This window comes from Pan troglodytes, chromosome 19 (genome assembly GCF_028858775.2).
Source record: "Pan troglodytes isolate AG18354 chromosome 19, NHGRI_mPanTro3-v2.0_pri, whole genome shotgun sequence".
Classification (NCBI taxonomy): Eukaryota; Metazoa; Chordata; class Mammalia; order Primates; family Hominidae; genus Pan; species Pan troglodytes.
In genome coordinates, this window is record NC_072417.2 from 19,273,041 (window position 1) to 19,330,186 (window position 57,146).

The following is a 57,146-nucleotide window of genomic DNA, read 5'->3' on the forward strand; positions in this document are numbered from 1 at the left end:
GTTCACCCTATGTTTGCTCCTGACATCAGCCCTGAAAGGACAGTAGTGCCAGGCTCTGGCCTATAAGCTCCCGTTGCAACATTTCATAAATAACCAGTTGTCAGGGATTTTAATGGAAACTCTCTGAAAGCCGTAAATCTTTGCTGCTCTCTCCTGTATCCTCTCCCTCATTTCCATCACAATATCACTCCTGAGGGACCTGAGACCAAACAGGAGCTAGGCAGAGCAGATTGGTAGGACGCTGGGGAAAGACAACAGTGGGATGGGGGAGGGGACCAGGCTGGGACAGTTGGTCTTAGGGAATCATCTGCTGGGTGACCAGTTAATGATGGTCACTTGGCCCCTTAGGGCCTGTGGGGGAGGGGCACCACAGCACGGGGCCACCTGCGGGGGGGAAAAGGGAAGAGTGCTGACTGGATGGCAGAGAGGTTTCTGAAAGAGCAGCAGATGGGCCACTGGTTCCACCTTGGGCCTTCTGTTCACTCCGGGGTGACTGTAAGCACCACGTAGTAGGCTTCCAGGGTCGGCTTGAGGCTAAGCTACACCCTTGCCTCTGGTGTTCTGCCTGTGCACATCAGCAGGTGAAGGGGATCTGGGTTGGGAGGAACTTAGGTTACCAACTCAGGCCCAAATGAACAATGTTTATTTATTTATTTGAGACAGAGTTTCCCTCTGTTGCCCAGGCTGGAGTGCAGTGGCGCGATCTCAGCTTAATGCAACCTCTGCCTCCTGTGTTCAAGCGATCCTCCCGCCTCAGCCTCCCGATAGCTGGGACCACAGGTACGCGCACCGCGCTCGGTTAATTTTTGTATTTTTAGTAGAGAGGAGGTTTCGCCATGTTGTCCAGCTGGTGTTGAACTTCTGAGCTCAAGCGATCCACCCACCTAGGCCTCCCAAAGTGCTGGGATTACAGGCGTGAGCCACCGCGCCCGGCCATCTTCAATGATTTGAATCCAGTCACTACTACAGATTCTCCACCTGAGACCAAATGGTTGCTCTGAGAAGCCCAGACCCCTAACCCCTTAAGTCTCACTGACTCTTCAGTCGGTCTAGGCGGCCCTCTCTTACTGATCAGTTCACTGGAGGCCATGACCCCCACACTCTGGAGGTGAGGTCAGGGTTCAATACGCCTGAGCGGTCATCACAGGTTTGCAACACCCATTTTCCTGTTGAAGAAGCTAAGCCTCACAGAGGTAACGTGGCCTGCCCAAGGTGACACAGGCACTAATATGCCTGAGATGCTGATTTAAGTCTCCAACCAGTGTTTTCCCACAGTGCCTCCTGCTTCAGGTTTGCCCTCTCCCGAAGGCCTAAATTCAAGGTGCCCCCCTCCCTCACCGCAGCCCCGCGCAGCTGGACCTCTGGAGCCAGACGTTCCGGCCGCGCCCGCGCACGGCGCCCGACGGCACCGGCGCGGATGGGCTGGGACTGCGGCTTGGCTCGCTGGGCACGGGTAGGGCTGCGGGAGCGAGCGGCGGTCCAGCCCCTGGCGCCCGGGTGCGCGGTGCGCGCGTCCTCCGCGTCTCCCGGGACAACCGTGGGCGCGCCCCTCCCCTAGCGCCTGGGCGGTTAATTGGATTCGGGAGGGAGGGGGCATGGCAGCTACTGCAGGGGCCAATCGAAGGCCTAGAAGGCCCCGTATGCAAATATGAGGGCCGGGCGGACCCAAAGTTAGGGCGAGCGCGGGTTGGGGTTGGGGCTGTCTGGCAGCCAATGGGAGCGTTACTCCTTCATCCTTCGAGGAGGGGGCCGGCAGGTGTGGTTGCAAGCTGGACTAGCAGCCCAGCGGGGCGAGACGGGGGAGTAGGAATTGCGGGTAAGAGCGCCCCAAAGCCCGGTGCTGGCTCCAGACCGCAGCCTCCTGGTGCCTGTCCCCTGAAAACCTGGCTAGACACGTCTCCTTAAACCCACACGGGACCCAGGTCCCCAGGGTAGCCCGCTGCCCTCCCTGCTGGCGTTCCACGGCGCCAGGCACTCACCCTCACGGTCCCTCGGCTCCGGGGCTCCCCGCTTCTCAGTCCCTCTTATTAACGTTCATTTCCCGCCCTCCCCCGATTTCCTAAACCACAGTCCACCAAGGAGCTGTCGCTTAGACACCAGCGATCCCTGGGACTCACACAACTCTCTTCATCCCCTTCATCCCCATCATTGGGTCATTTTCTTCATCACTGTTCTTCCTTTGTCTGGAGAAACCTTCCAGCAAGACACTTCCCATTTTTCATGGCCGGCATAGTCCTCTGCTGATGCCCCTACCGCCTTCCAGCCTGGTGTTCTTTCATTTCCGGTTGTTATTTCTCACCCCTCCTGAAAAAATACTCTTCTGGCTTTGCAGAAAGTTCTCCTTTGGGATTTGAACTCTAGGAAAAATATCACATTGGGGGATGAAGTGGGAAGGGAGCTAACGTTTTGAAAGCACCAGTATGTGCGAGGCACTCCAAAAAAATTTAATATTTATGCCAATCTTATTATTATATTTTCTTTTTTGTTTGTTTTAAGAGATGGAGGTGGGGGTGGGGGGGCTCACTTTTTTGCCCAGGCTGGTGTCGAACTCCTGAGCTCAAGTGATCCTCCCACTTTGGCTTCCCAAAGTGCTGGAATTACAGGCATGAGTCACCACACCTGGTTTATATTTTCATTTTACAATATAGCCTTTATTTTGAACCAAGCACTGCTTTAAGGGTATTAGAAATATTAACTCATTTAATCTTTAAAACAGCTCCATAAAATGAATATTATTATCATCCCCATTTTACTTATACAGAAGCTGAGGTACAGAGAGGCTAAGTTACTCACGCATGGTCACACATTCTAGAAACTAGTAGAGCTGGGATTTGGATCCAGATCCATCTGTCTTTGTTAGCAATGCCCTGAATATTGTGGAGAAAATGACTAGGCATGAGCCTGATCTGAATATTGCATCTTCCAATCTTGCAGAATTTCTCAGTTTCTAGCAGAATAAAAGATGGCATCTAAGTCAGCAAGATTCTTATTGTTCCCACTACAGGTGACTTGTCATTCTCAACACTTCTTATTGGCAAAGCCCTTGAGCAATTGGGTGCCCCATCCCTCCCTTGTTAATCCACATTTTGCTTAGGACCCTTTCAGGCCCCGGGCTGAAATTCAAAGGGTGACTAAAACGAAAAGTCAAAAGACCACAAAAAACATCTTATTTTATCCTGTCTGAATCAAAGCTCAAAGCACTTTTCTAGATGTGAAGCTTTTATCCTCCTAGTGGTCCTGTAATTATAGAGAAGATAGGGAGTGGGAGAGGAAATAATTGCTTGGATTTTTATGACATACTGAGTTGGAGGGGCAAAGCTGAAAGCAAGATCCAGAGGTCTTACCTCCACATCTTTTCTTCCCCCATCCAATTTGACATTTTCCAAGAACCACTGGAGGCCTTCAGAGGGATGCTTCCAGTAGGGAAATGAGGACCAAAAGATGAAAAGGAGGTACGTGAAGGAAAACCTGTTATCTGGTGAAAGAGAGGGACTTCACAGACAGACACAATAGGCGAAACTTTCAGTGCTCTATATATTCCTATAGACTAGAAAAAAAGTCCAGGTGATGAAGGTCAGAGATGAAAAAACTTGGCTACAACTTGAAATATGTTCTCCCAGGGTTCTCTTAGTCAACCACCAAATTAATGTTTTCTATCATTTATAGGATGCCCGTGTTCATTCAGTTTTGCAAAAGAAATCACTAAACTGCCGGGCGCGGTGGCTCATGCTTGTAATCCCAGCACTTTGGGAGGCTGAGGTGGGCTGATAACCTGAGGTTGGGAGTTTGAGACCAGCCTGACCAACATGGAGAAACCCCGTCTCTACTAAAAATACAAAATTAGCCAGGCGTGGTGGTGCATGCCTGTAGTCCCAGCTCTCGGGAAGCTAAGGTGGGAGAATCACTTGAATCCAGGAGGCAGAGGTTGCGGTGAGCTGAGATCGTGCCATTGCACTCCAGCCTGGGCAACAGGCTGGAGTTTTTTTGAAACTCCGTCTAAAAAAAAAAAAAAAAAAAGGAAAGAAAGATAAAAGAAAGCACTAAACATTTTCCACCCTCTGCAACACCTCCAGGGGAGAGGAGAGTAGTCAACAGGTATAGTCCTTCAGAAGTGGAAATAAGACAGGGACCCTCCTCTGAGTTTTTTCCAAATAACCAGCAATGGACCCGTCCCAGTGGACCCGTCCCAGTGCTCATTCCCTCCCCCTGGTGGCCAATGTAGGACATTTTCATGCTGTCTAACCAGGATCTTGTTGACAGCCTCTGGCTTGGAAGATCTTAAGATCAAACCCTATACTAAAATGGAAGGAAACATGAGAATTTTTTCAGTGTCTTAACTATATCCTACTTGGAAAGGTGAACTAATACCCTTCCTTAATGACACAATGCTCTTTCTTGTGTCATTAAGAAAAACTGAAGATGCTATTTTGCTATTTACTGTGTTTGTTACATTGGTAGTACAGCTCTTAGTCTTTTTTTTTTTTTTTTTTTTTTTTTTTGAGACACTGTCTCCCTCTGTCACCCAGACTGGAGGGCAGTGGTGCGACCTGGGCTCACTGCAACGTCCGCCTCCCAGGTTCAAGCGATTCTCCTGCCCCAGCCTACCGAGTAGCTGGGATTACAGGCGCCTGCCACCATGCCCAGCTAATTTTTATATTTTTAGTAGAGACGGGGTTTCACCATGTTTGCCAACTTGGTCTGCAACTCCTGACCTCAGGTAACCCACCTGCCTTGGCCTCCCAAAGTGCTGGAATTACAGGCATGAGCCACCGCACCCGGCCTTAGTCTTTTAAAAACTCTCTGAAGCACTTAGTCCACTTTGTCTGTCCACTAACCCAGCATAATGGGAAGATAACTTGGGGACCAGGAAGCTGGGGTTTTGATGGTGCTTCTGATTTCTTGCTCTCTGGCTGGGTACAAGTCCCCTCCCCTAGCACAGACTGGCAGAGGGCAGGGAGTTCAAAACCTCCTCTAAAAAGATTCCTCCCAGCTCTAACATTCAGGAATTCCATAGAAGCTTAGAAAATATTCTAATTACACCCTTAATAGGAGCCCTGGTACAATGTGGACATTGGAGAAAAGAAGGGAAAGAGAGTGAAAATAAACACAAGTAGAAACAATACAGCTGTTACCAGGTTATGGCAAATCTGGAGAGATCCAAGCCCTTGTTGGAGATGGGAATTTAAAGCAGTTGACTTTAAGGAAAATGATGTGGGACCAACTGATTTTTTTTCTTTTTTTCTTTTTCTTTTTGTTTTTGAGGCAAGGTCTAGTTCTGTCTCCCAGGCTGGAGTGCAGTTGTGTGATCTCTACTCGCTGCAACCTCAGCCTCCCGGGCTAAAGTGATCCTCTCACCTCAGCCTCCTGAGTAGCTGGGACTACAGGCACACGCCACCACACCTGGCTTATTTATTTATTTATTTATTGGTAGAGTGGGGTTTCACCATGTTGTCCAGGCTGGTGTCAAACCCCTGGGCTCAAGTGCTCTGCCCACCTTGGCCTCCGAAAGTGCTGAGATTACAGGCATGAGCCATCGTGCCTGTCCCCAACTGATTCTTAAGGGACTAAAGTCACTAAGATTGCTTTTGGGAGTTAGGAGATCAGTTACTTTAGTTTATGGTCACACTATTTATGGATGGCCTGCCGAGAGGAAAAGGCAGTGAGGGGAGCATGGAGAGACAGGCTGTGGGGTCAGATGGACATGTCTTCCAACCCCAGCTGTGCCTCTTACCTTAGTCTCTCTGTCTCAGTCTTCTCATCTGTAATAGAGGAAAGAGTATCTATGATAGGTTATTATGAGGATGAGACATTATGTTTATAAATGCTTTAGTGTAATGCCTGCTACTTGGTAAGTGGGTTTTCAATAGTCTATTGTAAGTGAATGAAACAAGCATTTTAAGTGCCAGCTATATGAGAAGGACCCAAGGTTGATGTTTTAACAACGTAAATAACAAATGTTACTTACCTAATGCTCACAACAACACTTCTGTTATATAGCTAAGGAAAATGAACCTTGGAGAAGCTTAATTAGTTCATGCATTTATTCATTCTTCCAGCCCATTAATTCAAGGAGCATATGAACATCTCATTTTTAGTATCTTTTCTAGACACTGCTGGGAGCTGAGAATGCAGAGACACAGCCTCTTCCATCAGGAAGTTCACAGTCCAGGGTTACACAGCTGGTAATGGTAGAGAGCACTTTGTGGGTACCTTCTATGTGCCAGCCACTGTTCTAAGAACTTTGTGTTGCATTAAGTCAAATGAGTAAACTCATTTAATCTCCATAACTGGGAGAAGCCACTTTACAGATGAGGAAACTAAGGCAGGAGGTTAAATAAACTGCCTGAGTTCAGACAACTAGGAAGTGGCAGAGCTGGGATTTAAATCCAGACAGACAGACTTCGAAATCTGAGTTCTTAGCTACTACACTGCAGCTGCCTCTTAATAAGTGGCTTAGTCACCTGTAGCTGACGGCAGAGGCCCTTACACCATGATGTATGTATATTTCAGGATGCCACCAGCAGCTCCCCTCACTCCTTTGTATTCTCCTTAGGCCATGTCTTTTGCCTTTCCTCCTTTTATTCCTCAAGGCTACAAGACTGCTTTTGGTGTTGGCACCAACAAAATTGTTACGCAAGACAGTAGGTGGGAACTACCAGGTGAGCAGGGAGTGGTTGCTAAGACTGTTAAGAGAAGTCTTGTAGAACCAAATAAAGTCCACATCTGAAGAGTCTGAGTGGGGGGGGGTGGGGGTGGGGTCCCAGCATCACCTGGGTCAGATTTAATTCTTATTCTGAAAACCAGGGAATTAAAATGCTTTCTGGCTGGGCATGGTGGCTCACGCCTGTAATCCCAACACTTTGGGAGGCCGAGGTGGGCGGATCACCTGAGTTCAGGAATTTGAAACCAGCCTGGCCAACATGGCAAAACCCCGTCTCTACTAAAAATGCAAAAATAATTAGGCCGGCATGGTGACAGGTGCCTGTAATCCCAGCTATTTGGGAGGCTGAGGCAGAAGAATAGCTGGAACCTGGGAGGTGGAGGTTGCAGTGAGCTGGGATCGTGCCATTGCACTCCAGCCTGGGTGACAGAGCAAGACTCTGTCTCAAAAAAAAAAAAAAAAAAAAAAAAGCTTTCTGCTCAGCCCTGGTGGAAGTAGCTTTTGTTTTCACTTGAAGCTGCTTGGAGGCCAGAGATACTAGAACAGAACTGGTATAAATTCAGATGTCTATAGGGTCAGGCATATAGCTTAAATGAAAGAAGTGGGCTGCGTTTAAGAAAATGTCACCTCTCTTGAGCTGGGCACAGTGGCTCATGGTTGTAATCCCAGCTACTTCCAAGGTTGAGGCAGGAGGATCTCCTGAGGCCAGGCATTTGAGACCAGCCTGGGCAACATAGCAAGACCATGTCTCTAAAAAAGAGATGTCTCAATGCTACTATAAGAAAAATAGGCTGGGCATGGTGGCTCACACTCGCTTTGAGTAATCCCAGCACTTTGAGTGGCCAAGGTGGGTGGATCACCTGAGGTCAGGAGTTTGAGACCAGCCTGACCAATATGATAAAATTCCGTTCTCTACTAAAAATACAAAACTTAGCCAGGCATGGTGACAGGCACCTGTAATCCCAGCTACTCGGGAGGCTGAGGCAACAGAATCGCTTGAACCCAGGAAGCAGAGGTTGCAGTGAGCCGAAATCACACTACTGCACTCTAGCCTGTGTGACGAGTGAGACTCTGTCTCAAAAAAAAAAAAAAAAAAAGAAAAATAATAATATAAGGATAACTGTTACTTGGCTCCTGTGTCAGGGAGACAAAAAGGAGTGTTGGGCACTGGGGCAGACTGGGAAATGTCTACAGGAGGCATTATTGAGCTCTGGTTGATTGCTGGCGTGAAGGAATAGAGACCTCTCCAAAAGAAATGGAAATCTGCATTTTCTAGTTGTTGGCAACTACATATATATACACACACATACTATATATATATATATATACACACACACTATATATGTGTATATATGTACTATATATATATATATACACACATACTATATATACACATAGGTTTTTTTGTTTGATTGTTTTTTGAGACAGGGTCTCACTGTTGCCCAGCTGGAGTGCAGTGGCATGATCACAGCTCACTGCAGCCTCAATCTCCTGGGCTCAGGTGATTCCCTTACCTCGGCCTCCCGAAGTGTTAGGATTATAGGTATGTGCTACTATGCCCCAGAAGTAGACATTTCTGCAAGCTAGATTCAGCATGCCTGTCCCCAGTAGGCAAACTTTGAAGGAGATGCTCTTTCAGGATCTTTGGAGAGACAGGATTCAGCCTTGGAGATTAAACAGGGAGAGAAGCTTGGGGGAAATGAAAGCAAGGAGGCCAAAGACAAAGCAAAAGTAGTCACATGGCAAGTACCATTTGCCATCTTGCACCTGTCTCGGGTACCATCCAAGATGGCTCTTATGTCATAGGCAGCCTAGAATACGAGGAAATGCAGGCAATAATTCCATGGTGAAACAGTTTATCTAAAAGTGCATGGGCTCAATTTTTTACTTTACATGCATGAGGCCCTCTCATGCAAGAGCAAACATAATTTGACCTTTTTTTTCTTTTCTTTTCCTTTTTTTTTTTTTGAGACAGAGTTTCGCTCTTGTTGTCCAGGCTGGAGTACAATGGCATGATCTCGGCTCACCGCAATCTCTGCCTCCCAGGTTCAAGCAATTCCCTGTCTCAGCCTCCTGAGGAGGTGGGATTACAGGCATGCACCACCATGCCTGGCTAATTTTCTGTATTTTTAGTAGAGACGGGGTTTCTCCGTGTTGGTCAGGCTGGTCTCGAACTCCCGACCTCAGTTGAGGCCTCCCAAAGTGCTGGGATTACAGGCATGAGCCACCGCGCCCGGCCTTTCTTTTCTTTTTTTGAGACAGGGTCTCTGTCATCCAGGCTGGAGTGCAGCGGTGCAGCCGTGGCTCACTGCTGCCTCAAACTCTTAGGCTCAAGCAATCCTCCTACCTCAGCCTCCTGAGTAGCTGGGACTACAGGCATGCGGCACTGCACTCAGCTAATTTTTTTTTTTAATAGAGATGGGGTCTCACTTTGTTGCCCAGGCGGGTTTTGAACTCCTGGGCTCAAGCAATCCTCTCACCTTGGCCTCCCAAAATGTTGGGATTACAGGCGTGAGCCACTGCACCTGGCTTACTCTTTGAGGCAGACACATAGAAGGAGCCATGACTTGTTCTTACCAATCAGGCAAGGACTCAAAAATGAGCAAAGAGAACCTGCACTTCCAGAGGTCAAACTCAGGGTCAGTTTTCTCTCCCCAAGTTAACATTAACCTTTAGGTAAACAGAGCCACTCCTCCTTGAGGGCTTGGTACGTAGGAGCCGTTGCGGAGGGCTAGGGGAGTGGAGCTAGCCGTTTACCTTCAAGGAAGGAAGCAGTCCAAGGTCAAGATTTCAAGTACCTTAGTTCCCCTGAACTTTGCCAAGAATGTGCCTGTTCACTGGGAACAATTGACTCACAAGACCCAGGTTTTATCTGTCCTGAGCACATCTCTTCCTCCCCCTGCTCTGGTGTCACCATAAAGGGTCTTGCCTATAAGTGGCAGCCCTCTTCAGAAAGAGAAAGAAACAAGTGGCAATCCTTGGCTGACGTAACAATTCTGCCATCCCTCTCATTGTAAGCATTCAATGGGAGCATGTATATGAAAATTCTTTGAAAAGCCCAGAGAACTATCCCCACATAAAAGCTTATAATTATATTATTTATAGGTAGCTTCCATAGTTAAAGGGCTCCACACCACCAAATTTGGATTTAGAAAGGAATAGAGAAATGTGGAAGGGTGCAGTCATATCAAAGACATTGGCCGTAGGGTATAAAAGTTGTCTAGAATTAGCAAGTTTGGGCCAGGCGTGGTGGCTTACGCCTGTAATCCCAGCACTTTGGGAGGCCGAGGCGGGCAGATCGTTTGAGGTCAGGAGTTTGAGACCAGGCTGGCCAACATGGTGAAACCCTGTCTCTACTAAAAATACAAAAAAATTAGCCTGACGTGGTGGCAGGGGCCTGTAATCCCAGCTACTCAGGAGGGTGAGGCAGGAGAATCGCTTGAACCCAGGAGATGGAGGTTGCAGTGAGCCGAGATTGCACCACTGCACTCCAGCCTGGGCGACAGAATGAGACACCATCTCAAAAAACAAAACAAAACAAATAGCAAATATGTATAGAGAGGGGAGATGATTCCCAAGAGATTGTGGGGCTCTGGTGAGCCTGCTCTTGTTGCATATTGCTGGTAGTATTCCAAATTATTGCAATCCCTCTGGGAAGCAACATGGGAATATGCAATCCCTCTGGGAAGCAACATATATATATACACGCGCACACACACACATATGAGAAGCGATGTAATTTGCATATTCATTAGCCCTGTAATATCAGGATATTAAGAAAATAACCCCAAGTAAGTAAAAGGCCTTCTGCACCTGCGATAATGCATTTTAGAGCTACTTGTATAATATTAAAATTGGCAGCAGCTTACATTTCCAACAATAGGACAATGATTGGTTACATACACTCAGGTGCATTCTTTCAATGGAATACATACAGCCATTAAAAACTAGAAATGGCCGGGCGCGGTGGCTCACGCCTGTAATCCCAGCACTTTGGGAGGCCGAGGCAGGCGGATCACGAGGTCAGGAGATTGAGACCATCCTGGCTAACACAGTGAAACCCCGACTCTACTCAAAGTACAAAAAATTAGCCAGGTGTGGTGGCAGGCGCCTGTAATCCCAGCTACTTGGGAGGCTGAGGCAGGAGAATGGCGTGAACCCAGGAGGCGGAGCTTGCAGTGAGCCGAGATCGCGCCACTGCACTCCAGCCTGGGCGACAGAGCGAGACTCCGTCTCAAACAAAAACAAAAACAAAAACAAAACAAAACAAACAAAAAAACTAGAAATGGCCATGCACGGTGGCTCATGCTTGTAATCTCAACTCTTTGAGAGGCAGAGGCGGGCAGATTGCTTGAGGTCAGGAGTTGAAGACCAGCTTGGCCAACATGGCGCAATCCTGTCTCTACTAAAAATATAAAAGTTAGCCGGGTGTGGTGGTGCATGCCTGTAATCCCAGCTTCTTGGGAGACCGAAGTACAAGAATTGCTTGAACCCAGGAGGCAGAGGTTGCAGTGAGCCAAGATTGCACCACTACACTTCAGCCTGGGCGACAAAGCAAGACTCTGTCTCAAAACAAACAAACCAAAAAACCCAGAAACATGTAAACTTTGCCACAGTGAAAAGGCTGTTTATAATCTACTAAGTGGACAAAAAGCAAATACAAAATTGGTTACAATTATATTAGAATAATTATGCTTAGAAATTATTATTTTGGCAGGGCACGGTGGCTCACACTTGTAATCCCAGCACTTTGGGAGGCCGAGGCAGGTGGATCACCTGAGGTTGGGAGTTTGAGACCAGCCTGACCAACATGGAGAAACCCCCATCTCTACTAAAAATACAAAACTAGCCGGGTGTGGTGGCGTATGCCTGTAGTAATCCCAGCTACTCAGGAGGCTGAGGCAGGAGAATCACTTGAACCCGGGAGGTGGAGGTTGTAGTGAGCCGAGATGGCGCCATTGCACTCCATCCTGGACAACAAGAGTGAAACTCCCTCTCGAAAAACAAAAAACAACAACAAAAAAATTATTTTTATTTTTAAATTAATTAATTAATTAATTTTTTTTTTTGAGACGGAGTCTCGCTGTTGTTGCCCAGGCTGCAGTGCAACGGTGCAATCTTGGCTCACTACAACCTCTGCCTCCCGGATTCAAGTGGTTCTCCTGCCTCAGCCTGCCAAGTAGCTGGGATTATGGATGTGCACCACCATGCCTGGCTAATTTTGTATTTTTAGTAGAGATGGGGTTTTGCCATGTTGGTCAGGCTGGTCTCGAACTTCTGACCTCAAGTGATCTGCCTGCCTCAGCCTCCCAAAGTGCTTGGATTGCAGACGTGAGCCAGCGTGCTTGGCCTTATGCTTAGAAATTAAGAATAAAAGTGAATTCACAGACAGTTTAAAGTGACTGTGATAGAGTAGGAAAGCTACAGGTGATTTCTCATCCTACCTCATTTTCTAAGCCTCCTTTAATGTTATATTATTTCAATGATAATACATTGTAATGTATTATTATCTTTTTTTAAATCCAAAGAATTTGTGAGGGAGGAACAGGTAATAAGTAGCAAGGGGACTGTGGACATCGGAGGAGAGGGGTTGAAATGTGAGGAGGTTTGCAGGATTTTCGGAGGTGAAGAGAGGAAGGGAAAGCACCAGAAAATTGGCTCTGTGGTCATAGGTGCCTTGGATGTGAGGGAATATGAATCCGTTAATTGGGCCTGGCAGTTCTGGGTTACCCAAAGGCAAACTAAGCATGTTCTTAAGGAGGAGTGAAGCAGGGGCATTCACATCCATTAAAAATAGTTGATATTTGACATTTCTTTTTTTTTTTGAGATGGAGTCTCGCTCTATGGCCCAGGCTGGAGTGCAGTGGCATGATCTCGGCTCACTGCAACCTCTGCCTTCTGGTTCAAGCGATTCTCCTGCCTCAGTCTTCCTAGTAACTGGGATTACAGGTACCCACCACCACATATGGCTAATTTTTTTTTTTTTTTTTTTTGAGATGGAGTTTCTCTCTTGTTGACCAGGCTAGAGTGCAATGGCACGATCTTGGCTCACCACAACCTCCGCCTCCTGGGTTCAAGCGATTCTCCTGCCTCAGCCTCCTGAGTAGCTGGGATTACAGGCATGTACCACCATGCCTGGCTGATTTTGTATTTTTAGTAGAGACAGGGTTTCTCTGTGTGGGTAGGGCTGGTCTCAATCTCCCGACCTCAGGTGATCCGCCTGCCTTGGACTTCCAAAGTGCTGGGATTACAGGTGTAAGCCACTGCGCCCAGCCTTTTTTTTTGTATTTTTAATAGAGACGGGGTTTCACCATGTTGGCCAGGCTGGTCTCAAACGTCTGACCTCAAATGATCTGCCCGCCTTGGCCTCCCAGAGTGTTGGGATTACAGGCGTGAGCCGCTGCGCCCGGCGATATTTGACATTTTGAGTAAACATGAACGAAATCTCATGGGGCCAGGGAGGATGAGATCTTTGCTGGACTTCCTTACATGTATTTTATAATTTGATCTTGTTTTTATTTTGGAATGGATGGTGGGAGAGACACAGCCTTCTCTGTGGTTGGTGTCTCTGAAGGTCTGCATCTGGCCCTGGGCTTGAATCTTATTGTTCAATCAGCTACACATTAGTCTTGTACTCCACGAGCGGCAGTTGCATTCATTTTCAGGCCAGCATATTGCTGTGTGGAGGTTCAGTGCAGTGCTGAAACAGTTAACAGACCTCCTCAAAGCACCTCCACCTGCACCCTCTAGGACTAACTCTCTCAGCTAGGAAGGCTTGGGGCTTCGCTGTCTCCAGACACTCACTCACTTTAATAAGATTGTTTACCAGGTGGTGCCATGCACAGCATCTCAGGCTTCTCCTGAAAATCCCAGGAGGGAAAAACCAAGGCTAGCGTTGGCTGAGTGAGTCTCCAAGGTCACAGCCAATGGCAAAAGGTGGAATCAGCTCCCTCCCTGAGCTTGCATCAAACCGCGGAGGCCGGGTGGCATTTTATAAACTGCAACCTGTTGCGTTGAATTAGAACCCTGGGTCTCTACCCACATGAGCGAGGGAGGGGGTCCCCCTGCAGGTGGATCTCTGTAACTGCGGCTCCCTCTGCCCTCTCTCCAGGGGCCTGGTATTTCCCCAGAGCCTCCTCCCAGGCCAGGGAGATGCCACAGTGCCCGACTTTGGAAAGCCGGGAAGGGGCAAACTCCGAAGAGAAGGGGGACAGTTCCAAAGACGATCCAAAAGAAACCGTCGCGCTGGCTTTTGTGAGAGAGAACCCAGGGGCACAAAACGGACTTCAGAATGCCCAGCAGCAAGGCAAGAAGAAGAGGAAGAAAAAGAGGTTAGGATTGAAAGCTGGGGAATGGGGAGCCATGTTGGTGAGAACAGGAAGGACTTGGAGGGAAGGGGGTCTTGGCTGATGATGAGAGAGTAAAGGAGAAACTGTGTGCTGAGACTGTCAACATCTCACCACTTTTGGTTCATATAAAAAGAATCTACTTTCGATGATCTGTTTTATAGAATCAAATGATTGTGTGTGTAATCTAAAAAACCATGCCTTGTCCTAATTTTCATTCTATTTGTGTTTAGGATGCCTTTAAAAAATAGCAGGAAAAGAAGATTTCCTTGTTTTAAGAAGGCGCTGATTTGTCCTGGAAATTTAGTACGCCTTCAGTATGATAGCACCATACTGACTTATCAGGATCCAACTGCAGCTTGTGCATTCCGGTTCTTGTTTAATATTTCACCATGCCTTGCTCCATTCAGACTGATTGATGAAGGAAAGCTTGTCCACTTTCTTATTCATAGCTTCCCTTAATGGGGGGAAGAGGAAGGAGACAAGTATTTTGGCCAAAAATATTTTCAATTCCTGTCCCTGATGAGCCAGTGGAGTAAAAGGCTTGAGGCAATGATGTTAGTGAGAAGCTGCAAGCAAGATCAGCTGTAATTGCAATACAGAATTTCTACCTTCTGGGTAGAGTAATAGTACCCTGATGCCATGTTTTCCACCATGCTGTACCCCCTTGGACTCGTGTCCTCAGCAACAGGGACGGTCAAACCAGGCTTAGCATGGCAGGCTAGATTTCAGACAGCTCCACCTGGGACAGGATGTTTCTGGGTACAGTCACTTGTTCTGGCAAGTGTGTCTCTGTCTTGCTGCTTTCCTTTTTCTCTTTTCCAGATGATTGGTGATCAATCTATCCAGCTGCCGGTATGAGAGTGGTGAGCATCTACATTCAGGAGATCTATAATGGGGACCCACTGGATTCTCCCAAAGGGTTGGGAAGAGTCACTCTTGTATATTTGTGAGGGATGAAAGGGCGTATCTTCAAATCCTGTCCTTCAGTTCTCCTAGCTCAATGAACTATTTAATTAAAGAGGTTGGGAATCCTATTCCAAGAGTCATGGGTTTTCACCACAATGGTGTGTACTTCAACTATCTGTAATTCTTATATATAGTGATTTGGGGATCTACTTGTAAAAGAGACAGCTGTTGCTGCAGCCAGTGGCTCTGTTTCAGAGTACAAGTTACAAACTTGCAGTTCGTGAACTGAATCTGATCTACAGACCTATTTTGTATTTTAGAACACAGTGTTGCTGTTGCTGTTTTTTTTTTTTTTTTTTTTTTTTTTACACGGAGTCTTGCTCTGGAGTGCAGTGGCATGATCTCAGCTCATTGCAACCTCTACCTCCTAGGTTTAAGCGATTCTCCTGCCTCAGCCTCCCTAGTAGCTGGGATTACAGGCAAGTGCCACCATGCCCGGCTAAATTTTTGTATTTCTAGTAGAGATGGGGTTTCGCAGCGTTGGCCATGCTGGTCTAAAACTCCTGACCTCAAGTGATCCACCCGCCTCAGCCTCCCAAAGTGCTGGGATTATAGGTGTGAGCCACTGTGCCCAGCTCTTGCTGTATTGTATTGTATTGCATTTATTTATTTTATTTTTGAGACTGAGTTTCACTCTTGTTGCCCAGGCTGGAGTGCAATGGCACAGTCTCGGCTCACCGCAACCTCTGCCTCCTGGGCTCAAGCAATTCTCTTGCCTCAGCCCCCTGAGTAGCTGGAATTACAGGCATGCACCACCTCGCCCGGCTAATTTTGTAGTTTTAGTAGAGATGGGTGTTTCTCCATGTTGGTCAGGCCGTTCTTGGGCTCCCAACCTGAGGTGATCTGCCCGCCTCAGCATCCCAGAGTGTTGGGATTACAGGCATGAGCCACTGCGCCTGGCCATTTATTTATTTTTTTTGAGATGGAGCCTCGCTCTGTCGCCCAGGCTGGAGTGCAATGGCATGATCTTGGCTCACTGCAACCTTCGCCTCCCGGGTTCAAGTGATTCTCCTGCCTCAGCCTCCTGAGTAGCTGGGAGTACAGGTGCACACCACCATGCCCAGATAATTTTTGTATTTTTATTAGAGACAAAGTTTTGCCATGTTGGCCAGGCTGGTCTCGAACTCCTGACCTCAGGCGATCCACCCACCTTGGCATCCCAAAGTGCTGGGATTACAGGCGTGAGCCGCTGTGCCCAGCCTGTTGCTGTATTTTAAATTAGAATTTGAATGCTTTAGGGTAGTCTTGTACTGTCCCGGTTACTGCAGGCACTTCTCCCATTCTAGGCCCTTGAAGGCATTTGAGTTTGTGTTGGAGTCAGCTCCTACTTATTAATCCTGACAGGAACAGAAAGAAGGATATGACATCACAAATGTGGTTTTGAAATCCAGGGTGTACTTAAAAAAATGCATGCTTAATATACCCTATACTAATTAAGCTTGGCTCTGGCTAATGTTAAGGATTAGTTTATATTCCCTGAACATTCAGAGCTTGGTGTTTGGAGGAAAGCCAGAAGCTTGCTTTCTGGCAAAGGGAAGCCAGAACAGGGAAATCATTCACCTCAGATAACCTTCTATGGGGATCATTGAGCACAGACTGGATTCTTCAGTAGTTTTCAACTCTCCATGTTCCTTTATTTTCTTTCTTTCTTTCTTTCTTTCTTTTTCTTTCTTTCTTTTCTTTTCTTTCTTTCTTTTTTTTTTGACAGGGTCTCCTGTTGCCCAGGCTCAAGTGCAGTGGCATGATCACGGCTCACTGCAGCCTCGACTTCCAGGGCTCAGGTTATTCACCCCCTCAGCCTCTTGAGTAGCTGGGATTACAGGCGCACCCCACCACACCCAGATAATTTTTTGTATTTTTAGTAGGGATGGGGTTTTGCCATGTTGGCCAGGCTGGTCTTGAACTCCTGGTCTCAAGTGATGCAGTGACAGTGTTTGACTCTCCATTCTTGCATCCAGAGAGGGCAAGATGGCTTCCAGTCTCGAGGAGCCGAGTTTTTTTTGCTTCAGTACTTGGTCTGGGAGCACCTAGTAATGGAATCTCCCCACCCCATACTCCTCCCCCACTTCCTGGGCTAATAGGCCTTTCTTTCTTCAATAGTGCGCAGGGCTGCCCAACAGTACGGCTTTAGAGAGGGAGGGGAAGACGATGGCTGGACTCTCTATTGGACAGATTACTCAGTGTCACTGGAGCGGGTGATGGAAATGAAAAGTTACCAGGTATTTGGGCTAGTGATGGTCCTTGGTTTACGTGTGCCATCTTACCCGGCGGGGCCCCATTTTTACACCTGTCTCCTGAGGAGATCTTGTAGTACTCCCATGTCCCTCGATGGCCCATGAATTCCAGCTTCCCTTCCAGAAGATCAATCACTTCCCCGGGATGAGTGAAATCTGCCGGAAGGACTTGCTGGCCAGGAACATGAGCCGCATGTTAAAGATGTTCCCTAAAGATTTCCGCTTTTTCCCTAGGACCTGGTGTCTTCCTGCTGAGTGAGTGCCCCCCGCCCTGTACTTCCTTCTCCACTCCCCTCCCCATTTACATTTCCTCTTGCCCCCGATTCCCTGGTTGCCACTTTCCCTGCCCATATGAACTCCCATCTCTCTGGCTACTGTTCAGGAAGAGAAGGGATAAAGGGTGTGTCCAAGGTTGAGAAAACACAAGGCTCTGCCTGTAAAATTAGATGACATTTAGGGGCTGGGTGCCCTGGAGCCTGTACGTGCAGTTGGGGTGAGAGTTTGTTCTGACCCTGAAAGCTGTTGGTTTTGAACTAATTCCAACCACGTAACTGTGCAGTTTCTGAATCTTTAAGGACCATGAGCACCTCTGGAGAGAGTGTGCTAGTGGTTAGCACCCCGGTTAGGAGCAGGGAGGGATGCCTGACCTCTGTCCCATGCAATGCTATGGATAGCAGTCAGCACTTCCCCTTCTCTGCTCTCTTTATATCCATTTCAAAACAACATCAGTTCCTGGTATGTAAAGTGCTCTGGACCACACCACCGAGGAACAGGAGAAATGTGAGATGACATCCATGACCTAGGGTGCAATCTGGTGGCTGAGACAGGGCAGAGGGGTAGAACACTGTCACCATCAGATTATACTCACATGGCAAGGGTATCAGAGGAATTCTACCCTCCCCTCTCCACCCAGTGCTTTCCAAAACCAAGAGCACCAGGGTTCTCAGACTTTCCTTGGCTTGTCTGGAACAAGTTTCAGGGCTTAGCAGCAAATTAGAAGGAAATGTATTGCCATCAGGTCAACAGGAGCTCCAGATTTCATGGTTACTGAGGAACATTGCAGTTAAGTGACTTCCTGGTTACAAGTTTCCTTTGAGTTAAAACACAGAAGTATAGCGAGACTGATAGACCGAATCCATTAATTTAGTTTCTTTCTTTCTTCTGAATATACTTTCCTCAAAATATGTTCAAATATATGATTTGCTCTCCCATACTCTGGCTGAAATGGAGGTGTCACAGACGAAACACTGAAGCCCAGCATGGGGTGAGAGACTGACGGATCCAAAATCACATCACTTGTCAGGGCTTGAGCCAGGTCCAGAACTCCAAAGCTCCTACCTGCAAACCCAGAAAACCAAACTACCTGTGCCATGGTCACCTTGATGGGACATGCAGCACTGTGCCTGCATTATGTCATGCAACTAGGCACCACAGGAGATGGGTGTCATTATTATCCTCACTGTATAGATGATGAAGTTGAGGTTTAGAGAGGTCAAGTCCTTGCAAAGGGTTGCACCACTGGTAAGTGGTGTTGCTTGGGCTTCAACCCAGGCCTGAATTCCCTCTGAAGCCCACACTCCCCACTGCGTGTGCTCTACTCTCTCCCATTGCTGGACCTCTGGGCATCTGTCAGTGCCAGGGATTTGTCACATTAGACAGCTTTTCTTTCTTTTCTTCATAAAGGGCTAGCCTTCCTTTTCATTGCTCCCCAGCTAAAGATGTATCTTGTTCCCTCCCTGCTCTGGTAGCTGGGGAGATTTGCAGACCTACAGCAGGTCAAGAAAAAATAAGACATACATTTGTAAGCCGGATTCGTGCTGCCAAGGGAAAGGTATATTCATCACCCGGACAGTGAAAGAAATCAAACCAGGGGAGGATATGATCTGTCAGCTGTATATTTCAAAGGTACTTCCTCATTGTGATTATTTATTTATCACCCACAGCAACCGCGGACTTTAGCTCCACTGGACAGAATGTGAAATGAGGGGATGGAGGGTGAAGGTGGAGGTGGAGCTGACCTGGCTTCTGCCTTGCACTTTGTCAGACCAAACGATCTGACCGGGGTGCTGACACGTGCCCGGGCCAGAGTGTCTGTTATCCTTTTACCCTTGTCAATTGGTCTGGCCCTGCAAGGCTGGCCCTTTTCCTCTAACACATTAGGGCTAGGAGAGCACCTTTGGTTTGGGGAAGCCCTCATGTGGGAAAGGGGCATGATGCTGGAGAGCAATCAGCTTTTCTCTTTGACTTGAGGTCATAGGTCACAGCCCACTGTGGGGAGGGAGCCCTCTAGGAGTGTGGACAGAGGGGGACACACTGATCTCTCTGGGAAGAAATGGCCAGGGGACAACATTGCAGGGAGAACTCTTGTAGAACTGCAACTATGCATTGGCTGGGCAAAGTGGCTCACGCCTATAATCCCAGCATTTTGGGAGGCCGAGGTGGGTGGATTGCTTTGAGCTCAGGAGTTTCAGACCAGCCTGGGAAACATGACGAAACCCTTTCTCTACAAAAATTAGCCAGGCGTGGTGGCACATGCCTGTAGTCCCAGCTACTCTAGAGGCTGAGGCTGGAGAATTACTTGAGCCCGGGAAGTGGAGGTTGCAGTGAGCCAAGATTGTGCCACTGCATTCCAGCCTGGGCAACAGGGTGAGACCCTGGAGACCCTGTCTCAAAAAAAAAAAAAAAAAGAACTGCAACAATATGTAGTCCTGAATGGTGACAATATGTCCATTCATCAAAATACTTTATTTTATTTTTATTTCTTTAGAGATAGGGTCTTGCTGTGTCACTCTGGCTGGAGCGCAGTGGCACAATCATAGCTCATTGCAACCTCAAACTTGTGAGTTCATGCAATCCTCCCACCTCAGCCTCCCCAGTAGAGCTAGGATTACAGGCACATGCCACCACATCTGGCTAATTTGTAATTGTTATTTTTTTTTGAGACAGAGCCTCACTCTGTTGCGCAGGCTGGAGTGCAGTGGTGCAATCTCGGCTCACTGTAATCTCTGCCTCTCAGGTTCAAGTGATTCTCCTGCCTTAGCGTCCCAAGTAGCTGGGATTACAGGCACCCACCAGCACACCCGGCTAATTTTTGTATTTTTAGTAGAGACGGGGTTTCACTATGTTAACCAAGCTGGCCTCAAACTCCTGACCTCAAGTGATCTGCCTGACTTGGCCTCCAAAAGTGCTGGGATTACAGGTGTGAACCCTTGTGCCCAGACTAATTTTTTATTAAAAAAAAATTTCTTTGTAGAGGTAGAGTCTCTATGTTGCTGAGGCTGGTCTTAAACCCCTAGCCTCAACAGATCCTCCTGCCTCGGCCTCACAATGTGCTGGGATTCCCAGTGTGAGCCACTGCACCTGGCCTATCAAAGAATTTTTATCTATTTATTTTTTTTGAGACAGGGTCTCACTCTGTCACCCAGGCTGGAGTGCAGCGGTGTGATCAGGGTTCACTGCAGCCTCGACCTCCTAGGCTTGAGCAATCCTTCCACCTCGGCCTCCTGAGTAGCTAAGACTACAGGCATACACCACCACACTTGGCTAATTCTTTTTTTGAATTTTAGTAGAGAAAGGGTCTCACTTTGTTGCCCAGGCTGGTCTTGAACTCCTGAGGTCAAGCAATCCTCCCTCTTCGGCCTCCCAAAGTATTGGGATTATAGACATAAACCACTGCACCTGGCCCATCAGAGGACTTTTTTTTTTTTGAGATGGAGTTTTGCTCTTTCGCCCAGGCTGGAGTGAAGTGGCGTGAACTTGGCTTGCTGCAATTTCTGCCCCCCGGGGCTCAAGTGATTCTCCTGCCTCAGCCTCCTGAGTAGCTGGGATTACAGGGGCCCACCACCGCGCCTGGCGAATTTTTGTATTTTTAGTACAGACGGGGTTTTGCCATGTTGGCCAGGCTGGTCTCGAACTCCTGACCTCAGATCATCCATCCGCCTCAGACTCCCAAAGTGCTAGAGTTACAGGCATGAGCCACCACGCCTGGCCTCAGAGGACTTTTTAATGTTACTTTGTTTAGTTGCCAAGGTGCCTCTTAGAGGTGGTTACTTGTGTCACTTGACAGATCAGGAAACCAAGGCACAGTGTGGTTTAGTGACCTCCACAGGGTCACATGTTGGGACACAGAGCCCAAGTCTCCTTGTTCCTCTCTCTGACCCTGGACAAGCCTGCCCTCCACAACACTAGGCAATGTTGGAGCCAACTCCATGGAAACAAGGCGGGAGCTAGTGATTTTCAAGTGTAAATTTCTCCTCTAATGCATGTCTGACTTCTGTTCTCTCCTTCCAGCCCTTTATCATTGATGGGTTTAAGTTTGACCTACGGATTTATGTACTGGTGACATCCTGTGACCCTCTCAGGATTTTTGTGTACAATGAAGGACTGGCACGCTTTGCGACAACCTCTTACTCCCGCCCTTGCACAGACAACCTGGTGAGCTAAGGAGACACACTACCTCACCCTACCCCCATAGCGTGATTAAAAAAAAAAATTCTAGTTAAATCCACATCCTCAAGACATTGTGAGTGTCATTTGTTGAGCACTTGCTATGTGCCGGGTTTCATTTAGCGCTGCCAGGATCCCTCAGAGAGAGGGATTATTATCCCCATTTTACAGATGACGAGATTAAAACCCAGAGCATAAGGGACTTGTCCAAGGTCACACTGCTAGGAAGAGGTGAGTCTGGGGCTTGTGGCCAGGTCTGCCTGACTCCAAAGCCAGAACCACAGTTCAGGGGTAATCAAGGAGAAAAGGCCGTGGATGAGCAACCCTGCCATCCCCACCTTTCCTGGACCCCCAGGACTCCTGAAGTTTTTCTCAGGCTGGGCACCACCCAATCTCAGAAAGAACTGGAGTTTCTTTTTTTTTTTTTTTGAGATGGAGTCTCGCTTTGTCGCCTAGGCTGGAGTGCAGTGGCATGATCTCGGCTCATTGCAACCTCTGCCTCCTGGGTTCAAGCGAGTCTCTTACCTCAGCCTCCTAAGTAGCTGGGATTACAGGTGTGCACCACATCCCCGGCTAATTTTTGTATTTTCAGTAGAGATGGGATTTCACCATGTTGGTCAGGCTGGTCTTGAACTCCTGACCTCGTGATCTGCCTGCCTCGGCCTCCCAAAGTGCTGGGATTACAGGCATGAGCCACCATGCCCAGCAGAATTGGAGTTTCTTAGGCTCGAGGCTGCAGGACACCCCTTCTTACTTCCTGTATTTTGCCACACTAAATAAGCCCTAAAACTTCCCTTTCTTTCCATCCCTTCAAGCCCCAGGGGCCATGGGAGGGCACAGGGAGGAAGCAGGGGGCCTGCCCTTCCGAGCTGACCCCACAGATGTGTGTCTTTTTCCCCAGGATGATATCTGCATGCACCTGACTAATTATTCCATTAATAAGCACAGTTCAAATTTCAGTCGAGACACACACTCTGGCAGTAAGAGGTAAGGAAGAGGCTTCATTTTTCTTTCCTTTCCCTACCAACCTCAGAACTGCTTTCTGGGATTCTACCCAAACCCTGTTAGTCCCCATCAGTGTTTCCATCTTGGGTCACATGGTCTGAGAATGTACTCCTTTGCCTCGCAACCCAGAACAAATTCCTTCGTCTCTGCCCTCTTGGCTGTTAATCATTAAAAGAAGGCCCCATCGTAAACCCTGGGAGGCTGGGAGGAGGAGAGATAAACATGAGCTGTTTCCCCAGCAGAATATATACACACACCAAAACATACCCTTATTACAGTTGGCCCTTCTGATATTTCCAAATCAACAGATATTTATTGATCGCTAGTCTGCCACGTGAGAAGGACTTGCCAGGCAGTCATTGCTTGGCCCATGTTCCCCTGGACGTTGCTCTATTAGAGATTCTCAAATGATGTGTCACAGTGCCCTGACATGTGGCTAGCTGGCTTGAAGATTCCTCAGAAGGGGGGAAATTGAGAGCAGTTCATGAGAGTATCTTCACGAGAGGCTTTTCCATTCCTGTTACTGTCTAATCGGGTCTCATTTGAGTTTTAAGAAAACGGGGGACTGAAGAATGTGAACTTGACCAGGTGAAGGAGGAAAGGGAAAAGGAGCAAGTATTTCTGAGGCTTCATGTGTGTTGGGGTCTGTGCTTGGTGCTTTCTGTGCATTTTTTATTGCTGAATTTTTCTTTTCTTTTCTTTTTCTTTTTTTTTTTTTTTGAGACTGAGTCTTGCTCTGTCGCCAGGCTGGAGTGCAGTGGTGCGATCTTGGCTCACTGCAACCTCCGCCTCCCGGGTTCAAGCAATTCTCCTGCCTCAGCCTCCCAAGTAGCTGAGACTATAGGCATGTGCCACCACACCCTGCTAAGTTTTGTATTTTTAGTAGAGACAGGGTTTCAGCATGTTGGCCAGGATGGTCTTGATCTCTTCACCTCGTGATCTGCCCGCCTCAGCCTCCCAAAGTGCTGGGATTACAGGCGTGAGCCACCGCGCCCGGCCTATTCTTGAATTTTTCACAGCAACACTATGGCAAAGGCATTACTATCTGCCCTCTGTAGGTGGAGAACTGTGAGTTAGGTGCCATCTCCATCTTACAGATGAGGAAACTGAGTCTCAGAGGTTGCGTGAGTTGCCCCAGGTCCCGCAGCTGTGACTGCTAGACTGGGTGGAGAAGCGAGGTCTGTTAGACCCCAGAGCTCATTCTCTTTCCGCTGCACCAGGCTTCAAAGGACCGCTGAACAGGCAATTGGTTTGGCTTCAGACCATCAGAGAGGCATGTGACAGTTCATGACCCCCTCAGTGGCAGCATTCCAAAAAGCACACAGAAAATCGCTAAGTTAAGGCTGCTTAAAGGGGATGTGGAAGGCTGGTGGGAGGCAGTCTCCCCCTTTTCCAGAAGATGTCAGCCACCTGTGCTGCCTGAAGCTCTGCGACTTCCTCCTCTCCTCCCCACCTGGGCTGTGGGCACCAGCTGGGCCTCTTGCATTGCTGCGTTCTGAGCGTGGCACTCTGGGAGGTCTAGCTTGTAGTCCCGGCTCTGACACTTGCCAACTAGGCTTGGACAAGTTACTTCATCTCTCTGAGCCTGCACTTCTTGGTCTGGAGGATGAACGTGATGAGACTCCCTGCCCTGCCCTGCCACCTCACAGGGTCTCTGTGAGGTTCAAATGACTTGTGATGGCAACACAGACAGTGTGCGTGGTTACTGTCATTTTTCCTTAGTCTAAGGGCACAGAATGGAAAGGTTCTCATTTTCCTCCTCCAATGAGAATTGGCACCCCAACAGCAGGCCCTGGGCCCTCGGCTGTGATGGAGGGGTGTCTCGGGGTAGCAGAACTAAGGTGAGGTTGCAAGGCTTCAAGTGTTGTTCTGCCTCTTCCATTTCCCCTGTCCTCTTCCTCTGTTCATCTCCCTCTCACCCCACTGTACTTCTCCATCCACTCTCTCCTGGAGCAGCCGTGTGCCCCCGTGGCCTCCGCCTGCCCTTGCTGGGCTCAGCCTGTCTCCTTTGGGCTCCAGGTCCATCTCTCCTCAGTTCCACCTGGACGTCTTCAACTCAGCATTTCCCAGAATGGATGTGTTCTCTCTCCTTGCCTCCACCGCAGCACTCCAAATTGGTCTCCCTGCCCAACTTCCCCATCTCTACCTTCTCATCTCCAGGGGTGGAGAGCTTGGACATTTCTTTTCCTAGTGATAATTTACATACTTGAACCCACTTAATCCTCCTCACAACAACACTATGAAGTTGGCATTATTATCATCCCTATTCTGCATATTAGGAAACTGAGGTGTGAAAAAGTTAAGTAACTTACCTGGGTCGCACAGCTAGGAAGCTGGGATTGAAACCAGGGCTGCCTGACCCCCGAGTTGGTGCCCTTACCCACTAAGCCATGCTGCCCGTGCCATCCACTTCATGGACAGGGCACTGTCTTTTTTTTTTTTTTTTCTTGAGACAGAATCTTGCTCTTGTCACCCCAGACTGGAGTGCAATGGCGCGATCCCGGCTCACTGCAAAACTTGCGACTTCCGGATTCAAGCGATTCTCTTGCCTCAGCCTCTCAAGTAGCTGGGATTACAGGCGCCCACCACCATGCTTGGCTAATTTTTTGTATTTTTACAACCCTCATGGTCAACATCAGCCATCGCCCATAACTATTCTTTGCCCAGTGCACATTTGTCTTTTGTCCCTAGTTGTACTTTGCTCCTTGAGGGTTACAATGGTGCCCTGGCCTTTGGGGTTCTTCCCATAGTGCTGGGCAGAGTTCATTTTTCCTCCTCTCCCTCCCATCTTGTTTCTCCTTTCCTCTTCCTCCTCTCCATCTTTTGAGACAATCTTGTTCTCACACTGACTGTCTCATCTGTCCCAAAGTTGGCGTTTGAGGGCAACTGCCCTCCCTGTCAATACCCCACTGGCGCACAAACTCAGGAGTAGTGCTGCGGTCACAGTGAAGGAGAAGACAGGAAACCTGAAAACCTGGCAGGATTCTGGGGCAGACACCAAGCCATCTTCATCTTTCAGTGTGCTCAGCACATGGCTGGTATTAAATTGAATTGACTTACCACTGGGCATTATGAAATTACACAATAAAGTATATTCATTGTGATGAGCCCTGAGTCATCAAGAAAAGGTTATGTTATATGTTGTCGGGGAGGTGTATAATCTATTTCAGGAAAATTTATTTCCCAATTAGGCAAATTAAATACATTTTCTCCACTTGAAAAAAATTGGCTTAAAGCGATCTGGAAAATCCATTTATGTGCAACACTGTTTTCTGACAATGGCAGGTGGAGGAGGTGGCCTCTATGTTGAGTATCCTTTGCTTATCTGTCTTTATATAAATGCATCCTTGGTTGTTTCACATGTGTGTTGACTCCCTGAATGGTCCTGAGGCTTCCCATGACAGAGGTGACAGTTTCTAGTGTCCCCTCCTTGCATGAGGCTTTGCATGCACCAAAGGCCCTTATCAAATGCTCATTGTCTGGCTGACCCTGCTTCCTCCTTCTTGACCCCTTGGGCTGGGATCTAGTGAGCTTTTGAAACTGCCTGGATGAGCCGTGTCTCTTGTCTTTTTCATTCTTTCTGCTGTTCACTCCCCTGCATCTCCTCCTTCCACACTGCCACTTCCACTTTGGCTGTCTGTGCACATGTGTGTGCATGTGAGGTGGCAAATGTCTGTCCCCACCACTGCCTCTTGGATTTGTGACATCCATCCTCTCTCTGTAATGCCCAGCTCAGAGCTGGCTGAGTACCCACTCAGGTATTTCCTCATGAACTGTTCCACATGAGGTAAACATCTCTGAGTTCATCTGTGATCAGGTGACCAGCTGTCTCCATTTGCCCACGACTGAGGGGTTTCCTGGAATTCAGGACTTGCAATTCTAAAACTGGGACAGTCCAGTTTGCCTGGCACAGTTGGTAACCTTATCTGTGGACATGCCCTGGGGTGCCTTTTCCTTGTGGGCAGCCCTAAAACAAGTCTTCTGTGTCATTAGTGTCCCTAGAATCCCCTCAGATGGCTGAGGTGGGACCCAGGCATCAGTGTTCTTAAAAGGCTGCCCACATGCTTCTAATAAACACCAAAGGCTGAGGAATCATTGCTGCCAAAGTAAAACCATGGTGTCAGGGGGTTTTCTTGACTCATCCCTTCCCCTGCTGATAGATGTTTTCTGGGTCACAGTGAAAGTGAAAGTGTCCTGACCATGTCCTATGTGACTGCATCTGCACCCACCCCGGGGCTCTGGAGACTTGGAGGGTGTGGTCCTGGGATTCCTGGGACCTCGTCTGGCACCGACACAGCCCAGGTGTCACCCTGGCTCCTGGGCGTTCATCCTCGCTGGCTCTGGAGCCTTGTCTCCGCCAGGAGTTTCTGGTTTCCAGCATGCCATGGCCTCGGGTGACCAGAAGCCAGCTACACTGCCTCCTGGACTGTGGTTCCCTTCCAGGAAGCTCTCCACCTTCAGTGCATACATGGAGGACCACAGCTACAACGTGGAGCAGATATGGAGGGATATTGAGGACATCATCATCAAGACCCTCATCTCGGCCCACCCCATCATCAGGCATAACTACCACACCTGCTTCCCCAACCACACACTCAACAGCGCCTGCTTTGAGATCCTGGGCTTTGACATTTTGTTGGACCACAAACTCAAACCCTGGCTGCTGGAGGTAGGGAAGTTTGGGCGAGGGGCAAAAACGAACTCCTGTTATTGGGGCCAGCCCGCTTCAAGGATTCCGCCCTCCCGGCTCACCTAAATTGTTTCAACTTCCCAGGCCACTTCCTCCCGTGGTGCCTGCTGCCTGGGGCTTCTCTCTTAGCTGAGAAGTGGCCACCAGAGGGGGGTAGACAGCTGGAAATTAGAGAATTCCTTTGCCTTCTTGAGGTCCTCTTAGACAAGGAAGTGCTGATCTTAGGCACAGAGTGATTCTAAAGACAGCTCGATCTTTTGTAAGAGTTGTCTCCCAGAAAGGGGCGTTTTTCATCAAAGCTGGGTTGGCAACGTTCAGTATCAGACAGGAGCGACGGTGCCCCACTCTTAGGGGCCTGGATTACTCAGTTCACACACACCAGCAGAGAGCGACCTGGGGCCTGCTGCCACCGAAATGGATGGGGGGCCATGTAGTGAGTTTCCTGCCTCCCCTAGACCCATACGGCAGTGTGAGGAGGAGGAGAAGCTTTCCTGGTGACTGCCTCTCTTCTTGATAGAATTGTCCTCAGGAGCCCTCTCATGTGGCCCTTCAGGGATCAAAGGGTGCTAGTGCCAGGTGCAGTGACACAGGTCAGACTCTGGGGTGGAGAACCCGAGATTACAGGTCAGATTCCTGCAGCTTTGCCCTTCTTCCATTCCCAGCCCTTGTTTCTAGGTGTGGTGGGAAGAGGGATGTGCCTGTTTGCAGCCCTTACCCAAAGAGCAGAATGAGCCATCAGGACCAAGCCCTTCAAAAACTTCTAGAAATCTGCAAATGTCACATGGTGCCTCCAAACAATACAGACTTTTCAGTGGGCGGGAATGAGTCCTTTCCTTCCTCCCACCTGTCTCCCCTCCACCCTGGCCAGGCTCCTGAATGCCACTCCTCTCTACCTCCTATGTCCAAGCCTGTCCCTTTGGGAAGTACCCCTTCTATCCTGCTCTCTGGATGCCCAGTGCATATGAGAGAACACATGCACCCCAGATGGAGTGGAACACACACACCAAAGAGAGGGTAACCCTGATATTCCCAAAGAAGAAAGGCCTGAGATAAAAGCTGGTTTAACTAGAGGGAGTTCTGCTTCCTCCTTTTTTCACTGTGGCTCTAGTCCGGATGCTCTCTCTACCCTCCCTTTCATCTTGGTAGTGAGGGCCCTGAGGTGGGCTTTGGTAGCGCCCTGGAGGTGGCACCTCGGCTTCACTCTCTGCTTTCATTCTGGACGGCTTTGTCACCAGCTGCCAATCTTGCCCTCACAGGTCAACCACTCTCCAAGCTTCTCCACCGACTCTCGGTTGGATAAAGAGGTGAAAGATGGTCTGCTGTATGACACCTTAGTCCTGATCAACCTGGAAAGCTGTGACAAGAAGAAAGTCTTGGAGGAGGAGAGACAACGGGAGCAGTTCCTGCAGCAGTGTTGTTCTGGGGAGATGAGGTACATTCGCACTCCCCAGCCTTGCGGGGCTCTCTCTCTGACTCCCCTGCTCCCAGTAAGAATGGTCTGTCCTGGGCCGGGTGCAGTGGCTCACACCTGTAATCCCAGCACTTTGGGAGGCTGAGGCAGGCAGATCATCTGAGGTCAGGAGTTCGAGACCAGGCTGGCCAACATGGTGAAACCCCGTCTCTACTAAAAATACAAAAAAATTAGCCGGGTATGGTGGCGCATGCTTATAATCCCAGCTACTCAGGAGACTGAGGCAGGAGAATTGCTTGAACTTGGGAGACAGAGGTTGCAGTGAGCCGAGATCACACCATTGCACTTCAGCCTGGGCGACAGAGCAAGACTCTGTCTCAAAATAAATAAATAAAAGAATGGTCTGTCTTCCTCCAAATTATGACTCGACAGCCTACTAGTTATGTGGCCTTTCTGTCACTTCTCTGAGCCTCAGTGATCTTTCTATGAAATGGAGCTATGATACATAAGGTTGTTGGGCGAATTAAATGAGATAATGCATATAAAAGGCTTAGCATAGTGCCTGGCACTATAATATATATCGAAGGCTATTACAATCTTGCCTGGAGTTGGAGGGGGTCATTTTAACAAACGATAATCCCATTTGGAAAATGAGTTTATATTGGCAGAATGTAGCAGTTTGAATAGTTTTACTCTGAATATTCCTTTGTTCCTAGAAATAGGAGATTAAGTTACAGATATATAGCTATATATAATGGATAGAAATTAATTAATACTAGGTGAAGCTTTAGGAATTACCAGTATAAAAACAAGACCATTCCTTTTTTTTTTTAACTATAAAGAAAGATGTGTCTGTCCTTCTCCATGTTCCCCTGTTGCCAGGAGCTAACGTCTCCTGCTTCCTGTTGGGCAGCCCTTGCCTTGTAACTGGGATTTCCATTCTGAAGAGTGATTCTAGTGTCTGGAGACTCTGAGCCTAGTCAAGGGGATCCTTTGTTGCTTTTCAGACCCCACTACAGCCCCCTGCACTCCTCATGGGCAGAACCAGTCTAATCCTTTGGGGTTGAGTTTCTGGAACTGATGCCATAAATAGCATTTATGTTTGGATGGCACAGTGTTTCTCAGGCACTTGCACTGTCTTCCCTGTAAGGAGCGGGTAGGTAGGTAGGGTGGAGTGCTGTGTGGCCTTGTTCTGAAAGCTAAGGAAATCAAGACTGCAGAAAGGGAACTGACTTGTACAAGGTCACCCTGCTGGTAAATGACAGCTCTGGACCCAGAGCCCAGTGAGTCTGCCGCCTGGGATTCCAGGATGCCTTCCATCATGGCCTGCCATCTCTAAACTCCTCGAGAAGGAGGCAGTGTCCTGTTGAGGAGCAGCTGTCAGGTTAAGGGCCTTCTCTGAATCAGTCTCCTCATTATTTGGCCCTGGATATTTCTGTGGCTCTGGGTTTCCCTGCTGTAAAAGGGGGCTTATCATTTCTCCCTGTCTGACCCCCACTTCCCCCAGGGGGCTGTGAGGAAGAATGAGATCATTGCAGCTCGTAAATGGTCATCAAGGTCATCCAGGAAGCCCTCAAATTTGGCAAAAGTGCAAGTTGCCACTCTGTAGAAAAGGGTAATCAGGGCTGTGAATGGGAAGGTGGCGACAGTCTGCCTAGTCAGAGCTAAGCCGAGTAGAAAATGGGTTTTACTTGGAACAGGACAGAATTTGGTGAGTTGTTAGAAAGACTGTGCTAACCAGCTTTTAGTGCATTACGACGTTGGCTGTCCCAGGAGGGCTAGAATCTCCTTTCAGGGAAACAGTCATGCATTTATTTAGCAAATCCTGATTGACCGCCATTATGTGCAAGGCCTCCATCTGGCCCTAGACGACCTCCAGCTTGGACATATCCCTTCCAGGCTTTGTCCCAAGAAAACCTGACAGCAGCCCCATGTTCTGCTTCCCAACAGGATTGAGGAAGCCAAGGGTTTCCGGGCCGTGCAGTTAAAGAAAACTGAAACGTATGAGAAGGAAAACTGTGGAGGGTTCCGACTGATTTATCCCAGTCTGAATTCGGAGAAGTATGAGAAGTTTTTCCAGGACAACAACTCCCTCTTCCAGAATACTGTTGCTTCCAGGGCTCGGGAGGAGTATGCCCGGTAGGAAGACATCTGGGATGAGGTCGGTGGGGGGGTTCTGGGGATTGTGTGTGATCTTTTGGCTGACTGGCCTGGAGTGGCAGAGAGAGTCCCCAACCATGAAAGTTGCCAGAGCAGCCAGGCGCCGTGGCTCACGCCTGTAGTCCTAGCACTTTAGGAGGCCAAGGCAGGTGGGTGGCATGAGCCCAGGAGTTCAAGACCAGACTGGGCAACATGGCGAAACCCCATCTCTACAAAACAACAAAAAGGAAAATTAGCTGGGCATGGTTGCAGGTGCCTATACTGCCAGCTACTCAGGAGGCTGAGGTAGGAGAATCACCTGAGCCTAGGGGGTGGAAGCTGCAGGGAGCTGTGATTGCACCCCTGCACTCCAGCGTGGGTGTCAGTGTCAGACCTTGTCTCAAAGAAAAGCAAAAAAAGAAAGTTGCCAGATGAACATCTGCCCTGGTCTCGCAAGGACAAGGAATTGGAAGATTCCCTATGTGAAGTGGAGAGAAGTAGCTCTTTCTAGAAACTCACTCCTGAGGATAGCCACCCCCTCAAAGCTGTCTCATGGATTCACACAGGCGTAAACTCCAGGAGCTGGAGGGACTCATCCACTGAGTCCAGTCCTCTCCTACCAGCTCATTTTGTGGAAAGAGAAGGCAGAGCAGAGGAGGGATCACATATAAAGATGATGACAGGCCAGGCGCGGTGGCTCACGCCTGTAATCCCAGCACTTTGGGAGGCCGAGGCAGGTGGATCACGAGGTCAGGTGTTCAAGATCAGCCTGGCCAAGATGGTGAAACCCCGTCTCTACTAAAAATACAAGAAATTAGCCGAGAGTGGTGGCATGCTCCTGTAATCCCAGCTACTCTGGAGGCTGAGGCAGAGAATTAAACCTGGAGGGGCAGAGGTTGCAGTGAGCTGAGATTGTGCCACTGCACTCCAGCCTGGGGGACAGAGCGAGACTCCATCTCAAAAAAAAAAAAAAAGATGACAGAAGAGGGACCAGAACTCCCCTGTGTCCTGATTCATGAGACTGAGTTATTTCTGCTATATTATGTCACCTTTTGTCCACTCTCAGCATCCATTGGCTAGACAGGCCCAGCACATGAAATGGCGCAATATGAGAGCCTCTGGCGTTAGCCTCCTACCCAGACCCTCTCCCCAGCACCTGCCATGGATGGGAACTGGCCTGCTGGGAAGTGGGGAACAAATAGGGCTGTGATGGACTAGGGAATAGCCCCCTTACTGCACATCTCTCCTTGGATGCTATTCCCACCCAGGGGATGGTATGGTTGGCAGAATGATGCTTTCCTCCACACCCTGCTCCTTGACATTCAATCACTTGTGCAGACTGGATATGTTGGAGGAGGGAATGTGGAACTTGCTAACTTTTCGCCCAGTCATGTCCATCCCTCAAGGAGAATGCCTGCCTGCGCAGCGCATTTCTAACCCCCATGATGTTCACTTGTTCTTCATGGGCAGGCAACTGATCCAGGAGCTGAGACTAAAACGGGAGAAAAAGCCCTTCCAAATGAAGAAGAAGGTAGAGATGCAGGGGGAATCGGCAGGCGAGCAAGTGAGAAAGAAGGGCATGAGGGGCTGGCAACAGAAACAACAGCAGAAAGACAAGGCCGCCACCCAAGCCTCCAAACAGGTAAACCTGGATCGAGGGGAACACACGTAGCCAACACCCTTCCCCACCTGGGCCTGATCCGTGGAGGGGTGCTGAGGAGACCACTGCTCAGAGCCCAGACACACCAAAAGGCTGTGCAGAGGGCTGGGCAACGACGGGGCAGTGCGGGGAGCCCTGAAGGCACACAGGAGCCGGCATCTTTTAGAGGATCCCTCAATCCAGGCAGCAGAGGACTCTCACCGGTCTGTCCTGCTTGCCTCCTCCAGTAGGAGTAAGAGCAGCCAGGCCATGCTGGGAGGCTGAGCATGAACCTTATTTAGGGAGCGGGCTTCAGGAGTGCATGTACTCCTGGTCCTCAACTGCAGCTTGGGTTGGAATGCTCCCCTCTAGCAGGCCAGGGCACAGTAGAGAGAGCAGGCCACTGGGAAGAGCTTCTGGGAACAGGACTCTCAGAACATTACATGGGATGTCGGTCATGGCTGGGTCTCTCCTCCTCTGTGCAAAGCGTGGACCAGTCCTGGCTGTGGGTCAGCTATCCAGCTGGCCTGTGGTCTGTCTACGCCTTCTCTGCTTAGCACTCTCTTCTAGCTCAGTGGGAAGATTCAGCTGAGTTTTCAGTCCATCTACTTTGTCTCAAAGGCTCACCTGGATTAGAGCAGGGATTTTTGTTTCGTATTATTCAACTTTGTTAGGGTCACAGACCCTTTAAGAATCTGATAAAAGCTATGGAATCTCTTGCCAGAAAGTACACAATGCACAGTTTTTAAACTGCAATTTCAAGTGGCTCAGAGACCCTGTGAGCTATCCATGAGTCCTCTAAGGGTCCCAGAATTCCAGGTTGAGAGCCCCACATTAGAGAGACTTTACTATCGACTGCTTTCCTTCTCCTCATCTCTTTTTCACCTACCCCTGGGTGCAGATGAATCTGGAAGTGGATAGAGCTGGGTTCCCATGGCTGTGTGTTGTGGTTTCTTCCTCCCTCAGTACATCCAGCCATTGACATTAGTATCCTACACACCTGACTTGCTCTTGAGTGTCAGAGATGAAAGGAAAAATGAAACAGACAGCAGCCTCAACCAGGAGGCTCCCACGAAGGAGGCCAGCTCTGTTTTCCCCAAGCTGACGTCTGCGAAGCCCTTCAGTTCTGTACCCGATCTGAGGAATATCAATCTCAGCAGCTCGGAGTTGGAGCCTGGTAAACCCAACTTCAGCATCAAGGAGGCCAAGTCTGCCTCTGCAGTGAACGTATTCACTGGCACTGTGGTAAGTAATGAGCCGAGCTCTGGGAGGGAGTGGTGGGAGTCTTGCTTACTGGTCCTTTCTCTACCCCCAACTTGCTGTGACCCTTTGAGTAAGCCACTGAGCCTCCCTGGGCCTTGGTGTCTCCCCTTGAGAAGCCCACACTGTGGAATGGCATAGCTGCTGGGAGGACCGGCATTTAGGAAGATGCTCTTGTGCGTCCCCTCTTGGGAGGCAGGTTATCCCCTGGAGTGGTTCCTAGAGCTGCTGTGGCAAATTGCCTCCAACTTGGTGGAGGCAACACCGTTTATTCTCTCGCAGTTCTTGAGGCTGGAAGTCCGAAACCAAGGTGTTGGCAGGACCATGCTCCATCTCAGGGCTCTAGATGGAGGATCCTTCCTTGCTTCTTGCTGGATTCTGTCTGGTGGCTGCTGAGTGCTTGGCAGTCCTTGGTTTGTGGCAGCATAACTCCAATCTCTGCCTCTGGTGTCATGTGGCTTTCTTCTCTGTGCTTCTCCTCTGTGTATCTTATTTTTTTTTTGAGACAAGGTCTGGCTCTGTTACCTAGGCTGGGGTGCAGTGGTGCAATCTCCGCTCACTGCAACCTCTGCCTCCCATGCTCAAGCCATCCTCTCGCCTCAGCCTCCCAAGTAGCTGGGACTGCAGGCACACACCACCATGCCGGGCTAATTTTTTTATTTTTTGTCGAGAAGGTTTCACCATGTTGCCCAGGCTGGTCTTGAACTCATGAGCTCAAGCCTCCTAAAGTGTTGGTATTACAGACGTGAGCCACCACACCTGGCCTTCCCCTGTGTATCTTTACATGGCCTTCTTATAAGGACACCAATCATTGGATTTAGGGCCTACCCTAATCCAGTGTGATCTCATAATCATACCTTTGACTAATCATAACTGCAAAGACTCTCTCTCCAAATAAGGTCACATTCTGAGAGGTTCTATCCAATTGGACATGAATTTTGGTAGTACACCTTTGAACTCAGCACAGCCTAAACAGTATTTCTCAAACTCTGTTGATGTATGGACACCTTGTTTTGAAGGAAAGAAAACTCTCTCAGACCCCCATTGTAGACTTAAATTATTTTTATGAATATATACAAGCATAAAAGCAGACATAAAATCTTTATACTTAGAGCACTTAGGCAACCATAGAACCAAACCAAAACAAATAGCACCAATAAAATTTAAATAAATAAAAGCTGAGTGCAGTGGCTCATGCCTGTTATCCCAGCACTTTGGGAGGCCGAAGCAGGTGGATCACTGGAGGTCAGGAGTTTGAGACCAGCTTGGCCAACATGGTGAAACCCCATCTCTACTAAAATACAAAAATTAGCCAGGCGTGATGGTGCATGCCTGTAATTTCAGCTACTTGGGAGGCTAAGACAACAGAATTGCTTGAACCCGGTAGGTGGAGGTTGCAGTGAGCCCAGATCATGCCACTGCACTCCAGTCTGGGCAACAGAGTGAGACTCTATCTAAAAAAAAAAAAAAATTTTTTTTAAATAAAAAATATTCACTTAAGGTGACAGTTGACTTTCTATTTTGCAGAAACGAAGTTGCCACATGAACGTGGTACTAACTGCCCTAGCACAGATCTCTTTGTGTTCCTCCCACTGAAGCCCACCAAGGGCTGACCCTACTGTAATTACTGGAAAATCTTCAGCATTGTTGGGCCTTCATTTGGACCAAGTGCAGTAGAGAGTAGGGCAATGCTTTTCAAAATTTTTCACCATAGCCCACAGTAAGAAATCCACTTTATTTCACAATCCATCACCCCCGCCCCCCCTCCCACACACACACCTGGAAAAAAGTTTCTAAAACAGTGCTTAGGCATACTACATATGATACCTCAATTAACATTTTCTATTCTGTGCTATTCTGTCTGTTCTATTCTTGGAAAAAGTACCAGTTAAGGCTAGGTGCAGTGGCTCACACCTGTAATCCCAGCCCTTTAGGAGGCCGAGGTGGGTGGATCACCTGTGGTCAGGAGTTCAAGACCAGCCTCGGCAACATGATGAAACCCCGTCTCTACAAAAATACAAAAATTAGCTGGGCATGATGGTGGGTGCCTACAATCCCGTCTACTTGGGAGGCTGAGGCGGAAGAATCACTTGAACCCAGGAGGTGGAGGTTGCAATGAGCCAAGATCGTGCCATTGCACTCCAGCCTGGGTGACAGAGCGAGACTCTGTCTCAAAAAAAAAAGAAAAAAGAAAAAAAAAGTACCAGTTACAACCTACCAGATTAATTCATGATTTCATAGGTTTACAACCCATGGTTTGAAAAGCACCTTTAAGAGAGTATGTTTTGCAGCTTCATAATTTCTTGGGCATATGCCACTAAAAGCACAGTGAACAGAAGCAAAAATAGACAAATGAGACCATGTCAAACTGAAAGCTTTTGCACAGTAAAGGCAACAACCAACAGAGTGAAAAGGCAACTTGGGCAATGGGAGAAAATATTTGCAAACCAGGGCAGGGTGCAGTGGCTCACGCCTGTAATCCCAGCACTTTGGGAGGCCAAGGTGGGAGGATCACCTGAGGTCAGGAGTTCAAGACCAGCCTGGCCAACGTGGTGAAACCCCAATTCTACTAAAAATACAAAACCTAGCCTGGCCCACGTGGTGAAACCCCATTTCTACTAAAAATACAAAACCTAGCCAGGCGTGGTGGTGCGCGCTTGTAATCCCAGCTACTCGGGGAGCTGAGGCAGGAGAATCGCTTGAACCTGGGAGGCAGAGGTTGCAGTGAGCTGAGATCATGCCACTGCCCCACAGCCTGGGCAATAGAGCAAGACTCTGTCTCAAAAAAAAAAAAAGAAAAGAAAAAGTATATATATTTACAAACCATGTGTCTGATAAGGGATTTGCCTTAGTCTGTTCAGGCTGCTGTAACCAAATGCCTTAGACTGGGTAATTTATAAACAACAGAAATTTATTTCTTACAGTTCTGGAGGCTGAGAAGTCCAAGATCAAGGTGCTGGCAAGTTTGATGTCTGGTGAGGGCCTATTCCTCATAGACGGCAGCTTCTTGCTGTGTCCTCACACGGTGGAAGGAGCTAGTTAACTCTCTGAGGCTTCTTTTATAAGGGTACTGATTCCATTCATGAGGGTTCTGCCCTTACCACCTAGTCATCGCCCAAAGGCCCCACCTCTTATTACCATCACCTTGGGGGTTAGCACTTCAACATGAATTTTGGGGGGACATCAGCATTCACACCACAGCAGGCTTAATATCCAGCATATATGAAGAATTCCTACATCTCAACAGCAACAAAAATGCAATTTAAAAATAGACAAAGGACTTGAACAAACATTTTTCTAAAGAAGATAAACAAATGGTCAATAGCATGAAAAGATGCTCAACATCACTAGTCATCAGGGAAATGCACATCAAAACCATGAAATATCACCTCATAGCTGTTAGGATGGTCATTACTTTTAAAAAAATGAAAAACAGAAAATAAGCCTCGGTGAGGATGTGGAGATATTGGAATCTTTCTGCACTGTTGATGGGAATGTAAAATGCTGCAGCCTCTAAGGAAACAGTGTGGAGCTTCCTCAAAAAATTGAAAATAGGGCTAAGTGCAGTGGCTCATGCCTGTAATCCCAGCACTTTGGGACGCTGAGGCAGACAGATCACTTAAGGCCAGGAGTTCAAGACCAGCCTGGCCAACATCATGAAACCCCATCTCTACTAAAAATACAAAAATTAGCCAGGCATAGTGGCATATACATGTAATGCCAGCTCCTCGGGAGGCTGAGGCAGGAGAATTGCTTGAACCCGGGAGGCAGGTTTACAGTGAGCCAAGATCGCGCCACTGCACTCCAGCCTGGGCAACAGAGTTAGACTCTTGTCTAAAAAAAAAAAAAAAATTAAAAATAGAATTACCCTATAATCTAACCATCCCACTCCTGGGTATATACCCAAAATAATTGAAAACAGGATCTCAAAAAGATATTTGCACACCCATGTTCATTGCAGCATTTTTCATAATAACCAAGAGGTAGAAGCAACCCAAATGCCCGTCAACCACAGATAAATGAATAAAGAAAATGTGGTATATACATATAATGAAATATTATTCAGCCTTAAAAAAGAGAGAAATCCTGTCAAATGCTACAACAGGACTTACCCTTGAGGATGTTTATGCTAAGTCAAAGAAGCTAGTCACAAAAAGATAAATACTGTTATGATTCCACTTCTGTGAAGTATCTAGAGTAGCCCCTCTTAGAAAGTGGAATCATGGTTGCCAGGGACTGGGTGGAGGGAGAGAAGGGGGAATTGTCTAATAAATACAGAAGTTAAGTTTCACAAGGTGCAAAAGTTCTAGAGATCTCTTGCACAACAAATGTGCATATAGTTAACACTACTACATATAGAACACTTTAAAATGACTAAGATGGTAGATTTTATGTTATTTATTTATTTATTTAAACCACAATTTAAAATAGAGATTATGCTTTGGGGATCTGGCTGCCTTCGATTGGATCCTGGAGTCTCCTTTTAATAGAACTTCCTTTTAGACACTTTAAATTCCCTAAACCTCAGTTTTCCCATTTAAAGAATGGATTTTTTAAAGTAGAGTCTGGGCGCAGTGGCTCACATCTGTAATGCCAGCATTTTGGGAGGCTGAAGTGGGCAGATCATTTGAGGTCAGGAGTTCGCTGAGGCAGGAGAATTGCTTGGACCCAGGAGGCAGAGGTTGCAGTGAGCCGAGATTGCACCATTGCACTCCAGCCTGGGCGACCAGAGCAAAACTCCGTCTCAAAATAAATAAACAAACAAAATGTATTTAAATATGATTTGATTATATATCTCATTCTATGTCCTCTTTTTTTTTTTTCTGAGCCCTATTTTTTCCCTAAGATTAAATTTACTCAAATCTTCACTGTACAATTTTGGCAAATAAATGTACCCTATAACCTACATGCTATCATGATATATCATGATACGAGCATTTTGATATCTCCAGAAAGTTTCCTCCTGTTTCTTCCCAGGCAATCTTCCTCCCCTCATCCCTCTTCAAGGCATCTGCTACACTGACTCTGACTTCTTTGACTTTTTCACCTTAGTTTTGCCTGTTCCAGAATTTTAAGTAAATGGAATAATATAGTATATATTCTTTTGTGTCTGGCTTCTTTGGCTCAGTACCATATCTCTGAGATAAATCCATGTTGTTGGGCTAATCAGTAGTTTGCTGAATTGTATTTCACTGTACAGATATACTACAGTTTGTTTATCCATTCACCTTTTGATAGACTTTTGGGTTGTTCCCAGTTTTTTGTTTGTTTGGTTGTTTATTTTATGGTCATTAAAGCTCCTGTGAACGTTTTTGTACACATCATTTTGTGGACAAATGTTTTCATTTCCTTGTATAACTACCTAGGAGAAGGATCACTGGATCAAAAGGTAAATCTATATGTAACTTTATAAGAAACTCCAAAGTCTTTATCCAAAGTGACTGTATTATTGTACATTTTAAGCAGCAATTTATGAGAGTTCCAGTTGCTCCATAGCTCCATATCTTTGTCAACGTTTTGGCGTTTTCTGTCTTTTTTTTTTTTTTTTTTTTTTTTTCTGAGACAGAGTCTTGCTCTGTTGCCCAAGCTAGAGTGCAATAGCACAGTCTTGGCTCACTGCAACCTCAGCCTCCTGGGTTCAAGCAATTCTCATGCCTCAGCCTCCCTGTCTTTTAAATTTGAACCACTCTAATGGCTATGTTTTGATATCTCATTGTAGTTTTACTTTGTATTTCCCTGATGTTTACTGGTTATTTATCTTTCTTTGTCAAGTATATTCAAGTTTTCATCCCCTCCCTTTTTTTTCCCCCCTCTGAGACAGAGCCTCACTCTGTCACCCAGGTTGGAATGCAGTGGCACCATCATAGCTCACTGCAACCTCAAATTCCTGAGCTCAAGGGATCCTCCCTTTCACCTCAGCCTCCTGAGTAGCTGAGACTACAGGCCCTCACCACCGTTCCTGGCTAATCTTCTTTTTTTTTTTTTTTGAGATGGAGTCTCACTCTGTTACCCAGGCTGGAGTGCAGTGGTGTGGTCTCAGCTCACTGCAACCTCTACCTCCCGGGTTCAAGCGATTCTCCTGCCTCAGCCTCCTGAGTAGCTGGGATTACAGATGAGCACCACCACGCCCAACTAATTTTTGTATTTTTAGTAGAGACAGGGTTTCACTATGTCGGTCAGGCTGGTCTCGAACTCCTGACCTCATGATCAGCCCGCCTCAGCCTCCCAAAGTGCTAGGATTATAGGTGTGAGCCACTGTGTCTGGCAATTTTTTTTTTTTTTTTTTTAAGAGACTGAGTCTTGCTTTGTTGCCCAGGCTGGTTTCAAACTCCTGGGCTCAGGCAATCCTCCCACCTCAGCCTCCCAATGTGCTGGGATTACAGGCATGAGCCACTGTGCCTGGCCTCCTTTTTGGGTAGGATTGTTTGTCTTTTGACTATTCCATTGTGGGAATTACTTAATTTATATATTCTGGAAATTTACTTGATTTTTTCCTAATAGTGTTTTTTGATTAGTGAAAAATTTTAATTTTGATAAAGTTTATCAATTTTTCTTGTATAGCTCTTCCTTCCTTCCTTCCTTCCTCCCTCCCTCCCTCTCTCTTTCTTTATTTCTTTCTTGTCTTTTTTTTTTTTCTTTTTTGAGATGGAGTCTCGCTCTGTAGGCCAGGCTGGAGTGCAGTGGCATGATCTTGGCTTACTACAACCTCTGCCTCTCGGGTTCAAGTGGTTTTCCTGCCTCAGCCTCCCAAGTAGCTGGGACTACAGGTACACACCACCACACCCGGCTAATTTTTGTATTTTTAGTAGAGACGGGGTTTAGTCATGTTGGTCAGGCTGGTCTTGAACCCCTGACCTCAAGTGACCTGCCTGCCTGGGCCTAACAAAGTGTTGGGATTACAGGCGTGAGCCACCGCGCACCCAGCATGGTTGTTGCTTTCTATATCCTATCTAAGAGATTTTCATGTACCTCAGGTCACAAATATATTCTCCTATGTTTTTTCTTTTTTGAGACGGAGTCTCACTCTGTTCCCAGGCTGGAGGGCGGTAGCACAGTCTCGGCTCACTGCAACCTCTGCTGCCCAGGTTCAAGCAATTCTCCTGTCTCAGCCTCCTGAGTAGCTGGGACTACAGGCACCCACCACCATGCCCGGCTAATTTTTGTACTTTTGTATTTTTTTTTTTTTTGAGACGGAGTCTCACTCTGTCGCCCAGGCTTGAGTGCAATGGCACGACCTCAGCTCATTGCAACTTCCGCCTCCCAGGTTCAAGTGATTCTCCTGCCTCAGCCTCCTGAGTAGCTGGGATTACAGGTGCCTGCCACCATGCCCAGCTAATTTTTGTATTTTTAGTAGAGACAGGGTTTCACCAGGTTGGCCAGGTTGGTCTCGAACCCCTGACCTCAGACCATCCACCCGCCTCGGCCTCCCAAAGTGCTGGGATTACAGGCATGAGCCACCACGCCCAGCCTAATATTTGTATTTTTAGTAGAGATGAGGTTTCACCATATTGGTCAGGCTGGTCTCGAACTCCTGACCTCAGGTGATCCTCCTGCCTCGGCCTCCCAAAATGCTGGGATTACAGGCGTGAACCACTGCACCCGGCCACTCCTATGTTTTTTCTAGAAGTTTTATAACTTTAGCTTTGTGTTTCAGATTCATGATCCACATCAAATTAATTTTTAAGTATGTTAGATGACAAGATCCAAGGTTTGTTTTTCCCATATATATGTTCAGTTGTTCCAAAACTATTTATTGTAAAGACTCTCCTTTATCATTGAATTGCTTTGGTAACTTGGCTGAAAAGTGATTGACCATGTAAATGTAGATCTACTTTTGTACTCTATTCCGTTCCTTTGATTTTTTAGGGGTGTGTGTGTGTGTGTGGGTGGGTGTGTGTCTATCCTTATGCCAATACCACATTGTCTTGATTACCGAACCTATATAGAAAATCTTGGAATTAGATAATATAAGTCCTCCACTTTTGCTGTTCTTTTTCAAGACTGTTTTGGGTCTTCTAGGTCCTTTGCATTTCCACTTAAATTTTAGAATAAATTCATCAATTTTTGCAAAAAAAGCACGCTGGGATTCTGATTGGCATTGTGCTGAATCTGCAGAAAATTTTGAGGAGAAACAATGTCTTTAACAATTTTGAGGAGAAACAATGTCTTTAACAATAGTGAATCTTTGGTATTATGCAACAAGAAATCAAAATAAAACAAAATAGTGAATCTTCTAGTCTTCCAACATGATTTATCTTTCCATTTATTTAGATATTCTCTAATTTCCTCAACAAAGTTTTATAGTTTTCAATGTAGACATTTTGCACCTTTTGTTAAATTTATTCCTAAGTATTTGTTTTTTGACAATATTGTAAATGGAATTATTTCTTTAAATTTTAATTTCCAGTTGTTCTTAGCATATAGAAATAATGATTAATGTATACTATCTTGAATTTTGAGACTTAAATTTCTTTTTTTGAGACAGAGTCTCGCTCTGTCACCAGGCTGGAGTGCAGTGGCACGATCTCGGCTCACTGCAACCTCCACCTCCCAGGTTCAAGTGATTCCCCTGCCTCAGCCTCCTGAGTAGCTGGGACTACGGGCGCACACCTGGCTAATTTTTTTTTTTTATTTTAGTAGAGACAGGGTTTTACCATGTTGGCCAGGATGGTCTTGATCTCCTGACCTCGTGATCCGCCCGCCTTGGCCTCCCAAAGTGCTAGGATTACAGGCATGAGCTACCGCGCCCAGCCTAGATTTAAATTTCTTATGAATTCTAGTAAGTTTTTTTGTTGATTCTTTAGGATTTTCATCATATGTCACTTTCAAATAAAGACAGTTTTATTTCTTTCCAATCATTAGTCTCTTTATTTTTCTTGCTTTATTGCACTGGCTAGGACTTCTGGTACAACATTGAATAGGGGTGGAAACAGTGAACATCTTTGTCTTGTTTCCGATTTTAGCGGGGAAACATTCAATCTTTTACTATTAAGTATGATGTTAGCTGTCAGGTGTTTGTAGATGCCCTTTATCAGATTGAAAAAGGTCACTTCTATTCCTAGTGTGCTGAGAGTTTTTTAAAATAATGGATGGATGAGGCTAGGTGCAGTGGCTCACGCCTGTAATCCCAGCATGTTGGGAGGCCAAGGTGGGCAGATCACCTGAGGTTGGGAGGTCGAGACTAGCCTGACCAACATGGAGAAACCCCATCTCTACTAAAAATACAAAATTAACCGGATGTGGTGGTGCATGCCTGTAATCTCAGCTACTCAGGAGGGTGGGTCAGGAGAATTGCTTGAACCCAGGAGGCAGAGATTGCGGTGAGCCAAGATCGTGCCATTGCACTCCAGCCTGGGCAACAAGAGCAAAACTCTGTCTCAAATAATAATAATAATAATAATAATAATAATAATAATAGATGGATGTTGAACCTTGTCAAGTGCTTTTTTGGCATCAAGTGATATAATCATATGGATTTTTTTCTTTAGACTGCCAATATGGTGGGTTACACTGATTGATTTTTCAATATTGAACCTACCTTGCATTCCCAGGATAAACCTCACTTGGTCATTGTATATTTTTTAATACATTGCTGAATTTAATTTGCTAAAATTTTTGTTGGGAAATTTTATGTCTAAGTTCATAAAAGATACTGGTCTATAGTGTTTTTTTTCTTCTATTTTCTTTGTATATCTTTGATATCAGTGTAATTCTGGCCCCATAAAGTGAGTTGGGAAGTAGGAAGTATTCCTTTCTCTTTTGTTTTCTGCAAGAGATTATATAGATTTGTTGTTCTTTCTTTCTTTTTTTTTTTTTAAGATGGAGTCTCACTCTGTCACCCAGGCTAGTGTGCAGTGGCACGATCTTTGCTCAGTCTCCCAGGTTCAATCAATTCTCCTGCCCCAGCCTCCTGAGTTGCTGGGATTTACAGGTACCCGCCACTATGCCCAGCTAATTTTTGTATTTTTAGTAGAGGTGGGGTTTCACCATGTTGGCCAGGCTGGTGTCGAACTCCTGACCTCAAGTGATCCATCCTCCTCAGCCTTCCAAAGTGCTGGGATTATAGGCATGAGCCATGGTGCCTGGTGATTTGTCATTATTTCTTATCTAAATATTTGGATAGAATTCTCCAGAGAAACTATCTGGGCCTGGATATTTCTTTTTTAGAGTATTTTAAACTAAAAATTCAATTTAAAAAAAGTAGATATAAGACTATCCAAATAACTTATTTTATTTTGAATGAATTTCGGCAGTTTGTGGTTTTTGAGGTATTGGTTCATTTCATCTGAGGTGGCTTTATACATGAAGAGTTATTTATAGTAGTCCCTATTTTCATTTTAATGTCTGTAGAGTCTAGTGATACCCTCTTTTTCATTCCTGATATTAGTAATTTCCTTATTCTTTCTCTCTTTTTTACTGTATAAATGTTGCTGGAGTTATCAATTTTGTTGACCTTTTAAAAAAAAACTAGATTTTGGGCCGGGCATAGTGGCTCACGCCTGTACTCCTAGCACTTTGGGAGGCCGAGGTGGGCGGATTGCCTGATTTCAGGAGTTCGAGAACAGCCTGGGCAACACGGTGAAACCCCGTCTCTACTAAAATACAAAAAATTAGCTGGGCGTGGCAGTGTGCGCCTGTAGTCCCAGCCACTGCACTCCACCCTGGGCAACAGAGCGAGACTCCGTCTCAAAAAAAAAAAAAAAAAAAACCTGGATTTTGGTTTCATTGAGTTTTGTCTATTTTTCTATTTTTGATTTTATTGATTTCTGCTATTTATTAATACTTGCCTTCTGCTTGCTTTGGATTTATTTTACTTTTCTTGTTTTTTTTTTTTTTTTTTTTTTTTGAGATGGAGTTTTGCTCTTGTTGTCCAGGCTGGAGTGCAATGGCACGATCTCATCTCACTGCAACCTCCGCTTCCCAGGTTCAAGCGATTCTCCTGCCTCAGCCTCCCAAGTAGCTGGGATTACAGGCATGCACCACCACGCCCAGCTAATTTTGTATTTTTAGTAGAGACGGGGTTTCTCCATGTTGGTCAGGCTGGTCTTGAACTCCCGACCCCAGGTGACCCACCCGCTTCGGCCTCCCAAAGTGCTGGGATTGCAGGCGTGAGCCACCCCACCCAGCCACTTTTCTAGTTTTTTAAGGAGAAAGCTTAGACTATTAAGACTTTTTTCCTAATATAATCATTTATTTATTTTTATTTTTAAACAGGCTCTCACTCTGTTGCCCAGGCTGGAGTGTAATGACACAATCATGGCTCACTGCAACCTCAATCTTCCTGGGCTCAAGCAATCCTCCCACCTCAGCTTCCTGAGTAGCTGGGATACAGGCGTGCACCACCACGCCCAGCTAATTTTTGTATTTTCAGTAGAGTCTGGGTTTTACCATGTTGGCCGGGCTGGTCTCAAACTCCTGACCTCAAGTGATCCACCTGCCTTAGCTTGTCAAAGTGCTGGGATTATAGGCATGAGCCTGTAATGTGTCTGGGTGTGGTTTTATTTGTAAAAGGTGGAAGATTTATACCATCTAAAGAGAAACCAGAGTATGGTTTTATTTGTATTTATCTTACTTAGGGTTCTTGATCTTGTTTTTATAAGTTGATGGCTTTCACCAAATTTGAGAAATTTATTGCCATTATTCAAAATCTTTTGCTGCCTTATTTTGTTTCTCTTCTCTTCTGGACCCTTCAATAATATGTATGTTAAGTCACAGAATATTGTCTCACAGACTTCTTAGGTTCTATTTACTTTTCTTTAATCTTGATTCTCTTTTGTTTTCAGATTGAATAATTTCTATTGCTCTATAGTCAAACTCGCTGACTGTTTTGTCTGCCATTAAGCCCATTCAGTGAATTTTTTATTTCAATTATTATACCTTTAAGCCCATTCAGTGAATTTTTTATTTCAATTATTATACCTTTAAGCCCTATAGAAATACTACTCAGTTCTTTTTATTTTTATTTTTTTGAGACAGGGTCTCACTCTGTCACCCAGGCTGGAGTGCAGTGGCACAATTACAGCTTACTGCAGGCTCAACCTTCTGGGCTCAAGCAATCCTCTGGCTTCTGCTTCCCAAATAGGTGGGACACAGGTGCATGCCACCATGCTTGGCTAATCTTTGTAGTTTTTGTACATATTGCCCAGGCTAGTGTTCTTTTTTATAGTTTGTGTTTTTTTGCTTAGATTCCCAACTTTTGAATTTTGTATGCATACATTCTTTTAATTTTTTTTTTTTTTTTGAGACGGAGTCTCACTCTGTCGCCAGGCTGGAGTGCAGTGGTGCAATGTTGGCTCACTGCAACCTCTGCCTCCCAGGTTCAAGTGATTCTCCTGCCTCAGCCTCCCGAGTAGCTGGGACTACAGGTGCGTGCCACCACACCCAGCTAATTTTTTGTATTTTTGGTAGAGACAGGGTTTCACCATGTTGGCCAGGATGGTCTCGATCTCTTGACCTCGTGATCCGCCCACCTTGGCCTCCCAAAGTGCCGGGATTACAGGCGTGAGCCACTGCACCCAGCCATATTCTTTTAATTCTTTGGCCATATTTATAATGCCTGCTAAAGTTCTTGTCTGCTAATGAACCAACATTTGGGTCATCTCATAGTATTTTATTTCTTTATTTTTATTTATCTATTATTTTAATTTTTTAAGCAATATGGTCTTGCTATGTTGCCCAGGCTGGTCTGGAACTCCTGGCCTCAAGCAATCCACCTACCTTGGCTTCCCAAAGTGCTGGGATTATAGGTGTGAGCCACTGCGGCCAACTGGTCTTAGAGTATTGACTACTTTTTTCTCTCGAGTGTGGATTATATTTTTCTGGTTTCTTTCTTTTCTTTTCTTTTCTTTTTTTGTGTATCTAGTGGGTTTTTTTGTTTTGTTTTGTTTTGAGATAGAATCTTGCTTTGTTACCCAGGCTTCTGGAGTGCAGTGGCGCAATCTCAGCTCACTGCAACCTCTGCCACCCGAGTTCAAGTGATTCTTCTGCCTCAGCCTCCCGAGTAGGTGGAATTGCAGGTGCCTGTCACCATGCCCGGCTAATTTTTGTATTTTTAGTAGAGATGCGGTTTTGCCATGTGGGCTAGGCTGGTCTCAAACACCTGACCTCAAGTGATCCTCCTGCCTTGTCCTCCCAAAGTTCTGGGATTACAGGTGTGAGCCACTGCACCTGGCCATATCTAGTGGTTTTAAGTTTGGATGCTGGACATCATGAATTATGCATGATGCAGTGATTCATTGTAGAGTCTCTGGATTCTGTTTGTTCTTCTAAAGAGTGATAAATAAATAAATAAATATATATATATATATATACACACACACACACACTAATGTGTATATATACACATTTTATATATATATTTTAGTCAGGGTCTTGCTCTGTCGCCTAAGCTGGAGTGAAGTGGTGTGATCATACCTCACTATAACCTCAAGCTCTCAGGCTCAAGTGATCCTCTTGCCTCAGCCTCCCGAGTAGCTAGGACTACAGGTGTGCACCACCATGCTTGGCTAATTTTTAAACAATTATTTTAGAGATGAGGATCTTGCTGTGTTGCTCAGGCTGGTCTCAAACTCCTGGCCTAAAGTGATCCTTCCACCTCTGCCTCCCAAATAATTGGGATTACAGGCATGAACCACCTTGCCCAGCCTAAAGAGTTATTTTTATTTGAGCAATCCATTAACTTCACATTCTAAATCTACTGTGGTCAGCAGCAATCGAAATCTTATTAGTTATTTCAGCCTCCAGTGCTATTTTTTATTGGGTCCCCTGAGATCCTTTCCTCCTCATTCCACACCCCCCAGCATGTGTAGTTTATCAGTCACGCCAAACTGCACATGAAAGGATTTCACACTTTCACAATTTACACTCTGTTTCTCTGGCTTCTCTGATTGCCTCAAACTTTACCTCTAGCCAGTAAGTCTGTGGCTTCTGCTGCCCACACCATGTGGATTGTGGGTGTCCTTGGACAAAAAGCTGCAAAGCTGCAGATCTCATCAAGTGCAGTTTCTTTTTTTCCCCAAGACTAGTTTTTTTTTGTTTGGTTGGGTTTTTTTTGTTTGTTTCTTTGTTTGTTTTTGAGACAGAGTTTCACTCTTGTCACCCAGGCTGGAGGACAATGGTGTGATCTCGGCTCACTGCAACCTCTGCCTCTCAAGTTCAAGTGATTCTCCTGCCTCCAGGAGGCAGGAGATTACAGGCTCATGCCTGTAATCCCAGCACTTTGGGAGGCTGAGGTGGGCCGATCACTTGAACCCAGGAGTTTGAGACCAGCCTGGGCAACATGGCAAAACCCCATCTCTACAGAAAATACAAAAGCCAGATGTGGTGGCACATGCCTGTGGTCCCAGCTACTTGGGAGACTGAGGTGGGAGGATTGCTTGAGCCCAGGAGGTGGAGGTTACAGTGAACCAAGATTGCACCACTGTGCTCCAGCCAGGGTGACAGGGTGAGACCCTGTCTCAAATAATAATAATAATAATAATAATAATAATAATAACAACAATAATAATACCTATTGTTCTGATTGCCAATCTATTGTTTATAATCTGTTTCATGTTTAGAGACTTTTAGAGGAGGCTGTAGAGTCTCCTACTGTCTTCTGCCTTACTGTTTAACCAATTCATGGTGAGGAAACTATTCTAACCTAATCTTTCTTGCTGCTAATGAACCAGCTCTTAATCTGTTTATTTTAATCAAGAATAGCATGGGAGCTGGGCATGGTGGCACTCACATGTAGTCCCAGCTACTCAGGGGGCTGAGGCAGGAGCATCACTTGAGCCCAATTCAAGACCAGCCTGGGCAGCATAGCAAGACCTTGTCTCAAAAAATAAAAATAAAAATAAAAATAGCATAGGAAGGAACCCTTTGCTTTCCACAGTCTCATTTTGAACTGTCTTTTCTTCCAGCACTTAACCTCCATAGAAACCACCCCAGAATCCACCACCCAACTCTCAATCTCCCCAAAGTCTCCGCTAACCCTGGCTGTGACCGCCAGCTCTGAGTACAGTGGCCCAGAGACGGACAGGGTGGTATCCTTTAAATGCAAGAAGCAGCAGACCCCTCCACACTTAACCCAGAAGAAAATGTTAAAATCTTTTCTGCCCACAAAATCCAAGAGCTTCTGGGAGAGTCCGAACACAAACTGGACTTTGCTAAAGCGTGACATGAACAAGCCACATTTGATATCTGAGCTACTCACCAAGCTTCAACTGAGTGGGAAGCTCTCCTTCTTCCCAGCTCACTACAACCCCAAGCTGGGGATGAATAACCTGTCACGTGAGTGCCAATGTGTACAGGGATGTGCCAGGAGCTTAAAGGGGAGAGGGACCGATAGAACCAGTCCTAATCTTTGGGGAGCTCCCAGTCTTTGGAGGGGGGACAGCCCCTGTCTTCAGGGAAACCCCAGTCTGATGGTGGAGACACAGTCCATACCATTAGGAAGTCTCTAGTCTGATTGGGAAGACAAAAAAGATAAAAACAGATTGCTGTCCAATTCCCTTCTTCACCACTTCCTGGTTCTCATTCACATGAGGCTCATTCAGCTGAGGCTGCACCAGTTACTGATGTTAAGTATGAAAAAATGGGGAAGAAAAACTATTTGGAGAAAAGGAGCAATGGCTGATTCTGGCTCAAAGAGCTTTGAATGGCAGTTACAGGCCATGGGACCCTACTGGGAGGTGGTCTTCACCAGGAATTTGTGCTGAATCCAGCAGCACAAATTGCTGATGCTTCTGACTTTGCCTTTCCAGAAAACCCCTCCCTGCCTGGGGAGTGCCACTCCCGCAGTGACAGCTCTGGCGAGAAGAGGCAGCTGGATGTGTCCTCCCTCCTCTTGCAGAGTCCTCAGAGCTATAATGTTACTCTGAGGGACCTGCTGGTGATTGCCACTCCAGCCCGACTGGATCCAAGGCCTTGTAGAAGCCACACAAGTGCTATGAGGGACCCATGTATGCAGGATCAAGAAGCATACAGCCATTGCCTGATCTCTGGCCAAAAAGGATGTGAGAGGAGCTAGGTAGGCCCACACATATTCCCTTAATGAATTTGGTGCGTTGGCAGGTGCTCTGTGTTTTTCTGGAATGTTGGGTAGGTAGGAGGATGGATGGATTGATAAAGACATACAGGTAAGTAGACAATGAAGACTTAGTAAAAATGTGACCCTGGCTGGGTGCAGTGGCTCATGCCTATAATCCCAGCACTTTGGGAGGCCAAGGCAGGAGGATCCCTTGTGCCCAGGAGTTTGAGACCAGCCTGGGCAACATAAGGGAGACCCCATCTCTACAAAAAATTTAAAAATTAGCTGGGTGTGGTGGCACATGCCTGTGGTCCCAGCTACTTGAGAGGCTGAGGTGAGAAGATTACTTGATGCAAGGGGTTCAAGACTAGCCTGGGCAACATAGCAAGACCCTGTCTCTACAAACAATTTAAAAATTAGGCCAGGTGCAGTGGCTCATGCCTGTAATCCCAGCACTTTGGGAGGCCGAGGTGGGTGGATCGCGAGGTCAGGAAATCGAGACCATTCTGGCTAACACAGTGGAACCCCGTCTCTACTAAAAATACAAAAAATTAGCTGGGCATGGTGGCACCCGCCTGTGGTCCCAGCCACTCGGGAGGCTGAGGCAGGAGAATTGCTTGAACCCGGGAGGGAGAGGTTGCAGTGAGCTGAGATTGTGCCACTGCACTCCAGCCTGGGTGACAGAGTGAGACTCTGTCTCAAAAAAAAAATAATAATAATTAAAAAATTAGCTGGGTGTGGTGGAGCATGCCTATGGTCCTAGCTACTTGGGAGGCCAAGGTAGGAGGATTGATTGAGCCCAGAGCTGAAGGTTGCAGTGAGTCGGGATTGCACCACTGCACTCCAGCCTGGGTGACAGAGCAGCACTCTGTCTCCAAAAAAAAAAGTGACCCCCTTGCTATGTATTAATATATTTCTGGTAGAACTGATCTGCCCCCACTAGGCACTTTGCCTTGTCTTCCACTTATGGCTAAAATTGAGATAGTCATATATGGAGATCCCAGAAGTAGAACCATGTCAACCATAATGGGTTGATTTTCACACCCTTCAAGCTATGCCGCCTGGTCTAGGCCTAGATCACTTGCCCCAAAGGCTGGCCCTGTAATGGAGTGTGCTGAGGGGACAGAGCAACAGGACAGCAGAGACTGAGATGTGGAACCAAAGGCCTTTGAGAAGCTTTGGTTCCACCGTGCAAAAGGCCCCAGGAGATGGTAAGATGCCCTCCGTCTGAACTTCAGTGCTTCTGAGGGAAGGTCATATGTAAAAACTTCGGAGAACTCCACAACATAGAGCTGTGGAATTAAGGGATCTTTGCTGCTTGACTGTCTAAAGAAGAAGGCTAGAGATTTGAATCATCTCCCTCCACCCTGCCACCCAAAGCTTACTGTGAGCAGATACTCTGACCTGGCCCCTTGTGACCAGTAGCTCACACTGCAGGAGGGCCTGCAAGGAAACATCCAGCCCATAGAGATCACCTTGGGTTCCTGTAAAAATGCATATTCCAGGGCCTTCTCCCAGAAATTCTGATTCAGTGGTCCTGGGTGGAGAGCCCAGGAATCTGCATTTTATGAAGCTCCTCTAGTTGATTCTGATAGTCCTCTCACCATGCTCAGAGAAGAGCTGGGCCTGATGTTTCCCCATTTCCCTGATGATAGGAATCATATGAGGGCCCTTGTTTAAGCCTGTAGTTTCTCAGGCCAAACCCCCTGGGAATTCTGGCATAAGAGGGCTGGGAAGGGGCCCTGGGAATTTGTCTTTTGAACAAGTCTTTTAAATATGGGTAATAGGTCAGGCACGGTGGCTCATGCCTGTAATCCCAGCACTTTGGGAGGCCGAGGTGGGCAGATCACTAGGTCAGGAGTTTGAGACCAGCCTAGCCAATATGGTGAAACCCCATCTCTACTAAAAATACAAAAAGTAGCCGGGCATGATGGCACGCGCCTGTAGTCCCAGCTACAGTTGTGGTGAGCCGAGATCACGCCACTGCGCTCCTGCCTGGGAGACAGAGCGAGACTCCATCTCAAAAACACAAAACAAAACAAAACAAAACAACAACAACAACAAAAACATACGGGTAATAAGTACTTGTCTTACATGTAGACCCAGGCCTGGGCAGAGGAGCCTGTTACAGCCAGCCCTGACCTGTGGGCCTGTTATTGGAGCAAAACTCTGATCCCTAAGGAGTTCCAACCCACTACCACTATCTTCAATTCTTGTGCCTCAGCCTCTTGAGTAGCTGGGGCTAAAGGCATGTGCCTCCATGCCCGGACAATTTTTGTATTTCTAGTAGATATAGGGTTTTGCCATGTTGGACAAGTTGTTCTCGAAATCCTGGCCTCCCAAAATGCTAGGATTACAGATATGAGCCACCGCACCCAGTCTGTTTCTACTATTTAAAAAAGGATGATGTAGCACATTACAATGAAAACTTGTATTCAGTAGGACTGTTAAATGAAATAATAATGATCAGAAGCTACACGAAGAAAAGGAAGAGATCATTATATGAAGAGGGTGTGATAAAGTGCTTCCTGCATTGACCATTGAATTTAGCTCTGAACCTCTTAGCAGAAAAGGCCAGGCACAGCATCCTGTTTCGGACCTTTTTGTCTGTCCAATCATACTAGAGAGTCTCTAGTGGCATGGACTATGTCTCTGCCATCAGATGGGGGTCTCCCTGAAGACAGGAACTTTATTCCTTCCCTCAAGATTGGGGGCTCCTCAAAGATTGGGACTGGTTCTGTTGGTTTCTCTCCCCACCCCCAAGCTCCAGGTACATCCCTGTGTACACTGGCCCTCACCCGCTTGGAGCTGTAGTGAGGTGGGAAACAGGGAGAACTTCCCCATCAGTTGAACCTTGGTGAATACCTCTGACATCAGATGCTGATTCTTTGTGTCACTTTTTAGCAACGTGGGCTAGATTCCCCAAGAAGCTCTGGTATTTTGTAGGCAGACAGGGTTTCAATATTTTCTCCTAGATGAGTAAAAATAAGTTTAGTAGTTCCTTAGGGAAGACTTCTTTCCCTGAAAGAGCAGTTTATCATGTGGCGTCTTAGATCTTTTCTGCCATAATAAACAATGGCTGAGGGCATGGCCATGTGTTAGTATTAGTCATGGTGCTGGGCATGGTGGCGAGTGCCTGTGGTCCCAGCTACTGGGGAGGCTGAGGCAGAAGGATTGCTTGAGTCCAGGAGTTCTGGGCTGTAATGCGCTACCCTGATCAAGTATCTGCACTAAGTTTGGCATCAGTATGGTGGCCTCCCAGGAGCTGGGGACCACCAGGTTGCCTAAGGAGGGGTAAACCAAGACAGAAATGGAGCAGGTCAAAACTCCCATGCTCATCAGTAGTGAGATCACGCTGGTGAATATCCACTGCTCTCCAGCCTAGGCAACATAGCAAGACCCCATCTCTAAAAAAAGAAAAAATCAGGATGATAGATGGTGATAGTTACCCTTTTTTGCTAGCCGACTATAAAGGCGCCAGCACTCTTCTAGATAAATATTTTATCTAATTGAATTTCAATCACAGTTGTACACTTTATTTTTATTTTCTTTGGAGACAGTCTTGTTCTGTTGTCCAGGCTGGAGTGCAGTGGTAGGATCATGGCTCACTATAATCTCAAACTCCAGGGTTCAAACGATCCTCCTGCCTCAGCCTCCCATGTAGCTAGGACTACAGGTGCACATCATGATGTCCAGCTAATTTAAAAAGTATTTTTGTAGCACAGGGTCTCCCATGTTGCCCAGGCTCGTCTTGAACTCCTGCCCTCAAACAATCCTCTTGCTTCAGCTTCCCAAAGCTCTGGGATTACAGACGTGAGTCATAGCACTTGGCCTTGAGCTTTAGAAAAGAAAAAAAAGCTGATACTCAAAGAGCATAAGGCTTAACATTCAGCAGGTCCCCCAGTTTTAATTGTCACAGCAAGGATTTGAGTCAGATGCTTCTGATTCTCAAGCCCCAAACTCTTGAAGTCATACTATCTGTCTGTTAAATGATACTTTTCATATTAGTCTTTAGTTAGAGCTGAGGTGACAATAAGTGGCTCTTCAGTGGAGGCATTTCTGCAGGTAGCAGATATGACAAAGACCAAGCAGAGCCTCCTAGAATACCGTATGGGGTCACGAGATCTCAGAGCTGGCCCCCTGCTTTTAGGCCAAATAATGTCTTCTAAAAGTTCTCTCCAAACTAATCGGACCATAAAGGACTTACACATAAAAAAGCAGACTCCCAAAAGACTATATACAGCAGAATGTCCATTGGAATGCATGATATTAATGCATTGATTTGCAGACGGAGCAGAATGTGGTTTGAAAAGAGGGCTTCTGCACAATAAATAATGGTTGAAGGAAAGAAGGAAGAGCAAGCAGAGGCCTCAATGGAGGATCAGGGGTTTCTTTGGAAAGCGTAAGAGTAATAACACCTTCCACACATCAGGTTTACAGATCATATCTCATAGAATCCTCACATTGACAATGTGAGGTTGGCAAGGCAGACGTTATTACCTTATGCCCAGTTTGCAAGTGAAGAAACAAGGTTGAGGATGTTAAATGACTTGCCCAACCTCACACAAGTGATGGACTGGACAAACAGCTCTATGTTTCCTTCTCTACCATCTGGCCATGAACTTGGCACCCATCCTGACCCATGTGAGGAATGGCGCCCTGACACATTCCTGCATTTTTCTGCTTTAGTGGCTAGAATATCATTCTTCTTCCTCTGGACCCACTTTCACAGTGGGTTGGTCACTGAGTCCATGGTGCAGATCTGTATAAGAGTTGAATTCTAGGGGATAAACAACCTATTTTGTAGGAGCTTCCTTTTTTTTTGAGTCAGGTTCTCACTGTGTCATCCAGGCTGGAGTGCAGTGGCACTATCATGGCTCACTGCAGCCTCAACTTCCCAGGCTCAGGAGATTCTCCCACTTCTGCCTCCTGAGTAGCTGAGGTGACAGGTGCTTGTCACCATGCCTGGCTAACTTTCCTTTTCTTTTCTTTTTTCTTTTTGGAGTCTCCCTCTGTTGCCCAGGCTGGAGTGCAGTGGCACGATCTCAGCTCACTGCAACCTCTGCTTCCCAGGTTCAAGCTATTCTCCTGCCTCAGCCTCCCGCTAGCTAACTTTTTCTTTCTGTTTTTTTGTTTGTTTGTTTGTTTTGTTTTGTTTTTAGAGACAGAGTCTTGCTCTGTCGCTCAGGCTGGAATGCAGTGGTGTGATCTTGGCTCACTGCTACTTTCACCTCCCAGGTTCAACTGATTCTCCTGCCTCAGCCTCCTGAGTAGCTGAGACTGCAGGTGTGCCACTGTTCCTGGCTAATTTTTGGATGTAGCTTTAGTAGAGATGGGGTTTCTCCATGTTGACGAGGCTGGTCTCAAATTCTTGACCTCAAGTGATCCACCTGTCTCAGCCTCCCAAAGAGCTGGGATTACAGGCATGAGCCACTGTGCCTGGCCTCATTTGTAGGATTTTAAGGATGACTCATGGCTTGGTAAAGTGGGATGCCTGGCATCTTACCGAATCAATGGTACCTGCAATGATGGTGATGCTGTTGCTGATGAGGATGATACTGTGCTGATGGTGATGAGCCCAGCGTGAACTGGCCCAAGACACACTTCCCACTGGTGTACTAAAAGCTTTGCATATATTGTCTCAGTCCTCGGGGCATTGTTGTTGTCTCTTTCCAAATGGGGAAACCAAGGCTGAGAGAGGTTGAGTAACTTGTCCAAGGGCATACAGCTTCTTAACCACTATAACATTCTCTCCAGCCAGCCATCTTGGCTGCTCTTAAATGATCCATATCCAATATTTCAGGCAAGAAGGCTACAGAAAGATGAATGTTGTGTAGGTAGAATGAGTTTCTGGTGACTACAGATATAAGTCACCTAAGCGTCTCTTGATCCACTAGATAGGAATGGTGATGATGAGTTCATTGACTTTAATATTCTGGAGGCCATTTTAAAGGAAAATCTAAAAAAAAAAATTTTTTTTTCCAGAATCAGACTGGATCTCTGCCACTTTTCCCTTCCTACCTCTTAACTTGCAGGAAACAATGTGTCTCTTCCGACAGTGTCTCCAATGTTCACAGAATCAACTGAAGTTTTGTTTGCTCATCTAGATATACTGGTCTTCCATTAGTTCCTAGTAGCAGCAATGGGGCCAACAGCCCTGCCTCTGTTCCCTCCCAGTTAGCTTACAGTGCTACAGGACCATGATTTCTGGGATTGGATTGGTGCTGCCCCAGGACACACTCCAGTTGCCCTACCAGTGGCACTTCTCTGGGTTCTTCACATGGCACCATCATCCAGAATACTCCCCCAGATAAAGCAACTTCGGGAGTAGTGTTTCAGAGAAGGACTCATGATTTCCAGGAGTCAAAAGCCCTCAGTCCACCAACAGAACTATGCCAGTTGGTCTTCATCTCCAAGATAAAAGATGAGGTCAGGGATGGGCATGGTGCATAACTCTGAGCCCTGAGTGAGAGAACTGAGGCAGCTGCAACTTCACAGGGTCAAGGCCCGACCTCCGCCCATCCCCACCAGCCCAAAGACTTGCCACCTCAGTGCCCGAGCATCCTCTGGTGACCTCCCTCACCAGCCCAACTTAATCTCACCAGTGAAAACAGAGGTGAGGCGAGAGTACCCAGCCTGAAGATGCTTCTTCTATCAACCTGCAGAAATGTTACACTTTCCCTTCAGGCATCCATTAATAAAAGAAATTGCCATGCTTACTGCCAGGAGGAGGAGCCTGATTTGGAGGGATAATGGGAAAGGAGGGTTGTGGGGAGACAGTTATCCTGAGTACCCCTCACTAAGAAAGCTCCAGGCTGGGCGCAGTGGCTCATGCATGTAATCCCAGCACTTTGGGAGGTTGAGGCAGGCAGATCACCCAAGGTCAGGAGTTCAAGACCAGCTTGGCAAACATGGCGAAACCCCGTCTCTACTAAAAATACAAAAATTAGCCAGGCATGGTGGCGGGCATGGTAGCTAGTAGTCCTAGCTACTCAGGAAGCTGAGACAGGAGAATCGCTCGAACCTGGGAGGCAGAGGTTGCAGTGAGCTGAGATCGCGCCACTGCACTCCAGCCTGGGCAACAGAGTGAGACTCCGTCTAAAAAAAAAAGCTCCAAATACATTAAAAATAGGAAGATTTGAAGACTTTCTTGGGACAAATGGTCTACAGTAAGCCCTGCCCTCCTTGCTAGGAGCCCAGAGCCTGACGTGGACGTTGCCCTGTCTGGGCAACTGACTCCACCAACTCTGCCCAGCACAGGGCCTGGCTAGACCGCAGGCATAACATCTTTCCTTATCTGCCAGCTCACTCTCTGCCCTTTCCAGGAATGTGAT

The 57,146-nt window shown here is 46.9% G+C and overlaps 1 protein-coding gene across 15 annotated transcripts; it reads left to right on the top strand.

The window, feature by feature from the left end:
* The first annotated feature begins 1,521 nt into the window (after positions 1–1,521).
* On the top strand, positions 1,522–56,537 carry TTLL6 (tubulin tyrosine ligase like 6). 15 transcript variants are annotated; one of them, XM_063798287.1, is made up of 17 exons: positions 1,564–1,816; positions 3,388–3,452; positions 13,773–13,992; positions 14,833–14,873; positions 17,077–17,195; positions 17,335–17,465; positions 18,959–19,115; positions 21,501–21,644; positions 22,558–22,643; positions 27,105–27,330; positions 28,608–28,783; positions 30,713–30,901; positions 32,372–32,543; positions 33,507–33,785; positions 48,704–49,073; positions 49,547–49,812; positions 55,798–56,537. In XM_063798287.1, the coding sequence occupies exons 5-16, from the start codon at positions 17,175–17,177 to the stop codon at positions 49,810–49,812; spliced, it is 2,217 nt and encodes a 738-aa protein (XP_063654357.1). In that variant the 5' UTR covers positions 1,564–1,816; positions 3,388–3,452; positions 13,773–13,992; positions 14,833–14,873; positions 17,077–17,174; the 3' UTR covers positions 55,798–56,537. The 15 variants fall into 15 exon arrangements, 14 of the variants coding, with proteins under 14 accessions (XP_063654355.1, XP_063654362.1, XP_063654363.1 ...); XM_063798288.1 differs by having other exon boundaries at positions 17,338–17,465; XM_054671221.2 differs by having other exon boundaries at positions 1,730–1,816; positions 13,773–13,991; positions 14,835–14,873; positions 17,323–17,465.
* Positions 56,538–57,146: the final 609 nt, after the last annotated feature.

Bases quoted from the DNA above. Each gene is read 5' to 3' on its own strand.
- TTLL6 (XM_054671219.2), top strand. From the start codon at position 1,714: ATGGGAGCGTTACTCCTTCATCCTTCGAGGAGGGGGCCGGCAGGTGTG. The intron at 21,645-22,557 runs GTGAGCTAAGGA...CTTTTTCCCCAG, and splicing joins GCCCTTGCACAGACAACCTG to GATGATATCTGCATGCACCT. The intron at 22,644-27,104 runs GTAAGGAAGAGG...GTTCCCTTCCAG, and splicing joins ACACACTCTGGCAGTAAGAG to GAAGCTCTCCACCTTCAGTG.